Source organism: Somniosus microcephalus, chromosome 5 (genome assembly GCF_052327205.1).
Source record: "Somniosus microcephalus isolate GS21.2 chromosome 5, FLI_Smic_1.0, whole genome shotgun sequence".
Taxonomy (NCBI): Eukaryota; Metazoa; Chordata; class Chondrichthyes; order Squaliformes; family Somniosidae; genus Somniosus; species Somniosus microcephalus.
In genome coordinates this window covers 236454771-236526859 of record NC_140991.1, presented here as the reverse complement: position 1 = coordinate 236526859, position 72089 = coordinate 236454771, and positions in this window count along the sequence as shown.

Here is a 72089-nt window from a genome sequence, read left to right as displayed (position 1 = left end):
CAGCAGGATGTGGATCCAAGTCCAGACGCTCTGGTTTTAGGAGTCGATCCATCCTAGTATTCTTTAGTGATTAAAATTGATGGGCCTTCAATAACCACAAAACTAGAAGTTATAGACTTAAACAAGTTGGCTTTTAATCACTAAGATCAGAGCTAACATCTCAACACGCCGACTGGTTCACAGGAATGAGTCATACAGATCCTGGGATCTTTATGTAAGAGAAGTCAGGGGCGGAGCCAGCAGCCAAGACCTGGAACCTCCCAGGTTAGTCGGGAAATTGGAAGTGAAACTATACACAGTTGGGGAGGATAATATACATGAGTGCAAAACGAATACAGGATCAAGACAAACAGATTTCATTACACACTACAACAGTAAAAATACACAATCTCGTAAATGTTACTCCCACAAAGCTTAGCCAAATTCAAGAGGAGACTGGTAAAGAAGAGGAGTTGCTACTACTCATGCAACAGGTAATACAGGGGTGGCCGGAGAAGATCCAGCAGGTCCAAAACCAAATCCGACAGTACTGGACAATCAGAGACGACATCTCGGTGGAGGACGGTGTTCGCCTTGCTGGCTCAAGAATCATAATACCAAAAACGATGCAAACGGAACTTCTCCGCTTAATACGCCAAGGCCATATGGGGATGGAGAAATGTAAACTAAGAGCCAGATCAGCTGTGTACTGGATAGGCATGTACAAAAGCATTGAACAAATGGTCTCCACATGCTGCATATGCCAGAAATACCGAAACACACGGCAGAAGGAGGAGATTATTCAAATGGAAGTACCCCCGAGACCATGGCACACGGTCGGAACAGAACTGTTCCTGTGCAACCAGGAGTGGTACATCATAGTAGCAGACTACTACTCAAAATTTCCTTTTGTCAGAAGGATAAACGACATGAGAGCCACAACAATCACAAAAATTTCGAAAAACTTATTCGCAGAACAGGGCATGCCAGAGAAGGTCATCTGCGACAATGGGACACAATTCACCTCCAGCGAATTCAGAGCACTGGCTGGAAAATACGGATTTAAAATAATTACCTCATCCCCACATTACCCAAGGGGACACGGATTTATTGAAAGACAGATCCAAACAGTCAAAAGAGCTCTCATTAAAAGCAAGGAGATGGGAGAAGACCAAGACCTCGCCCTTTTGGCAATCAGATCGACACCTTTGAGAGCAGACTCGAAATCACCAGCAGAACTACTAAACGGTAGAAAATACAAAACTCTACCAGCAAAGATATATCCTCCCCAGGACCAAGAGGACGTTCGGCAGAAGCTGATGGAAACACAAGCTACGGGGAGCACACACTATAACAAGCATGCAAAACCACTACCGGAGCTGCTAAATGGGCAATCAGTGCATATACAAGATCCGTTGTTGAGAACATGGAGTCCAGCCAAGGCTATTGGAAAAGCTGATACTCCAAGATCTTACTTGGTAGAGACAGAACCTGGAAACCAATACAGGCGAAATAGGATCCATATCAGACCCTCACCTGAAGCTGTCAAACAGCGGACAACATTAACAGCAGTTACGGTACCAGACACGGAAAACAATATAACGCCAGAAACAAACACCTCAAATACAACAACTGCAAACATGCACTCTCCAGAGCCAAACATGACAGCACTGGCAACAAGAAATGAACACACCAAAACACTGCAGAAAGGAATAGTTACAGCCAAGTCCACAAGATGAAGGAGTAACATACAACCACCTGAGCGGTATCGCGGATAATTATAAAGACAATTATAATTCGCACAGAACAGTAAAACAACATGGACAAATCTTATATATATAAATCGGTCCTTCTGTCTGTCCTTCTGTCTGTCGTTCTGTCTGTCCTTCTGTCTGTCTGCACGTGTGCGTCTGGGCGGCTATGCGCTCGAAAGTTACAGGGCATACCTACGCGTGCGTTACGTCGAAAGAAAGCTTACCTTTCCAAAACGGCTTTAAGCGGACTTACGTTTCGGCCGGGCTAAAATCGCACCCGCGGTATCCGAAAAACCTTAACATTCCGCCCATTAGCATCTCATTATCCGCTCATTAGCGACAGAGTGACCTCGAGCTCGACCAATCGTACGCCGGGTTGCTGGCGTGTGCCGCTGGGCCAATCGGTGCGTGTGTGGGTGGGCCTTATCGTTCTGAACCGAGGTGAGTCGCCGCCATCTTGATTCCAAACTTTTCCTTTCTTTTTCCCGCTTTTTCTGCGTCTTTAAAAAAAACGTTTCTTTTAAAACACATATTGTTTTTTAAAAAAATGATTTAGAAAGTCATTAACTTATCTAATCTCATTAATTTTCCTACCTTTCCCTGTTTTTCCAGGTAGGCCTCGAAGCCTCGGCCTCTCCTCTGCACCCACGCCCGAGCTAGGCACCTCCCGGCCTCACTCGAAGGCTGGAGGGGCGGGCCTCAGCCCAGCACCGCTACCTTACTAAAGGGTGCGCGCGCGCGCAGCAGGAGCAGCTGAGACGCGGCGTCTCTCTCTCTCTGGCTCGGCCGGGGGGCGGGGCTTGGTGAGCATCAAGGGTTACCCGGGCAACCGGGCCCGCCGGTCGTCTCGCACAGCCGCAATCTTGAAGCCAGCTCGGGAGGCCGGTGCTCGGAAGATCGCGCCTCCGGAGTTCGGTGCTTGGTTGGTGGGGGGGGGCGAGCCTTGGGGGTGGGGGGCGAGTCTCGGGGGGGCCAACCAGGGGGCTCGGGAGTTTGGGGGGACGGGGATCAGGGGGATCAGGGGGCTCGGGGACTCTCCCCCTTCCCCTCACCTCCGCCCCTCCCTCCTCTCTCCCCCCTCTCTCCTCCTCCCTCCTCCCCGCCTCCTCCCCTCCCTCCCCCCGGCCATCCCTCCCCCCCTGCTCTCTCCTCCTCCCTCCTCCCCCCTCCTCCCCTCCCTCCCCCCGCCCCTCCCACCCCTCCCCCCGCCCTGCCCACCCCCCGCCCTCCCTTCCCCCCCGCCCTCCCTTCGCCCCGCCCTCCCTTCCCCCCCCGCCCTCCCTTCCCCCCCCGCCCTCCATTCCCCCCCACCCTCTCTTCCCCCCCGCCCTCTCTTCCCCCCATGCCCTCTCTTCCCCCCCGCCCTCTCTTCCCCCCAGTCTCTCTCTCTCTTCCCCCAGTCGCTCTCTCTCTACCCCCCAGTCGCTCTCTCTCTACCCCCCAGTCGCTCTCTCTCTTCCCCCCCAGTCGCGCTCTCTCTCTCTCTCCACCCCGCCCCCCCCAGTCGCTCTCTCTCTCTCTCTTCCAACAACAACATGCCCTCGAAAAAGCCTCGGTACCGCCGGGCACTTCAGCTAGTCAATACATATAAATCGGTCGATCTGTCTGTCCTTCCTTCTGTCTGTCTGTCCTTCTGTCTGTCTGTCCTTCTGTCTGTCTGCACGTGTGCGTCTGGGCGGCTATGCGCTCGAAAGTTACAGGGCGTACCTACGCGTGCGTTACGTCGAAAGAAAGCTTACCTTTCCAAAATGGTTTTAAGCGGATTTATGTTTCGGCCGGGCTAAAATCGCGCCTACGGTATCTGAAAAACCTTAACATTCCGCTCATTAGCATCTCATTATCCGCTCATTAGCGACAGAGTGACCTCGAGCTCGACCAATCATACGCCGGGTTGCTGGCGTGTGCCGCCGGGCCAATCGATGCGTGTGTGGGCGGGCCTTATCGTTCTGAACCGAGGTGAGTCGCCGCCATCTTGATTCCAAACTTTTCCTTTCTTTTTCCCGCTTTCTGCGTCTTTAAAAAAAACATTGCTTTTAAACACATATTGTTTTTTAAAAAAATGATTTAGAAAGTCATTAACTTATCTAATCTCATTAATTTTCCTACCTTTCCCCGTTTTTCCAGGTAGGCCTCGAAGCCTCGGCCTCTCCTCCGCACCCACGCCTGAGCTAGGCACCTCCCGGCCCCACTCGAAGGCTGGAGGGGCAGGCCTCAGCCCAGCGCCGCTACCTTACTAAAGGGTGCATGCACAGCAGGAGCAGCTGAGACGCGGCGTCTCTCTCTCTGGCTCGGCCGGGGGGCGGGGCTTGGTGAGCATCAAGGGTTACCCTGGCAACTGGGCCCGCCGGCCGTCTCGCACAGCCGCAATCTTGAAGCCAGCTCGGGAGGCCGGTGCTCGGAAGATCGCGCCTCCGGAGTTCGGTGCTTGGTTGGTGGGGGGGGGGCGAGCCTCGGGGGTGGGGGGCGAGTCTCGGGGGGGGCCAACCAGGGGGCTCGAGAGTTTGGGGGGACGGGGATCCGGGGGCTCGGGGACTCTCCCCCTTCCCCTCCCCTCCCCCCTCCCTCCTCTCTCCCCCCCCTCCTCTCTCCTCCTCCCTCCTCCCCCCTCCTCCCCTCCCTCCCCTCGCCCATCCCTCCCCCCCTGCTCTCTCCTCCTCCCTCCTCCCCCCCTCCTCCCTCCCTCCCCCTGCCCCTCCCTCCCCTCCCCCCTCCCCTCCCCCGCCCTCCCCTCTCCCCCGCCCTCCCTTCCCCCCGTGCTCCCTTCCCCCCCGCCCTCCCTTCACCCCCTGCCCTCCCTTCAACCCCCCCGCCCTCCCTTCCCCCCCGCCTCCCTTCCCCCTCCGCCCTCTCTTCCCCCCCGCCCTCTCTTCCCCCCGCCCTCTCTTCCCCCCCACCACCCTCTCTTCCCCCCCGCCCTCTCTTCCCCCCAGTCGCTCTCTCTCTACCCCCAAGTCGCTCTCTCTCTTCCCCCCCAGTCGCGCTCTCTCTCTCTCTCCCCCCGCCCCCCAGTCGCTCTCTCTCTCTCTCTTCCAACAACAACAAGCCCTCGAAAAAGCCTCGGCACCGCCGGGCACTTCAGCTAGTCTATCTATATATATAAATCGGTCGTTCTGTCTGTCCTTCTGTCTGTCCTTCTGTCCTTCTGTCTGTCTGTCTGCAGGTGTGCGTCTGGGCAGCTATGCGCTCGAAAGTTACAGGGCGTACCTACGCGTGCGTTACGTCGAAAGAAAGCTTACCTTTCCAAAATGGTTTTAAGCGTATTTACGTTTCGGCCGGGCTAAAATCACGCCCGCGGTATCCGAAAAACCTTAACATTCCGCTCATTAGCATCTCATTATCCGCTCATTAGCGACAGAGTGACCTCGAGGTCGACCAATCGTACGCCGGCTTGCCGCCGCGTGCGGCCGGGCCCTCCTACGGTCGAGTGACAGGACGATTGACCAATCCTACGCTTTGGTCACCTGTCGGTCGACCAATCGGTGCGTGTGTGGGCGGGCCTTATCGTTCTGAACCGAGGTGAGTAGCCGCCATCTTGCTTCCATTCTTTTTCCTGCTTTCTGCGTCTTTCTTTTCAAATATACATTTCCACCAAAATAAAATTGAATTAATTAAATTGTTTTAAAATGAATCACTCATTTGTAAATATTTTATCTAACCTGAAGATTCTTTTTCCTACCTTTCCCCGTTTTTTTCTTAGGCCTGAAAGCCTGGGCCTTTCTTGCCCAGCCAGGCCCGAGCTAGGTAATTGGACTGCTGCTAAGCTCCTCACCCCCACCACCCCCCCCCGGTGTCACGTTACCCGGGGCAATGGCGTCAGCCACGAGGGTACGAGGGGCAGGGTGCGCGCGCAGCAGGAGCAGGTGAGACTCTGTTCCGCACTCGGCTCAGGCGGGGCTCTCGAGAGTGCAGATCTCGGCCTTGGTGAGCGGGAAGGGTTACCCCGGCAACGGGAGTGCGGGGCGGCTGGGGCTTGGTGAGCGGGGCGGGCTCGGAGAGCGGGGCTCTCGGGAGTGCGGGGCGAGGCGGCGCGGCAGGGTTACCTCGGCAACCGGGCGTGGCCATGGCCGTCTCTCAGCCTCAAGCCCTCCCTTCCTCCCTCCTCCCCCTTCCCCTCCCCCTCCCCCTCCTTCCCCTCTCCCCTCCCCCTTCCCCCCCGCCCCCTTCCCCCCTGCCCTCCCTCCCCCACCCCGCCCTCCTTCCCCCCCCCTCCCCCCCTCCCCCTCCCACCCCCTCCCCCCCGCCCGCCCCCACCCGCCCTCTCTTCCCCCCAGTCGCTCTCTCTCTACCCCCCAGTCGCACTCTATCTACCCCCTAGTCGCTCTCTCTCTTCCGCCCCAGTCGCGCTCTCTCTCTCTCTCTCTTCCCCCCCAGTCGCTCTCTCTCTCTCTCTCCCCCCCTGCAGTAGCTCTCTCTCTCTCTCCCCCCCCAGTCCCTCTCTCTCTCTCTTCCCCCCCCCCCGCCCTCCCCAGTCGCTCTCTCTCGCTCTCTCTTCCAACAACAACATGCCCTCGAAAAAGCCTCGGCACCGCCGGGCACTTCAGCTAGTCTATATATATATAATAAAGGAATTGATCTGTCTGTCTGTCTATCTGTCTGTCCTTCTGTCTGTCTGTCCTCATGTGTGCGTCTGTCCGGCTATGCGCTCGAAAGTTATAGAGCCTACCTACGCACGCATTACCTCCAAAGAAAGCTTACGGTTCCGGGACGGTCGTAAGCATATCTACTTTTCGGTCGGACGAAAATTGTTCGCGCCTTATGCAAAAAACCTTCAAAATTAAACTAATTATCTGCTACTTAGCATTGATTGACTGACGTCAAGTTTTGACCAATCCTGTGCCGTCACGATTGACCAATCCTACAGTACGGTCCCCTGATGGTTGGCCAATCGGTGTGTGTGTGTGGGCGGGACTAATCTTTTTCATCTCAGGGATGTGGCAGCCATTGTTTCACTGCTTCCAGCTCAAACTACTTTGATCATCCAGCTTTGAAAAAGTTAGTATTGTTGAGATACCACGGCAAACGTGGGAGTCGAGACCAGAGCTAGTAAAACACAACTGCTTTTATTCTACCTCATGACAAAGAGGGACTGGAGAAGCCCGCGCATCCCTTAAATACTTCCCAAACAGGAAGTGCTCCCGGCAGCCTGTCCCTGCGGAAAACAAGTTGCTGGAGGAAAGGGCCCCCGGCTGGGGGCGTTTGCTTAAACTCTCCGTGCTGCCGTGAGCGGATTATGTCCAGTGGTGGCGTGTCGCCACAGAGCTCCCCCCAGAATCCGCTTAGGAGGAGTGGACGAGTCGTGACGGTGGTCTGATGGTTCTGCCGCAGCGGCTCTGAGTGGTCACCGGTCTAGTTGGTGGGGCCGGGCGGTTCGCCGCCGGCTGTGCTGGCTTGCTGGCGGGACGGCCTCTAGTTGGAGGCCGTGCCACGGGGACCTGTTCCCCTGGTTCTGTGTGTGCTGGTTTGAGCCGGTCGATGGAGACTGTGTCGACCCTGTCGCCGAGTCGCAGCTTGAAGACCTTGTCCCCAGTTTGTAGTACCTCGTACGGTCCATCGTACGGGGGTCGCAGGGGCCCGCGGTGCGCGTCGTGTCGCACGAAGACGAAGCGCGCCTGCTGTAAATTTGGCGGGACGTGAGGTGCGAGTTCACCGTGTCGGTTGACCGGAAGTGGGGTGAACTGCTGAGCGGAAGAGAAAGAGTTGAGCCACTGCTGTTCGGCCGACCAAGGCGTGGTAGCCTCCGGAAGGAATTCGCCTGGGACGCGCAGCGGTTGTCCATAGACTAACTCCGCTGCCGAGGACTGGAGGTCTTCCTTGACCGCGGTGTGTAGGCCTAGTAGCACCCACGGTAGGCGATCAGTCCAGGTACTGTCCTGCAGGCCGGCGCGGAGTGAGGCCTTGAGTGACCTGTGGAAGCGTTCACAAAGCCCGTTGGCCTGCGGGTGGTATGCCGTGGTTCAGTGGAGCGTCACCCCGAGGTTGGTGCTGTGGCCGTCCAGAGTTCGGAGGTGAACTGGGCGCCTCTGTCGGAGGTTATGTCGGCCGGTACGCCGAACCTCGCAACCCAGGTGTTAACGAATGCCCTGGCGATGTCGGCTGTGGTGGTGGAGGTCAGCGGCACTGCCTCAGGCCAGCGTGTGTAGCGGTCGACCATCGTGAGGAGATAAGTTTGGCCTTGCGATGGCGGCAGGGGGCCAACGATGTCGACGTGTACGTGGTCGAAGCGGCGGCTGGGTACCTTGAAGTCTCCCAGGGGTGCTTTTGTGTGCAGCTGTACCTTAGCCCGTTGGCAGGCGAGGCAGCAGGTGGCCCAAGTCCGAACATCTCTGCTGAGGCCGCGCCAGACGAAACGCTGGGAGAGGAGTTTGACGGATGTGCGGGAACCCGGGTGGGAGAGCCCGTGGAGTGCGTTGAAGATGCGGCGGCGCCAGGTTGCAGGAACGACCGGCCTGGGTTGGCCGAGTGAGACGTCGCAAGTGACTGCCGTGGCTTCGGGCCCGTGCGCGACCTTGACTAGGCGTAGCCCTGGCAGGCTGATAGCCGCCGAGAGGAGGTCTGGGTCCGTGAGCTGGGCCGCTGCTAGTTGCGCGTAGTCGACCGCGAGGTGATTCGCGCAGATGGCGGGATGGGAAAGGCAGTCGGCGACAACGTTGTCTCTACCGGAGACATGCTGGATGTCCGTAGTAAACTCGGACACGGCCGCGAGCTGGCGTTGCTGCCTAGCGGACCAGGGTTCGGTGTGCTTGGCCATCGCGTATGTGAGCGGCTTGTGGTCCACGTACGCGGTGAAGGGGCGGCCTTCCAGGAGGAACCTGAAATGGCGGACCGACAGGTGGAGCGCGAGAAGCTCGCGGTCGAAAGTGGAGTATTTGACCTCCGGGGGGCACAGTTGGCGGCTGTAGAAGGCAGTGGCTGCCACGCGCCATTGACCCACTGCTCGAACACGGCGCCGACCACGTGGTCGGAGGCGTCGGTGGTGAGCGCGACCTGGGCATCGGCCCTCGGGTGCGCGAGCAGGGTGGCGTTGGCGAGCGCATTTTTGGTGGCGTCGAAGGCGGCTGACGCGTCAGTGGTCCAGGCTACGTCCATCTTGCCGGATTTACCTCGGAGGGAGTCGTATAGGGGCTTCATGAGGGCTGCCGCTCTGGGGATGAACCTGTTGTAGAAGTTCACCATCCCGAGGAACTCCTGGAGGCCCTTGATGGTTGTGGGGCGGGGGAATTGCTGGACGGCCTGCACCTTGTTGGGCAGGGGGACGGCCCCAGCAGGGGTAATGTGGTGACCGAGAAAATCGATCTCGGTTAGGCCGAATTGGCACTTCGCCGGGCTGAGGATGAGCCCGTGTTGGGCTTGGCGCCCGAACAAGATGCGAAGGTGTTCGAGGTGTTCCTGTTTGGAGGAGCTGGCCACGAGAATGTCGTCTCGATAGAAGAATAGGAAGTTTAGGTCCCGGAGGACTGAGTCCATCAGGCGCTGGAAAGCCTGGGCTGCATTCTTGAGGCCGAAGGGCATCCTCAGGAACTCGAACAGGCCGAATGGGGTGATGACGGCCGTTTTGGGGATGTCCGCGGGGTGTACGGGGACTTGGTGGTAACCGCGCATCAGGTCGACTTTGGAAAAGACGGTTCGTCCGGCCAGTCGGGCCGAGAAGTCCTGGATGTGTGGCACCGGGTATCGGTCGGGGGTGGTGGCATCGTTAAGGCAGCGGTAGTCCCCGCAAGGGCGCCAGCCTCCGCCGGGCTTGGGGGCGATGTGGAGGGGCGAGGCCCAAGGGCTGCTGGAGCGGCGGATGATGCCGAGTTGTTCCATGGTGGTGAACTCGGCCCGCGCGATTTCCAGCTTGGCCGGGTTGAGTCTGCAGGCGTGGGCAGAAACTGGGGCGCCGGTGGTGGGAATTTAGTGCTCCACACTGTGTTTGGCGGCTTTTGCCGAAAAGGTCGGGTTAGTGAGGGCGGGAAACTCGGCTAGGAGTGCCGAGTAGTCGTCTGTGGCTCTGGCGAGGCAGTAGGTCGTCAGGCCGGCCGAACGGGCCGGGGTAAATGCGCCGGGGATGGGGGCCATAGTGTTGATGTTGACGAGGCGGTGCCTCGGAATGTCGACAAGGAGGCCATGGGCGCGTAGGAAGTCTACGCCGAGGAGTGGGCAGAGGACCTTGGCTGTGAGGAACTCCCAGCGATAGCGGCGGCCCGCGAGGTCGAGCGTGACCATGCGGGTGCCATATGTGCGGATGTCAGAGCCATTGGCTGCGGCCAGCGTGATACCCCGTGTGCCGCGTTGGATTTCGAGGGCGGAGGCAGGGGTGATGCTGTGCTGGGCCCCTGTGTCGCACAGAAATCGGCGGTTGGTTCTGTCGTCGGTGACGTACAGTAGAGGCCCCTTTTGCCCCGCGGCCATCGCGGGGGCCAGTGCGGGGGGGGGGTTTGAAGGTACACGGTGGCGTGCAGCGTTGGGCCCTAGCGCCAAAACGGGTATGGTAGTAGCAGTGACCCGGAGTGGTAGGGCGGTCGGGCCTAGTGGGCCGGGAAGACTGCGTGGTCGTTGCCGTGAGGTCGGGCGCGACGTTGCGAGCGGACTGTGCAGAGAGCAGCCGGTCGGCCTTTTCGGCTATGTCATTCAGGTCCATGGAGCCAGACTCCACAATGAGCGGGCGGATGCTGGCGGGGAGCTGCCGAATGAAAAGCGTGCGAAAGAGGGCGCCGGGGTTTTTGTCGCCCGAGAGGGACAGCATGTGGGAAAGCAGGTCTGATGGTGAAGCGTCACCAAGGTCAGGGAGGTCAAGGAGTTGGCAGTGGCGCTGGTAAGAGGACGTTTGAAATTTTTTAAGGAGCGCAGCCTTCAGATGTTCGTACTTGCCGTCCAGTGGTGGATTCTGCAGCACTGCCCAAACCTTGGGGACTGTGGCGTAGGTGAGAGCGGAGACGAGGTAGTCGTACTTTGTGGCGTCGACTGTAATGTGTTTCAGCCAGAATCTGGACTCAGCTTGAACAAACCAGGCTTCGGCGAGGTTCTCCCAAAAGTCCGGTAATTTAACCGTGACTGCATTTGTATCCGCCATGCTAGCTTAGGATTCGTCCTGAGCGTCGGGGTCACCAGTGTTGAGATACCGCGGCAAACGTGGGAGTCGAGACCAGAGCTAGTAAAACACAACTGCTTTTATTCTACCTCATGACAAAGAGGAACTGGAAAAGCCCGCGCATCCCTTAAATACTTCCCAGACAGGAAGTGCTCCCGGCAGCCTGTCCCTGCGGAAAACAAGTTGCTGGAGGAAAGGGCCCCCGGCTGGGGGCGTCTGCTTAAACTGTCCGTGCCGCCGTGAGCGGATTATGTCCAGTGGTGGCGTGTCGCCACAGTATCTCTTTTAAAAATAACATAAGATTTACCAAAAACGTTTTATAAGTACTTTCACTTTCATCTTTCAAGGTATTAAAAGGTAGAAATGTTGCCCGGCAGCAGATTGAGAGAGGGACACAGACAGGGCCCAAAAGCCTGGGACTCGATTTAAAATGTTGCCCGGCACCAGATTCACAGAGGGACACAGAGAGGCCCCAAAGCCTGGCACTCGATTTAAACCGCCCGGCCCAAAACAGCCCTGGCAAAGCCGGGCTCCCCCAGCTAGTCTGTATATAAATTGAGCAAAGAAAGCTCACGTTCTGTATTTTGTTGACGTTATTCAACTGGAAACATTGTAAAATAGAAAAATTGATGTAATTAGTTTTGTTGGGAAAGAGGGATGTTACATAGTTATGTTGAAGACCAGGACCTCAAACCCGGCACTAAGCTTGTTACATAGTTGGGACTACATTGTACAAGTGTACTAACACTCAAATCAAGTGTAGCAGCACTACGTTGCTGGGAAAGTAGTGCGCAGGTGTCGCACAGGGCACTTGGAAATATCACCCCGCACCATGCGGCAGGCAGCCATTACAACTCAAATAAAACAGTAGTTTATAATTACAAACTACCGAGTCCAAAGGCGTCTTTACAAGGCACTACGAGTGCTAGAAGACATAACAAAGCTTATGGTCTACAGTGCAATAGTGATACCCGCCCTGCTGTATGCCTCAGTGACATGGACCATGTACAGCAGGCACCTCAAAGCACTGGAGAGGTACCAGCAATGCTGCCTCCGCAAGATCCTGCAAATCCATTGGCAGGATAGGCGCACCAACGTCAGTGTTCTTGCTCAGGCCAACATCCCCAGCATCGAAGCTTTGACTACGCTCGATCAGCTCCGATGGACGGGTCACATCGTCCACATGCCCGATACGAGACTCTCAAAACAAGCGCTCTACTCGGAGCTCCGACACGGCACCCTCAAAGCCTCCTTGAAAAAGTGCAACATCCCCACTGACACCTGGGAATCCCTGGCCCGAGACTGCAAAAAGTAGAGGAGAAGCATCCGAGGAAGGCGCCGAACACCTCAAGTCTCTTCGCCGGGAGCAAGCGGAAGCCAAGCGCAAGGAACGCACGTCAATCCAAGCACCCCACCCACCCGTCCCGCATTGGACTCATCAGTCACCTGAGAATTCATTTTTAATGTGGAAGGAAGTCATTCTCGGTTCCGAGGGGCTGCCTAAGAAGAGAAGACACCGTACTCCAAATGTGGTCTAACCAGGGCTTTGTATAGCTGTTACATAACTTCTACCCTTTATATTCTAGCCCTCTAGTTATAAAGGCTAACATTACATTAGCCTTTTTAATTTTTTTTGTACCTGGCCACTACTTTTTAGTGATCTGTTTACATGGACCCCTAAAGCTGTTTGGGCCTCCACTGTTCCTAGCTTTTCACTTATCTTTTTTTGGTCCAAAATGGATGACCTCATACTTGCCTGCATTGAAATCCATCTGCCACAGTTTTGTCCACTCATTTAATCTATCAATGTCTCTTTGTGATTTTATGTTCCTGTCTACACTACTTACTATGCCACCAATCTTTGTGTCACCGGAAAACTTGGATATATGGCTTTCTATTGTGTTATCTGAGTCATTAATAAATAGAGTGAATAGTTGAGGCCCCAGCTCAGATATTTGTGGGACACCATTAGTCACTCCCTTGCAATTCGAGTACATACCCATTATCCCTATTCTCTGTCTAACCAATTTCCTGACCGGGTCAATAATTTGCCCTTTGTCTTTCTAGGTGTTAGAGGTTGTGGGGCTGACAGGTTTAGGTTTTTACATTTTTTGCGTGGCAAGTTGCTGAAAGTCTGAGCTGATAACATCCCAGAGAGGGAAACAGGGCATCTGGAACCTGAATGAACAGGGCAAGCATAGGTGTATCCCCTTAACCAGTCAGATTGAAGGATTGTGAAATTAACAGCACATGGACTGAGAAAGAAGTGCAAATTAGAGTGGGTGAATTCAAGGTCAAATCAAGTACAGAAAGGACAATGAAGAGGGAAAGGAAGATTGGGTTTAGAGAGAGAGAGAAAAGAGACAGAAAGGGTAGTCAAAGGAATGGTGGGGCTGATTAGGCACCAAAAAGGAAATCTTCTTGTGGAGGCAGAGGGCATGGCTGAGGCACTAAATGAGTGCTTTGCATCTGTCTTCACTGGAGAAGAGGATGCTGCCAATATTGCAGTAAAGGAGGAGGTGTTAGAAATATTGGATGGGATAAAAATAGATAAAGAGGAGGTACTTAAAAGATTGGCAGTCTCAAAGTAGATAAGTCAATCGGTCCGCACTAGGTTACTGAGGAAAGTAAGGGTGGAAATTGCAGATGTTCTGGCCACAATCTTCCAATCCTCCTTAGATATGGGGGAGGTACCAGAGGACTGGAGAATTGCAAACTTTTTATACCCCTGTTCAAAAAAAGGGAGAGGGATAAGCTCAGCAATTAAAGGTCAGTCAGCCTAACATCGGTGGTGGGGGGAAATTTTAGGGACAGTAATCCAGGACAAATGATTTGCCACTTGGAAAAGTATGGGTTAATAAATTAAAGGCAGCACGAATTTGTTAAAGGTAAATCAGGTTTGACTAACTTGATTGAATTCTTTGATGAAGTAACGGAGCGGGTTGATCAAGGTAGTGCGATTGTGTATATGAACTTTCAAAAGGGGTTTGATAAAGTACCACATAATAGACTTGTTACCAAAATTAAAGCCCTTGGGATTAAAGGGACAGTGGCAGCATGGATACAAAATTGGTTAAGGTGAAGGGATAATTACAAGTCCTAGCCCTTTTCGGGCTACCCCAGATCAGGCGTATTCCCCAGACGTTCACCTTCAACTAAAGTTAGAGATAGCCGAATTCTATAAGACGCTTAAATGGGTCTAAAGGTTCAGGCTATCTCTCCCTAAACGAAAGGAACGACTGAAGATGTTACCATCCTCCGGATAGCACTTTTAATAAGTTTAACTAGACTGTAACCTTCCGGATATTATGAGGGCCCAGAATACCCCCCAGAATTCTGCAACTCCTTACAAAAGAGTGTACAGAAATTGAGTTCGGGAGATGGATACAGAAATACTCTGTAAGACAATTCTAAAAATATATAGTTTTATTTAAGAGCCGACATTCATTTAGCAGCTGTTGAGTCAGTCACAACATTAACAATTCAAAATACAAATAGCTTACATTTCTTATCAGAGATCCTTTTTCTCAAACCTTAACTTCATTACATTTCCACACTTCTACTTATTCTTAACCCAGAATATCCACCAAAATCAAATACCTTGATTACCCGAGACTCAAAGTTGTAGGCTTACAGAGTGGTTCTGAAGCCAAGAATCACTTGCCCGTCTCCAGTGACTTCTGTTTTCCCATTTGAAAATCCTATCTTTTATACTCTTTTTTAGGGGTTTATTCTTTGAAATTTTCTGCTGATGTAAGCTAATTATCTTATTCATTCTCTCTGTTGAGTTCTTTCTATTCTTACTGTCAATTTAGCTGCTGCATGCATAATTATGTCTCTACCTTTAGGTGTTCCAAAAACCATCATAAAATGGCTACAACTGATCTATCTCTTTGATGTCGTTCTTATCGAAGGCCTTTCATTCAATTCTTAATATTGGCTTAACTGGCTATAACCACAGACGTTGTGACTCTGTGGTGTTCCAAGTTCAATACAAGTACTAAGGGCTGGATTTTCATTGAGGAGGTGGGTAGGAGGTGGGACTACAACTTTCAGGGTTGTAGTCCCGCCTCCATTGAGTTCTAGCCAACCCACGCGATTTTGACTTGAGTGACCTTGTTGAGCCCGCCCAGTGGGCTCAGCAGGCCAATTAAGGGCCACCTGGCAACAGGTGATGTCACAGATTGATATTTCATCTGTCAAGGCCTTTTGACAGATGAAATATCAGCGTTTCACAGCTGTTTGAAGCTGTCAAACACTGACAATCTGTACTCTAAGTTAATTCCTTCCGCTCAGGATGATTTAGAGATCTCCCCGGAACAGAAAGCTGAATGCTGCAGATTTTGACACATCGTGGCCATTCTGCTTTCTGTGCCGGTGAGATGAGGGACTCCCGAGACCTGAAGGAAGGAAGGCTGTAAAGGTAAATACATGTAAGTAAAACTTCTTTAAACACTTTACACACACCAAACACACTTACTTTTGTACTCATGCACCCATCACTCACCTGAACACCGGACATCTCGACCCCTCCAAGCCCTACATCCCAACGGCCCGCCTCGCTAACTTGCCGTGGTTTGGAGCCGTCGGAAATCCCACATTTCACCAATGAAAATAGGGATTAGGCTAAAAACTGCCTGTTAACAGGCAGTTAATTGGCACTAATTGCCTTCCCGCCTTGGGGAGGCGGGTCCCAGCGTGGGTCGGGTACCTGCCTCCTTTGAAACAGGCATGGAGGCGGGTTGGAGGCAGGATGGGTTTGTGCCCCCCGATTTCAAGATTTTAACCCCCCACACGCCTCCAATCCCGCCTCCACGGCTCAATGAAAGTCCTGCCCATTTATTGGCCCAGAAATTCGGGTCTCCACGGGTGAGTACGCACGGGGTACTCACCCATAGGCCCGATGGAAGTGCCGGTTTCCTGCATGCACTGCGCATGCGCGGGAAACCGGCACTTCCATTCCTCTGAAAGCAGGGGTTCAGAGGTCGAACGCGTGCGCAGGGGAGGCTGCGCGTGCGCATCAAACTTAGGTTTTTTTTACAGGTTTTTCCGTGAGGGTAAGTCAGCAGAATTTAGAAATGCAAAAAGCAGGCGTAAGGCCTGCTTTTCACAAGGTAAGTGGTGAATTAATTAAAATTAAAACATTTTTTGCACAGGTTTATTATTATTAAATACTTTAAAGCAAGGTAAGTTTATTTTTAGCCCCGTTAGAATATAAAATTATTTTTTTCAAAAATTTAAATCATTGTTTAAAATAGTTATTTCATGTAATTTATAGTTTACTAGCTGGAGTGCCCGGTGGTGCCGAGGGTTTTTTGAGGGCATGTTGTTGCTGGAAGAGAGAGAGAAAGAGACTGGGGGGAGTAGAGAGAGATGGGGGGGAGAGAGAGAGAGAGAGAGAGACTGGGGGGGAAGAGAGAGAGAGAGACTGGGGGGGGGAGAGAGAGACTGGGGGGAGAAGAGAGAGACGGGGGGGGAAGAGAGAGAGAGAGACTGCTGGATTTAGTTCGGGATTAACCTGGATAGAGAGGGGGGGAAGGAGCGCCTCAGGCCTGGCCTGATGGACCCCTGCGAAGGAAAGAAGGAAGGAAGAAGGCGAGCTCTCCCTCCCTCTCCCACCCCCTCACTCTTTCCCTCCCTCACCCTCTCTCTATCTCCCTCCCACTGTCTCTCCCTGCTTTAATCTCTCTCCCTCCCTCCCCTCTCCTCTCCTTCCCTCCCCCTCTCCTCTCCCTCCCTCCCCCTCTCCTCTCCCTCCCTCCGTCCTCTCCCTCCCCCTCTCCTCTCCCTCCCTCCCCCTCTCCTCACCCTCCCCCTCTCCTCACCCTCCCTCCCCCTCTCCTCTCCCTCCCTCCCCTCTGCTCTCCCTCCCTCCCTCCCCTCTGCTCTCCCTCCCCCCTTCTCCTCTCCCTCCCCCTCTCTCTCCCTCCCCCTGTCCCTGCTTTATTCTCTCTCCCTCACTCCCCTTCTCCTCACCCTCCCTCCCCCTCTCCTCTCCCTCCCTCCCCCTCTCCTCTCCCTCCCTCCGTCCTCTCCCTCCCTCCCTCCCTCTCTCCTCTCCCTCCCTCCCCCTCTCCTCACCCTCCCTCCCCCTCTCCTCACCCCTCTGCTCTCCCTCCCTCCCTCTCCTATCCCTCCCCCTCTCTCTCCCTCCCCCTGTCCCTGTTTTACTCTCGCTCCCTCCCTCCCCTCTCTCCCTCCCCCTCTCCTCGCCCTCCCCCCTCCTCTCCCTCCCCCCTCCCTCCCCCCTCTCCTCTCCCCCCTCTCCTCTCCCCCCCTCTCCTCTCCCTCCCCCCTCTCCTCTCCCTCCCCCTCCCTCTCCCTCCCTCTCCCTCTCCCCTCTCCCTCCCCCCTGTCCTCTCCCTCCCCCCCCTCTCCTCTCCCTCCCCTCTCCCCTCTCCCTCCCCCCGTCTCTCTTCTCCCTCCCCCTGTCTCTCCCTGATTTCCTCTCTCTCTCTCCCTCCCTCCCCCTCTCTCTCTCCCTCCCTCCCCCTCTCTCTCTCCCTTTCCTCAGAGCCCAGACGCGGTGACCTGAAGCCCCTGTGTGCGGATCAGCGCCTCAGGGCCGGCCCGTGCGCGGCCTAGCGCGTGAGGCCCGGCCCGACTCACCTTAGCTCAGGTCCCGCTCCGGGCCGCCGCCGACGTTCACAGCGCTCGCTGTCTCCCGCCCCGCCAGCCTTTACCAAGATGGCGGCGATGACTATGCTTGGCTCCGTCCCGCCCCACCAGCCTTTACCAAGATGGTGGCGATCGCGGTCCGCTGGTTTGGAATCGGGCCCAGCGGGACGGGCGGTGCCTAGCTTGGGCGTGGCTGGCGAGGAGAGGCCGAGGCTTCGAGGCCTGAGGCCTGCAGGCAGCTCATCCACTGCCGAGGGGGGGAAAGCCCGAGTCCCCTTTGCAAATGGATTTTTTTTTCTTTTAAAACCAACTTTTTTTTTGCTGGAAATCTATATTTCATATCATTTAATCCCCATTACCATATTTTTAGCTTGAGGCCCGGCAAGTGTTTAATGGCCGCCGCTGAGCTCCCGCTCCCGCACTAACGGCAGTTTAAATGATTAGGCCCCGCCCACCCCGTAGGATTGGTCAACCATCACGTCACTCAACGCTAATGAGCGGTAGGATTGGTCAACGTTCACGTCACTCAACGCTAATGAGCGGTAGGATTGGTCAACCACTAATGAGCGGATTTTGTCCTTTTTTTGAACGTTGCTTGTATAGTGTCCGAACAATTTTTGTCTGACCAAAAAGTAAATATGCCTATTAGACTCCCCTAATGATAAGCTATCTTTTGATATAACATGTGTGTAGGTACGCTCTATAACTTTTGAGTGTATAGCAGACAGACAGACAGACAGACAAACAGACAAACAGACAAACCAACTCTTTTATATATATAGATTTAAAAAATGTGATTTAAAAAAAAAATTATTTGAAGGTTTAGTGCTATTTTGGGGCCATAGTATTTATAAGTCTTGACAGCACTTCCTGTCAAGACTTATGAATGGAGCATTCCCTGCTCCGATTGGCTCCCCATGGCCCACGTGATCCCAGGGGATGCATCGAACTAACTGTGCCCCTGGGATACGCAAGCACTGCGCGCCAGCAGCTGGACCAGACCCCGGATTGGAATTCCACGGGGCCCTACAGCTCAACGGCCAGCGCGCAAGGTAAGTGCAGGTCGGGGGCTTGCACCCGCGGGAAGCCCCCGACCCGAATTTCTGGGCCAATGTAATTGCTTGGTGCATCTATTAAAGTCATATCTTCAAAGTGTTCTGCAGGTATCATATTTAATACATGTAAATTAAAACCACTTTAACCAGGGTGTTTACTTGTTTCCTAGCTATCTTAGTTGGTTATATTACCAAACTTCGAGATTCCATATTTCAAGCTTAACATAAAAACTATTTGACCAACAGGTGTTTCTTTTACTTGATGTCATCTTTTTAAAAGCACATGCCTCTTTTAATATTCTGTTTCTGTTCAATGTGTTAGTTTATAACACCTTACTTGAGTCATTCCATTGTGTTTCTCCCAAACTCCAGATCTTTTGGAAGCAGCAAACTGCTATTTCAATAGGGCCATTGCATTAGCATTTACAATCAATTCCCATTTCAAAGCTTGTTGTATTTACAACTTATGTTGTCAAACCATCCTATCTCAGAAGCCTGTTTTCTGTTTGCAGACTGTGTCTCCGAGGCTTTAGATTTTTAAACCCAATATATCATGTATTAATAAATTTCAGAATTCTGTTCATATTATGGTGTATCTCCTGAAATATTGCTTATTCCGTCACAAAGGGACAGAATGATTGTTTTCCAGACTGGAGGGAAGTATACAGTGGTGTTCCCCAGGGATAGTTATTAGGACCACTGCTCTTTTTGATATATATTATTGATCTGGACTTGGGTATACAGCACATAATTTCAAAGTTTGCAGATGACATGAAACTCGGAAATGTCGTAAACAATGAGGAGGATAGTAACAGACTTCAGGAGGGCATAGACAGACTAGTGAAATGGGAAGACACATGGCAGATGGCATTTAACACAGAGAAGTGTGAAATTATACATTTTGGCAGGAAGAATGAGCAGAGGCAATATAAACTAAATGGTACAATTTTAAAGTGGGTGCAGGAACAGAGAGAGATGCGGATGTATGTACACAAGTCTTTGAAGGTGCAGGACAAGTTGAGAAGACTGTTAAAAAAACATATGGGATCCTGGGCTTTATAAATAGAGGCATAAAGTACAAAAGCCAGAAAGAAATGCTAAACCCTTATGAAACACTGGTTAGGCATCAGCTGGAGTATTGTGTTCAATCCTGGGCACCACACTTTAAGAAGGATGTCAAGGCCTTAAAGAGGGTATAGAAGAGATTTACTAGAATGGTACCAGGAATGAGGGATTTCAGTTATGTGGAGAGACTGGAGAAGCTGAGGTTGACCTACATTGGCTCCTGGTTAAGCAACGCCTCAATTAAAAAAATTCTCATCCATGTTTTCAAATCCCACTATGGTCTTTCAAATCCATCCCGATCTATGTAACCTCTGCCAGCTCTAAAACCCTCCAAGACCTCTGCGCTCCTCCAATTCTGGCCTCTTGCGCATGCCCGATTTTAATCGCTTCACCCTTGGCGGCCGTGTCATCTGCTGCCGAGGCCCTAAGCTCTGGAATTCCTTCCCTAAACCTCTCCGCCTCTCTACCTCTCTTTCCTCCTTTAAGATGCTCCTTGAAAACTATTTCTTTGACCAAGCTGTCCCAATATTTCCTTCTGTGGTGCGTTGTCAAATTTTGTTTAATAACTCTTCTGTGAAGTGCCTTGGGACATTTTACTACATTAAAGGCGCCATATAAATGTAAGTTGTTGTGGCTGTTGATCTCCTTACAGCAGAGAAGATCAAGAGGAGATTTGATATAGGCATTCAAAATCATGAAAGGTTTTGACAGAATAAATACAGAGAAACTGTTTTCAGTGGCAGAAGAGTCAATAATCAAGGCAGCATTTGACCGAGTCTGGCATCAAGGAGCCCTACTAAAACTGAAGTCAATGGGAATCAGGGGGAAAACGCTCCACTGGCTGGAGTCATACCGAGCACAAAGGAAGATAGTTGTGGTGGTTGAAGGTCAATCATCACAGCCCCAGGACATTGCTGCAGCAGTTCCTCAGAGCAGTGTCCTAGGCCCAACCATCTTCAGCTGCTTCATCAATGACCTTCCATCCACCATAAGGTCAGAAATGGGGATGTTCGCTGATGACTGCACAGTGTTCAGCGCCATTCACAACTCCTCAGATAATGAAGCAGCCCATGTCGCATGCAACAAGACCTGGACGACGTTCAGGCTTGGGATGGTAAGTGGCAGGTAACATTTGCGCCAAAGAAATACCAGGCAATGACTATCTCCAACAAACGAGAGTCGAACCACCTACCCTTGACATTAAATGGCATTACCATCGCCGAATCCCCCACTATCAACATTCTGGGGGTCATCATTAACCAGAAACATAACTGGACCAGCCACATAAATACTGTGGCAACAAGAGCAGGCCAGAGGCTAGGTATTCTGTGGCGAGTGTCTCACCTCCTGACTCCCCAGAGCCTTTCTACCATCTACAAGGCACAAGTAAGGAGTGTGATGGAGTACTCTCCACTTGCCTGGATGAGTGCAACTCCAACAACACTCAAGAAGCTCGACACCATCCAGGGCAAAGCAGTCCACTTGATTGACACACCATCCACCACCTTAAACATTCACTCCCTCCACCACCGGCGTACCGTGGCTGCAGTGTGTACCATCGACAAGATGCACTGCAGCAACTCACCAAGGCTTCTTTGGCAGCACCTCCCAAACCGGCAACCTCTTCCACCTAGAAGGACAAGGGCAGCAGGCGCATGGGAACACCATCACCTCCAAGTCACTCACCATCCTGACTTAGAAGTATATTGCCAATCCTTCATCGTCGCTGGGTCAAAATCCTGGAACTCCCTACCTAACAGCACTGTGGGAGTACCATCACCACACGGACTGCAGCGGTTCAAGAAGAAGGCTCACCACCACCTTCTCAAGGGCAACTAGGGATGGGCAATAAATGCTGGCCTTGCCAGCAACACCCAGATCCCATAAAACGATTTTTTTTTTTTAATTTAAAAATCAGAGGACACAGTTTTAAGGTGATTGGCAAAAGAACCAGAGGTAACATGAGGAATTATTTTGATGCAGCAAATGGTTTTGGTCTGGAATGCACTGCTTGAAAGGGTGGTGGAGGCAGATTCAATAGTAACATTCAAAAGAGAATTGGATAAAAACAGAAAAAAATGACAGTGCTATGGGGAAAGAGCAGCTGAGTGGGACTAATTTGATAGATCTACCAAAGACATGATAGGGTGAACGGCCTCCTTCTGTGCGAATGGCCTCCTTCTGTGCTGTATCATTCTATGATTCTATGAAAGGAAAATTAAAAGCTAAAGGAATGAGACTCCATGTTTGTAATAGTTAATTTTCAGTGCTAGAGAAGTTGACTGGCAGTAATTAACACTTAACACGTCGTTAAAAGGGTACTTAGACTGAAATAGACAAGATGTAACTCTCTGACAAGTTTAGTCTGTACCTACCTCGCAATTTAAAAAAAATTAATTCCTGGAATGTGGGCATTGCAGGCAAGGCCAGCATTTATTGCCCATCCTTTAAAAAAGTGGAGCTGAGCCACCTCCTTCAACTGCTGCAGTCCGTGTGGTGAAGGTACTCCCACAGTGCTGTTAGGGAGGGAATTCCAGGATTTTAACCCAGCGACGATGAAGGAACGGCAATCTATTTCCAGTGTGCGACTTGGAGGGGAACTTGGAGGTGTTCCCATGCGCCTGTTGCCCATGTCCTTCTAGATGGTAGAGGTCGTGGGTTTGGGAGGTCCTGTCGAAGAAGCCTTGGCGAGTTGCTGTAGTGCATCTTGTAGATGGTACATACTGCAGCCACGGTACGTCGATGGTGGAGGGAGTGAATGCTTAAGGTGGTGGACGGGGTGCCAATCAAGCGGGCTGCTTTGTCCTGGATGGTGTCGAGCTTCTTGAGAGTTGTTGGAGCTGCATTCATCCAGGCAAGTGGAGAGTATTCTGTCACACTCCTGACCTGTGCCTTTGGATGGTGGAAAGGCTTTGGGGAGTCAGGAGGTGAGACACTTGCCACAGAATACCTAGCCTCTGACCTGCTCTTGTAGCCACAGTATTTATGTGGCTGGTCCAGTTAAGTTTCTGGTCAATGGTGACCCCCCAGGATGCTGATGTTGGGGGATTTGGCGATGGTAATGCCGTTGAATATCAAGGGACAGTGGTTAGACTCTCGCTTGTTGGAGATAGTCATTGCCTGGCACTTGTGTGTCGCCAATGTTACCTGCCACTTATCAGCCCAAGCCTGAATGTCATTCAGGTCTTGCTGCACGTGGGCACGGACTGCTTCATTATCTGAGGAGTTGCTAATGAACTGAAGACTGTGCAATCATCAGCGAACATCCCCACTTCTGACCTTATGATGAAGGGAAGGTCATTGATGAAGCAGCTGGAGATGGTTGGGCCTAGGACACTGCCCTGAGGAACCTCTGCGGCAATGTCCTGGGGCTGAGATGATTGGTCTCCAACAACCACAACCATCTTCCTTTGCGCTAGGTATGACTCCAGCCAGTGGAGAGTTTGCACCCTGATTCCCATTGACTTCAATTTTACTAGGGCTCCTTGATACTACACTCGGTCAAATGCTGCCTTGATGTCAAGGCCAGTCACTCTTGTCCCACCTCTGGAATTCAGCTCTTTTGGCCATGTTTGGACCAAGGCTGGAATGAGGTCTGGAGCTGAGTGGTCCTGGCGAAACCCAAACTGAGCATCAGTGAGCAGGTTATTGGTGAGTAAGTGCCGCTTGATAGCTCTATCGACGACACATTCCATCACTTTGCTAATGATTGAGAGTAGACTGATGGGGCGGTAATTGTCTGGATTGGGTTTGTTCTGCTTTTTGTGGACAGGACATACCTGGGCAGTTTTCCACATTGTCGGATAGGTGCCAGTGTTTTAGCTGTACTGGAACAGCTTGGCTAGAGACAAAGCTAGTTCTGGAGCACAAGTCTTCAGCACGATAGCCAGGATGTTGTCAGGGCCCATAGTCTTTGCTGTATCCAGTGCACTCAGCCATTTCTTGATATCACATGGAGTGAATCAAATTGGCTGAAGACTGGCTTCTGTGATGGTGGGGACCTCAGGAGGAGGCCGAGATGGATCATCCACTTGGCACTTCTGGTTAAAGATGATTGCAAACGCTTCAGCTTTGTCTTTTGCACTCGTGTGCTAAGCTCTGCCATCATTGAGGATGGGGGTGTTCATGGAGCCTCTTCCTCCCATTAGTTGTCCACTACCATTCATTACTGGATGTGGCAAGACTGCAGAGCTTTGATCTGATCCATTTGTTCTGGGATCGCTTAGCCCTGTCTGTGGCATGCTGCTTCTGCTGTTCAGCATGCATGTAGTCCTGTGTTGCAGCTTCCCCAGGTTGGCACCTCATTTTTAGGTACGCCTGATGCTGCTCCTGGCATGCTCTTCTACGCTCCTCATTGAACCAGGGTTGGTCCCCTGGCTTGATGGTAATGGTAAAGTGAGGGATATGCTGGGCCATGAGGTTACAGACTGTGGTGGAATACAATTCTGCTGCTGCTGATGGCCCACAGCGCCTCATGGATGCCCAGTTTTGAGCAGCTGATCTGTTCTCAATCTATCCCATTTAGCATGGTGATAGTGCCACACAACACGATGCAGAGTGTCCTCAGTGTGAAGACGGGACTTGGTCTCCACAAGGACTGTGCTGTGGTCACTGCTACCAATACAGTCCTGGACAGATTCATCTGTGACAGGTAGATTGGTGAGGACGAGGTCAAGTAACTTTTTTCCTCATGTTGGTTCTCTCACCACCTGTCGCAGGCCCAGACTGGCAGCTATGTCCTTCAGGACTCGGCCAGCTCGGTCAATAGTGGTGCTACCGAGCCACTCTTGGTGATGGACATTGAAGTCCCCTACCCAGAGTACATGTTGTGCCCTTGCTACTCTCAGTGCTTCTTCCAAGTGGTGTTCAACATGGAGGAGTACTGATTCATCAGCTGAGGGAGGGCGGTAGGTGGTAATCAGCAGGAGGTTTCCTTGCCCATGTTTGACCTGATGCCATGAGACTTCATGGGGTCCGGAGTCAATGTTGAGGACTCCCAGGGCCACTCCCTCCCGATGGTATATCACTGTGCTGCCACCCCTGGTGGGTCTGTCCTGCCGTTGAGCCTGGGACATTGGCTGAAAGTTATGATTCTGTAAGTATGAATATGTCGGGCTGTTGCTTGGGACAGCTCTCCCAATTTTGACATAATTCCCCAAATGTTAGTGAGGAGGACTTTGCAGGGTCAACTGTTCTGGGTGTGCCTTTGTTGTGTCCGTAGCCGGTGCCGAGGTCGATGCCGGGTGGTCCAACCGGTTTTATTATTATTGTTTTTTGTTGCAGTTTGTTACAATTGAGTGGCTTGCTGGGCCATTTCGAGGGCAGTTAAGAGTCAACCACATTGCTGTGGGTCTGGAGTCACATATAGGCCAGACCAGGTAAGGACTGCAGATTTCCTTCCCTAAACGACATTAGTGAACCAGATGGGTTTTTACGACAATCCAGCAGTTTCATGGTCACCATTACTGATACTAGCTTTTTATTCCAGATTTAATTAATTAACTGAGTTTAAATTCCACAGCTGCCGTGGTGTGATTTGAATTCATCTCTGGATCATTAGTCCAGGCCTCTGGCTTACTAGTCCAGTAACATAACCATTACTCTACCGTACCCCAAATACAGCAACTTTACGCCACTAAATCCATTTCAATGGTGAGCCAGACAGCGAGATGCTATTTTCGTGAAGCTAATGGCAGAGCAGTGCAACTCGGACAGCAACTTTTGGATATTCAAGTTTAACTGCTCATCTTGCCTGAAGTTGCTGTACCATTTGTATATAAATAACGGCAAGCGCCATTAGCCTCACTGTTATTTTGACAGAAAATGATGGCCAGCAATACTTGGTCATATCATTGCTGAATGGTATAGTCCCAGCAAGTTATTCTGACAAATATATTCTATATCTCTTGAGCTGATTGAATATGCTGGGGCTGAAATTTGTCTACGCCAATATTGCAAAACAGGCTCGTAGCGAATCGGCAGCCCGCTTTACAACGCGCCCGATATTCTTTCCCAAGGGAAATGGAGCTGCCAATTCGCTATGAACTCTTTTCGTGCTGCTGGTGTAGAACAATTTAATCCCTGTTATGTTCTGCTTACTATTTGTGGTGCTTTACCAGTCAAAGCATTGCTCACATCAGGCTCTATTCAAAAATTGAGCAGAAAATATGCATTTCATTATTTCCTTTTCCCTCCATTTTACCTTTGGTAATCATGATGCGTCCCAAAACCCACTAGGTGGCGCTCTATACTGCAAGAAGTCTCCAGTTCCCACAGGTAGTCCACAGATCTTTCATGATCTACACAGTTAATAGAATGCAGCATTATTTGACATAACATTTGTCATATTACATCTTGAACTTGCATCAGAATTACTTTTTTGAAATATGAATTGTGGAGGAAGGAAAGAAATGCTAAATGACCCAAAGTAGACAAAGCTTTGATAAACCCGGTCACATTTCTGCCATTTAAAAATGTTTTTTCATTGTATGAGATCAGAGGATTAATTACTTCTACTGTAGTGTGTGACCTTTCATTCTAGTAGTACCATCAGAAACACTTGCCAAAAGTATGGTTGAAATGACAACTTCCAGATTCCTCCACCAGTCCATAATCCCACAGAATCTGCCTTGTGTCACTCACTTAATAAACATAATAACTAATTTTTAGTTTTAGAATGGGCCTTTTTTGACAAATGTCACTCCTCAAAAATAAATAGCTTCATATGTTTAAATGCATTAATGATCAGTGTTATGCTTGCTGATCATAAAGGTGTCAGCCTCGCCTCTGAGTCAGAAGGTTGTGGGCTCTGGAGACTGAAGTAAATAATATAGGCTGACACTCCAGTGCAGTACTGAGGGGGGTGCTGTCTTTTGGATGAGACATTAAACTGAGGCCCCATTCGTCCTCTGGGGTGTACATAAAGGATCCCAAGGCACTATTCAAAGAAGAACAGGGTAGTTCTCCTGGTGTCCTGACCATTATTTATCCCTCAACCAACATCACTAAAAAAAACAGATTATCTTGTCGTTTATCTCATTTGTGGGACCTTGCTGTGCACAAAATGTCTGCTGCATTTCCTACATTACAAAACTAGTTTATTGGCTGTAAAACACTTTGGGGCCATGCAAGGTGCTATATAAATGCAAGTTATTTATTTTCTTTATAAATGATACTGCGAACATTTTTCCAACGTTGTGTCGCCTGTTGGAATTCTACTAGCATTGGGTTAGTGCTGGCGAATGTAGCAAAAAAAATACTCCAACACATTGAGGATCTTTCAAGTGCATTCTGCAACATGTTTAAGTCAAGTGTCGAGACACAGTTTTGCAGTTTCCTATACGTTCAGTTTGTGGTTTCATTCTTGCAGAATGGAGCAATGGTTATCTTCTTTCTCACAGAGGGCAAGTAAAAATTAGGGATTGTGTCAACCTGGACAGCTCCTACATTCTTCTTAGTGGCTAACATCAGGATGTTCCAAATGCTTTACAGCTAAAGAAGTACTTTTGAAGTATAGTCACTGTTGTAATGTAGGGAAACACTGCAGCCATTTGCGCACAGCAGTAAAGATTGTATTGACAGAAGACTGTGTGAGTTATGGCTCTACTCCTTCCCAGGTGCTGGCGTGACTAAAAATCTAATTTTATAGGATGCAATGAATGAATTGACCTATTGGGCCGTATTTTCTGCACGCAGGGACCCTCCAATCTGGAAAAATCTATGCACTTACCTGAGGACTCCCGAGGTGCATATAGTTCCAATGCTGGGCCTCTCCAACTCCAAGTGTGCAGGGCCCACGTATCCCAGGGGCGCATGCAGTTCGTAAGCGTCCCTGGGATCACGTGGGCAATGGGGAGCCAATCAAAGAAGGGATTCTCCCTTCATACAATTGACAGATAGACCTGTCAAATATATGAATGGATATCACCCCAAAAACACTTGAAAACATTAAATACTTTTTTAAAACACATTTTTAAACTTAGTTGAAATTACAATAAATTAAATATTTTAAACAAAAATTTAATTTTTTGAAAAAAATAATTAAAGTTTTTTACAGGGCTAAAAATAAACGTACCTTTTTAAAAGTGTTTTTAAATGATAAATTAGAGAAGAAAATTTTTTTTTTAATTTTTTTCAAATCTTATGCTGGTAAAAGTAGGCTTTACACCTTACGGGATGGTTGGGATTACGAAGACATGGATCTAGGGTGACAAAGGCTGGGAATTCAACATCCAGGGGTATTCAATATTCAGGAACGACAGGCAAAAAGGAAAAGGAGGTGGGGTAGCATTGTTAGTTAAAGAGGAGATTAACACAATAGTAAGGAAGGATATTAGCTCTGATGATGTGGAATCTGTATGGGTAGAGTTGAGAAATACCATGGGGCAGAAAACATTAGTGGGAGTTGTATACAGACCCCCAAACAGTAATTGGGGAACGTTACTTAAAGGGTTGATGATGGATAGGCAATGGCAATGGCAAACATTTAAAGATCGCATGGATGAACTACAGAATTTGTTCATCCCTGTTTGGCATAAAAATAAAACAAAGAAGGTGAATCAACCATGGCTAACAAGGGAAATTAGGGATAGCATAAGATCCAAGGAGAGGACATATAAATTGGCCAGAAAAAGCAGCAAAGTCAGAATCAGGGGAATTTATAATGGGGAACAAAGAAATGGCTGACCAATTAAACACATACTTTGGTTCTGTCTTCACAAAGGAGGACATAAATAATCTCCCAGAGATGTCGAGGAATATAGGGTCTAATGAGAGGGAGGAACTGAATGAAATCAGTATTTGTAGGGAAATGGTGTTAGGGAAATTGTCAGGATTGAAGGCTGATAAATCCCCAGGGCCTGAAAATCTACATCCTAGGGTACTTAAGGAAGTGGCCCTAGAAATAGTAGATGTATTGCTGGTCATCTTCCAAAATTCTATCGACTCTGGAACAGTACCCATGGATTGGAGGGTAGCTAATGTAACCCCACTATTCAAAAAAAGTGGTAGAGAGAAAATGGGGAATTATAGACTGGTAAACCTGACATCGGTAGTGGGGAAAATGCTGGAGTCCATTATAAAAGATGTAATAGCAGAGCACTTGGAAAACAGTGACAGGATCGGAGAAAGTCAACATGGATTTACAAAAGGTAAATCGTGCTTGACTACTATTCTGGAATTTTTTGAGGATGTAACTGGTAGAATAGATAAGGGAGAACCAGTGGATGTGGTGTATTTGGACTTTCAGAAGGCTTTCGATAAGGTCCCGCATAAGAGATTACCGTGTGAAGTTAAAGCACATGGGATTGGGGGTAAGGTACTGAATTGGATAGAGAACTGGTTGGCAGACAGGAAGCAAAGGGTTGGAATAAACGGGTCTTTTTCCAAGTGGCAGGCGGTGACTAGTGGGGTACCGCAGAGATCGGTGCTAGGACCCCAGCTATTCACAATATATATTAATGATCTAGACGAGGGAACTAGATGTAATATCTCCAAGTTTGCAGATGACACAAAGCTGGGTGGGCGTGTGTGCTGTGAAGAGGATGCCGAGAAACTCCAGTATGATTTGGACAGGTTGGGTGATTGGGCAGATGCATGGCAGATGCAGTATAATGTGGATAAATGTGAGGTTATCCACTTTGGTGGCAAAAACAGGAAGGCAGATTATTATCTGAACGGCAATAGATTGTGAAAAGGGGAAGTGCAACGAGACCTGGGTGTCCTTGTGCACCAGTCGCTGAAGGTAAGCATGCAGGTGGAGTAGGTGGTTAAGAAGGCAAATGGTATGTTGGCCTTCATAGCGAGAGGATTCAAGTACAGGAGCAAGGATGTCTTGCTGCAGTTGTACAAGGCCTTGATGAGACCACACCTTGAGTATTGTAGCAAAATACTGCGGATGCTGGAAATCCGAAATAACAACAGAAAACGCTGGAAAAACTCAGCAGGCCAGGCAGCATCCATGGAGAGAGAAACAGAGTTAACGTTTCAGGTCGAAGATCTTTCGTCAGAACTGGAAAAAAGCAGGAAATGGAATAGATTTTAAAGCAAGTTTAGGGGCTGGGAAAAGGGGGCGGGGATGAAAGAACAAAAGGGAAGGTCAGTGCTAGGATAGAAAGCAGGAGAGATTAAGAGACATTGAGAGACATTAAGAGATATTCAAGGCAAGAGGAGGTGGTAATGGGACAAGTTAAGGAACAAAGGATGGCTCTAGATGAAGTGTGAATTGCGCTGGCAGAATGAAGGACAGCTGCCATGTGGGAGGGAAGAAAAAAAGGCCAAACAAAAAGTGTGGATAAAAAAAAATATATATATATATGTGATAGGGGCCGAGGTTATGATCTGAAATTGTTGAACTCTATGTTGAGTCCAGAGGGCTGTAGAGTGCCTAATCAAAAGATGAGGTGCTGTTCCTCGAGCTTACGCTGAGTTTCTGTGGAACAATGCAAGAGGCCGAGGACGGTGAGGTCTGAGTGGGAATGGAGCGGTGAATTAAAGTGACAGGCGACTGGGAGCTCGGGGTCCCCCTTACAGACTGAACAGAGGTGTTCCGCAAAGCAGTCACCCAATCTGCATTTAGCCTCCCCAATGTAGAGGAGACCGCATCGTGAGCAGCGAATACAGTATACTAAATTGCTACAGACACTGTTGGCATATACAGAGCACTCAGCACAGAGCTTTGAAAATGAGCCCAGATTCTCTGATTGGGCCTCTGATTGAGCTGAGCCTTATTAGCAGCTACTCAAAATTGAGTGTGCTGATTCCATATGATATTTTTACAAGGCCAGGTTCATTAATATAGTGTGGAAAAACTCCCGATCCAAATTGGACCAGGCATTGGTAGCTTGTTAGGCAGGGAAGGGAAGAAAGGGAAGAAATTCATCAACAAGCAGAAAAAATTTCACAACACATTTTCGTGGCTTTACTTCAGTTTTTCTCCATAATCAGTGACCCACTAATGAAATCTCATTCTCAGAAGTCACACATTTCAAAGCAAGGCATTCCACATTTTTATTAGTGGGGCATTAATTACCAAGCAAAGCAACTGCTCTTCCATTTTACTTTAAAGCAATTACTTTTAGGTGTCAGCTGTGGCTCAGTTGGCAGCATTCTCACCTCTGCATCAGAAGGTTGTGGGTTCTAAGTCCCACTTCAGAGACTTGATAAGGGCGGTGGAAGCAGATTCAATAGTAACTTTTAAAGGGGAATTGGATCGCTACTTAAAAAGGAAAAAAATACAGGGCAAGGGGAAAAAGCAGAGGAGTGGGACCAATTGGATTGCTTTTTCAAAAAGCCGGTACGATGGGCCGAATGGCCACCTCCTGTGCTGTAAGATTCTATGATTCCATGTTATATCCAGGCAATTTTATATAAGTACATACTTAAAGCTAAATTCTATTTGAGTGATGATGTACAATGTCAGCAATCTTCCTGCAGCCTGCAAGAGCTCGGTTCCGCTTTATAAAATAAGGAAACTTGAAAAAGGAAATGACCATTAAAAATAAACATCCTGCTTCCTGCCAGAATAGTGCAGTGTGCGTTTTATGCTGAATGATATTGTAGTAAATGTCGTTGCGGTCAAGCCTGAAGTTAGCCAAGATGCACTCATGGTTTGCTCTCAATTTCTTTCTGTACAGGTTATAGTGAAATAAACCTTACTGTACTGTACAATACTTCTACCATTAAACAAACTGCAGTTCAGCAGTACTGAAAATAAAACACACGTTGAAGTACTCAACAGTACTTTATTGGCTATGAAGTGCTTTGGGACATCCTGAGGTCGTGAACGTTCTGTCGAAGGGTCACGGACCTGAAACGTTAACTCTGTTTCTCTCTCCACAGATGCTGCCTGACCTGCTGAGTGTTTCCAGCATTTTCTGTTGTTACTTCAGATTTCCAGCATCCACAGTATTTTGCTATTGTATGGGGGTAATTTTAACTTTGGCCAATAGTGTAAAATAGCCAATATCAAATCAGCTGCCCGTTATACACCTTTCCCCATTTTAATTTCCATTGACTCCACGGCAGGGAGGAGGCAAACAATTCAGAAAGGTGGAAGCAACGATAAAACTTCTGTATTAAAGGTCTCAGTGTGGCGGTCCTACGGGTTGTCCTTTACATTGACTTACATAATTCTCTTTAACTAACTTATTTGTGTAACTTACCAGTTGGGGCTGTTGCCCCTTTAACTTACCTGTTGGGCCGTTGCCCCTTTAAGAGGCGACCTAACGCGCTGACGTCACGCATCACGTGACGCATGCGCGCCGGCCGCCGGCCCGATTCGGGTTTCTAAGACGGCCGCCGGCATAGTCCGGCCTACCGCGATTTCGGCCGCATCGGCCAGCAGGCGGGAGTGAAGCGATCCTCCACTCCCGCGGCAAGTACCAGCATAGTTCAGCCTTACAACCCTGGCCTCAAAGCCAGCCTTCGTACTGGGGAGATGTACGATGCAACGGCGCAGGTCACGTGACCGCCTAAGCGCACGTGAACGTGCTGACGTTATGACGCGGTCACGTGACGCCTAAAGCGCGAATAAAGAGCCGAGTGTGAGGAGGTCATGAGGCGCCTCACACGCTCCCCACGGGACTGGGAATTCAGTCCTTGTGGAGTCCCCGCTGGGACAAGACCTACAACATGGTGCTCCTGCAGTCAGCCATCTTACCTGCTGTAATTATCCTGTGACCTACAATATGGTGCTTCTGCAGTCAGCCATCTTACCTGCTACTTTACCTGCTGTAATTATCCTGTTCTGGTAAATAAACAACTTATTTATAGTTCGTCGAAGTTAAACTCTTTCATTTAGTGGCGATTTACTCAAACCGCTACAATTGGTGACCCTACGACGTGAGTACGGGAGCTCATTAATTCCAACACTATATTGGTGACCTCACGACGTGAGTACGGGAGCTCATCAATTCCAACGCTACAATGGGTGAACCCGTATCCGTGAACGATTTTCACGGTAGCAACGCACGCCTGAACCTCGTCTTCACTCAAGACGACCAACGCACAACCGACGAACAACATGGAACAGCAACCGCTTAATACAGATTCCACCAAAAGGGACCCCGTTTTTGCAAATGTCTTCGCAACGGAAGCGCAGCTTGGAGGTGAGCCCGTTTGTTATGAATAATTTTATAGAAGTAGAGCACGACCAACGGCAACAGTCGTCCACCAGCGCTACAATTGGTGGGTTTGTGAATGTTTTTCACAAACGAAGCATGCTATGGAAGCATCAGCTGTTCTGCTGTTGCTACCACAATTCAGGGAGCCATGGACTCCCTCGTGCTTTTTGAAGGAAGAAGCCCTGTTCGCTGAGAACAGCGATGCGGTACAGACCACGGTCTCCGTATTCGATTCTTCTACTGCCACACGGTTCGTCTGCCTCTACATCCAAAGTAACAGCAAGTATACATCTCTCCAAGCGCGGGGTACAGCATGTTCGGGCCCACAAGATCGGAGCGCACCCCGCGGGGATACCACGAGGACTCATCCCCGCAACATACGAGGACGCATTCCTCACCTATGAGAACCCCTCCCTCGTGAACACCGATGACTCTTTCCCCGCTGACGACGCACCAGCTTTTCAGCTTGCTGGTTGTGTTACTTAGTACATGATTCGGCGAGAAGAAAAGTGTGCCGCCCTTCTGGCTGTTTTCAGCTTGCTGGTTGTGTTATTTACTACATGATTCGGTGTGAACAAAAGTGTGCCGCCCTTCCTGCTGTTTTTTCTTAAATTTACAACTGTTACATGTGTTGCTGCCCTCCAGGCAGAGTTAATCTCTCTTGAAAGCAACAACAACCTGGACCGTTGCCGCCCTTTCTCCAGTTTTCCCTGTATTTAACGCAAAGGTCTATTGAAGCTGTATACATCGAGGGCGGGTCTAACGGGCATTCCACGGCTGCGATCAGCCACGTGAAAGTTGCTAGCCTCACCGATCACAGATCAACGTAGCAACTCTTCACCCTCCGTTCTGTTCATGTCGTAGCATTATGGCACGCACTGTTCCGTGCGTTCCAGCCTCCTGAAGGTTTCGCTCATCAGTCAACGGAGACATCGCCCGCGTCCGCCCAATCAGCCTGTCACTCTGACAAGGCCTGCTGTTTCGCACGTTTCTATGGTCCTTCGCCTGACGGATACGTTTTATTCGCCATGACGCGCGTAGGGATCCGCTTACGAGTAGTATCTTTATACCTCGTCTACTAAGTCGAGGCAGCATGATCGCTGTGACTACCAGCTCGTCAGACTATCTCATCCTTGGACTTTCGTTAAAGCGAATTCTGGGGGGGCTTGTGTGGCGGTCCTACGGGTTGTCCTTTACATTGAGTTACATAATTCTCTTTAACTTACTTATGTATGTATAACTTACCTAACTGTATGTAGTTAACTAACTTATTTGTGTAACTTACCAGTTGGGGCTGTTGCCCCTTTAACTTACCTGTTGGGCCGTTGCCCCTTTAAGAGGCGACCTAACGCGCTGACGTCACGCATCACGTGACGCATGTGTGCCGGCCGCCGGCCCGATTCGGGTTTCTAAGACGGCCGCCGGCATAGTCCGGCCTACCGCGATTTCGGCCGCATCGGCCAGCAGGCGGGAGTGAAGCGATCCTCCACTCCCGCGGCAAGTACCGGCATAGTTCAGCCTTACAACCCTGGCCTCAAAGCCAGCCTTCGTACTGGGGAGATGTACGATGCAACGGCGCAGGTCACGTGACCGCCTAAGCGCACGTGAACGTGCTGCCGTTATGACGCGGTCACGTGACGCCTAAAGCGGGAATAAAGAGCCGAGTGTGAGGAGGTCACGAGGCGCCCCACACGCTCCCCACGGGACTGGGAATTCAGTCCTTGTGGAGTCCCCGCTGGGACAAGACCTACAACATGGTGCTCCTGCAGTCAGCCATCTTACCTGCTACCTTACCTGCTGTAATTATCCTGTGACCTACAATATGGTACTTCTGCAGTCAGCCATCTTACCTGCTACCTTACCTGCTGTAATTATCCTGTTCTGGTAAATAAACAACTTATTTATAGTTCGTCGAAGTTAAACTCTTTCATTTAGTGGCGATTTACTCAAACCGCTACATCAGTGCATTTAAAGGGCAGAGCAGGCTTTTGGAAGAGATGCAACAGAAATGTAAATGTACATATCTCACTTCTCTGGGGTTGATGACCTCACTAGGTCAGTAAACCTAAGTGTGTTTCCAGATGAATAACAGGACAGATAACTGAATCATAGAGAAGCAAATGGATATTCCTTAACACAATAGGCAAAGAATGCCCTTTGGGGTATCATATGGCACCATCGCCGGAAATTTCCTCAGGGGTTCTCCTGATTGGCTGCTGTAACTTCAGCATAAATTCTGGCCTGAAAGTTGGGGATGGAGATGTGGAAGTCCCCTTATCTTCAATGGGTTTGTAGGAACATATACTTTTTTTAAATTTAATACTTTTATGTATTCTTCAATCTCTTCACCAGCTACTACATTCTTCATAAGCGATCCACAAAGTAGTTGATTAGGATAGAATGCTGCTCAAGCAGACCAAAAGTAATCATACTATTTTTTCTCAAGAGGCTGTAAGCCAGGAGACAGCTGAGAAGATTGCTGAAGAACAAAACATTGCAGTCCATTCTACCTCCGGCAACCACTTATCCACCCTATCATTCACCCTTACTGCGGATGCTGAAAACCTGAAATATAAACAGAAAATGCTGGAAAGGTCATCAACCTGAAACGTTGGGCTGGATTTCGTCATTGGGGGCGGGTCAGGTGGTCGGTGGGTCCCGCCCCCGCCTCCGATGTGAAGCGGGACAATTGCGCGATTTTGCCCTAATTGGGCACTTGATTTCCAGCGTGTGGGAACCCCTGGCCCAATGAGTCTTTTTGTCCTGAAACTCGCCTCTGATGATGTCATCTATGCAGCTGCATTTAAGGCCTGCAAGCAGCCTTGGTTCATTTTCTGCCTTACAACTTTGTCACTGAGACTTCTGAGGGATTAGTGGTCCAACCATGTCAAGCTCCAGACCCAAGTGCGCACCCCGCTTTGATGAGGACTCCCTCTGAGCTCTGGTGGAGGGAGCAAGAGCTCATAAGGATGTGCTGTTTCCTTCTTTTTGGAGGAAAAAACCTCCCCAACAGACCAAAGCTGCAAGTGGCACAGGACGTGAGTGCTATCTCAATGTGCAGCAGAACCTGGCTGCAATGCAGAAAGAGGTTTCATGACCTTCTCCGCACAGGAAAAGTGAGTATTACATCACCATGACCCTCAATCTGCTCCCCATCGCCTCTCATCACCAGCACTCTTCATTCTCAACCTCCCCCTCCACATCCCACTTGACCCTTAAATCCCTGCACCCTTAACCATTCCCTCTCTCTGTATGTTCACATTCACGTAACTATTCGACTATGCAGCCCTCACACTCCCTATCACTGTTATGCTATGACAACAACTTACAATACACAGGGAGGGCCTTTGGTCTTGGGACCTCACTCCATCTTTGTGTCCTTCTAAGCATCTAAGCTATGGATTCTCTACACTCACTCCTTCATTCTCACTCAAACTCCACTTGTGTCCTTCATTGCAGGAAAAGAGAGCTCACAATAAGAGGGAAAGGGCAAAGGCAGGAGGAGAGCCACCCTCAAAAGCCCAGCTCACCAGTGCAGAGGAGGCGGCCCTGGAGATCGTGGGAGTCGAGGATGATGCGCAAGTGGGGGGCAGACAGACGGGTGCATCACAGCAAGCTGGTGACAGAGTAGTTTTTCATCTCTCGCATTGACATTGGATGAGTGACTGATCTTGATGCTAATGCTCTAACAGATTGACTTATGATCATCTGCACAATTCATTGTGCGTGCAACGTTTATCTCGCATGTCTGACTCTTTCCTTTACTCCCCCACAGGACCATCGACAGCCCACCTCCCCACTGTCCAGGAGGAACAGCCTGAGCCACAAGACTCCTCAGAGGAATCTGCAACCTCTGAGGGCGCAGCATCAGCAGAATTCAGTGCACCCAGCACCAGCGCAGACACTCACACCTCGGTGGGACCTTTGGGACATAGAGTAGTGTTGTCGACTGGTGTATCACAGCTCACAAGTGAGCATCAGCAGATGCTGGAGACAGGAATAGCAGTGGAGAGTCCTCGTCGGAGCGCGTAGGATTCTCCCAGCTTGGCTCAGCTGCATGTCGACCCTGTGCCTCCGAGTCCATCCAGAAGGAGAGCGGTGCTGGAACTCCAAGAACAGGTGCAGGAGTCTCTGGCAGGTTTTGTCTTCAGGGTCATTGCGAGTGTGGAGCAGATGGAGGAGTCCATTGCTAACATGAGCAGAGCCTTTGTGGAGGCATTGGTGCATGAACGCACCACCACAGAAAGGATGGCAACCTCTGTGGAAAGGTTGGCTACATCCGTGGTAAGGATGGCTACCGTAGAGGAGAGGATGACTACGGTAGAGGAGAGGATGGCTACGGCCATGGAGGAGCTAAGTCGCCAGGGTCTTGAAAACATGGTAATTGTTCAGAATAGACTGACATCTCTGGAGTAGCGATGGTGAGCTATTGAGCAAAGAAACCAGACTTTCATGGAAGTCCTCTGGAGTAGGACTTCCAGTGCAGAAACGGGTCCTCATGGCCCCCCTGAATTGCAGCAAGGTGCTGTCAAGCCACTTGCTAGCTCTGAAGTGGGGCTGATCCACGAGAGGGATGTTGGTGGCAGAGAACAAGGAAGTGGGGGCTCTTCTCCAAGCGCTCACACGACCATGCCACTGCAGAGCCCTCGGTCAGAGCCCCACCAGAGTCCTCACCCAACTGAGATCGGCGTCTCAGCTCCTGCACAGCCGCAGGAGCAGCAGACTGTTGGCGAGCCTTCACAGGCTCGCAACCCCAGTGGACGCCCGCCAAAGGTGTCGAGGCAGGAGCAGCATGAAAGTGAGCAAGGGGCCCCCACATCTGCTGAAGCCACAGGGGAAGCACCACGTAGGAGCATGCATAAGAGGAAAATAAAGCACAAGTAGTCACAAGGGTAGTCACTTGGGTGTTCTATTGTGTTTAATTGCGAAATGCCATCCGTGAAGTAATGTTACAAACTGTTGAAGTTGTGGGCTGTGTCACTTCGCAAATGGGACTTCCACATTGAGTACTCAGGGCGACTTGGAATTGTCAGTATGGTGGTCAGAGTGATAGGAAGCCATACGTTCTTGTCCATTGTCGATGGTGTGGTAAGAAGGTGCGAGCCAAATGTGTTTGATTGGGCAGCCAAAGCAAATCTGGTCAAGATCAGTGCATCCCTTGTATCCCGGGCAGCAATGTGCTCGCATGCTGCTGCCGCTGGTTGATGCGCCTCCGCAAGCTCTTCGTTCTCGCTCTCCTCCTCCTCCTCTTCCTCCTCCTCTTCCTCCTCATCCTCATCTGAGGAGGCTATGCGATAAGCCACTTGTACCTCAGGCAGCTGCAAGCCACGATGCTGTGCCATGTTGTGAAGTGCACGGCAGACCACGATGATTCTGGAGACTGTGCCTGCTGAGTACTGCAGGGCTCCACCTGATCTATCAAGGCATCTGAATCGCATCTTCAGCAAGCCGATGGTTTGCTCAATTATGGATCTGGTGGAAATGTGGCTGGAGTTGTAGTGCTCCTCAGTGTTGTGTATGTACCTTTAAGGGAATAACTGGTTTAGACTGCAGTACCGGCAGTGACCACCCCTGTATAAAAGGCCCTAGCAGGCTTCTGTAGTTTCAGTTTCCAGCTGCCTCTTGTTCAGTAAAGTACCTGTTAAACTGTTCTCCCGAAGTCCGTGTATCATTGAGGCGCGGACTTTACAGTGGCGACGAGTAAGTTCAAACTAACCTGCAGTGTGGCATCATCTCACGGGGATCTCGCCTGAAAGGAAGGTCCTGGAAGGTCGTAGTCTGAGCAACGGGCGTCGACCGAGGGCAACCGCCCAAAGAATCCATCGGTATTTGGAGAATTGCGGGAGAGACTGTGGTTCCAGCGAATCGTGCTGGTAGCAGGTAGCGCGCTGACCTTTCCAGACTGTGGCGGGCTCAAGCTCGATCGAGCGGCTCTACAAATCGGGCCGCACAGCATCGCCAGGAAAAGAAAACAAGAGAGAGAGGGTGGAGCGCACAGGGTGCGGTCGGTGCTCGAGAACAGGACAGCGGAGAGTAACCAAACGGGGGGGGAAGGAAAGCGAGACGCGCCCAAGCTGCGGGTCGCCGCCATTACCCCGTAGAACGCTAGGAGCAGCGTGGCCGTAAGGGGAAGAAGCAAAAGCGCGGGAGGCGCCATTTTATCCCGTTGGGGAAGAAGCAAAAGCGCGGGAGGCGCCATTTTATTCCATTGGGGAAGAAGCAAAAGCGCGGGAGGCGCCATTTTAAATCGCCCAAGATGCCGAAAAGTGGCAGTATCACTGCTTTCGACAACGAGGTAGAAGACTGGACCACGTATGTAGAAAGAATCAAAGTGTACTGCAAGGCAAATGAGGTGGCCGATGGAAAGAGGGCGTCGGTATTATTAAATCTGATGGGTGCGAATACGTACGGCCTATTGCGGAATTTAATTACCCTAGCTAAACCAATGGAGAAAACTTTTGAGGAGATTGTTCATATCTTACAGGAACACCTAAGCCCTACACCACTGCTGATAGCAGAAAGATTCAAGTTCCATAAAAGAAACCAGCACAAAGATGAGAGCAATGCTGACTATCTTACGGAACTACGCAAGTTATCGAAGCACTGCCAGTTCGGAGCAGGACTGGCAGACACCTTACGGGATAAGTTTGTCTGCGGGCTCCAGAGTGAAGGAACCCAGAAATGACTACTTTCAAAAAAGGACCTGATGCTAGAACAGGCTTTCAGCGTGGCAGTATCCTATGAAGCAGCAGCACGGGGAGCTGCGGAAATACAACAGAAACCACAAGAATACAGCACTAACGAAATGGCGTATGGAGCCGAAAAGTGCTATCGCTGCGGCAGAACAACCCATGAGCAGAAGGACTGCTGGTTTAAAGATAAAATATGCAGGCAATGCGGGAAAATGGGACATATAGCAAGAGTCTGCAGGTTGGGAAAGAAGACCAACACGACAAGAACTATTAAGGAACAGTACAGGAAAGTAAAGAAACTGACAGATAATAGTTCCGAAGATCAGGAAAGTGATAAGGACTCCAGGAGCAGGCGACTAAGTTGTTTAAAATTACACAACGTGATCGCAAAAGAAGATCACCGAACCATTTGGGTCACCCTCATGATAGCAGGGTCCCCAGTGAAGATGGAATTGGACACAGGATCAGCCCTAACTGTCATGAATCGACGAGACTATGAGCGGCTATTCTCACACATACCCTTAAAGGACACATCCATTGTATTGAAGACATACACGGGGCAATAGGTCTACCCCAGAGGAAAAATAAGGGTGCCAGTCAATATAACGGAAAGGAAACACAGAAACTATACATGTATCAGGGCCTATAAAAACAGGCTTTGAAGTGCGATTTTGCACTGAGTGCGATTTTCAACAGAGTGCTGAGAGTTGGGTGAGTCAGGGAGTCTTAACTGGTTGCTGAGAGTTGGGTGAGTCGGGGAGTTAGGTGAGGCAAGGCCTCAGAGCTTCGGCGGGTGCTTCAGCGGCAGAGCGGGCCTACAAAGGGCTCCAGAGACCAGGTAAGGCTTACTTTACTGGTGGTATTGAACTAAGTTAATTTAAATTGATTAAAGGGGTAGGTCATGCCAGGAGAGCCCAGCCCCGTGATGTGCTCCTCTTGCACTATGTGGGAATTCAGGGACGCTGCCAGTGTCCCTGGCCAACACGTGTGCCAGAAATGCATCCAGCTGCAGCTACTAACGGGCCATCTTGCGGCACTGGAGCTGCGGGTGGATGGGTTGTGGAGCATTCACGATGCTGAGAGGGTCGCGAATTACTCGTACAGTGAGTTGGTCACACCGCAGGGTAGGGCTGCACAGGCAGAAGGGAAATGGGTGACCACCAGGCGGAACAATAGAAGCAGGCAGGTAGTGCAGGAGACCACTGTGGCCATCCCCCTTTCAACCAGGTATAACACTTTGGATACTGTTGAGGGGGATGACTTACCAGAGGAAGGCAGCAGCAGCCAACTTCCTGGCACTGGGGGTGCTCCTGCTGCCCAGGAAGGGAGGAAAAAGAGTGGGAGAGCAATAGTGGTAGGGGATTCTATAGTAAGGGGAACAGATAGGCGTTTCTGTGGCCGTAGACGTGAATCCAGGATGGTTTGTTGCCTCCCTGGTGCCAGGGTCAAGGATGTCACTGAGCGGCTGCAGAGCATTCTGGAGGGGGAGGGTGAACAGCCAGAGGTCGTGGTCCACATTGGTACCAACGACATAAGTAAAAAGAGGGATGAGGTCCTGCAGCAAGAATTTAGGGAGCTAGGTAGAAGATTAAAGAGCAGGACCTCAAAGGTTGTAATCTCTGGATTACTCCCGGTGCCACGTGCCAGTTAGTATAGGAATAGGAAGATAGAACAGATGAATGCGTGGCTAAAGAGTTGGTGCAGGAGGGAGGGCTTTAGTTTCCTGGATCACTGGGTCTGCTTCTGGGAAAGGTGGGACTTGTACAAGTCGGACGGTTTACACCTGAACCAGAGGGGGACCAATATCCTTGCGGGGAGGTTTGCTAGCACTGTTGGGGGGGGTTTAAACTAACTTGGCAGGGGGATGGGATACAGAGTGGAGCTATAGTAGGGGGTGAATTACAGCCAAATACGGAGGAAAAAACAAGTCAGCTGGGAAGGCAGAGCAAATATGTGAAGGCAAAAGGGAATATGGCAAGGCTGGAAGGCATTTATTTTAATGCAAGGAGTCTTGCAAATAAGGTGGATGAACTGAAGTTGTTGTTGAACACATGGGAGTACGATATTGTTGCTATCACGGAGACATTGTTGAGGGAGGGTCAGGACTGGCAGCTCAATATTCCGGGGTATAGAATCTTCAGGCGAGACAGAGGGGGGTGTAAAAGGGGAGGGGGTGTTGCAATATTAATTAAGGAGTCAATTACTGCTGTAAGGAGGGCTGATATATTAGCGGGTTCCTCTAATGAGGCCATATGGGTAGAACTTAAAAACAAAAAGGGGGCAAGCACTTTGCTGGGAGTGTACTATAGGCCCCCAAACAGTCAGGGGGAGATAGAGGAACAGATATGTAGGCAAATCTCAGAGAAGTGCACGGTGGCATAGTGGTTAGCACTGTTGCCTCACAGCGCCAGGGACCCGAGTTCGAATCCGGCCTCGGGTGACTGTCTGTGTGGAGTTTGCACATTCTCCCCGTGTTTGCGTGGGTTTTCTCCGGGTGCTCCGGTTTCCTCCCACAGTCCAAAGATGTGCAGGTTAGGTTGATTGGCTATGATAAATTGACCCTTAGTGTTAGGGGGATTAAATACGGGGGGTTACAGGGATCGGGTGAGATATGTGTCGGTGCAGGCTCGATGGGCCGAAATGGCCTCTATCTGCACTGTGGGCTTTCTGTGATTCTGTGAAGTGCGAAAATAATAGGGTAATAATAGTGGGGGATTTCACTTCCCCAATATTAATTGGGATAGTCAGAGTGTGAAAGGCTTAGAGGGTGCAGAATTCTTAAAGTGCATCCAGGAGAGCTTTTTGAGCCAGCGTGTAGAAAGTCCTACAAGAGAGGGGGCGGTACTGGACCTAATTCTAGGGAATGTAGCCGGGCAAGTGGTGGAAGTGTCAGTAGGAGAGCATTTTGGCGACAGTGACCATAATTCGGTGAGATTTAAGGTGGTCATGGAAAAAGACAAAGACGGCCCGGAAATAAGGGTTCTAAATTGGGGGAAGGCCGATTTTAATATGATAAGGCAGGATCTGGCCAAAGTGGACTGGGAGCAGCTACTTATAGGAAAATCCACATCAAAGCAGTGGGAGACTTTCAGAAGGGAAATAGAGAGAGTACAACGCCAACATGTTCCCGTAAAGGTCAAGGGTGGTACCAACAAGAAAATGGAACCTTGGATGACAAGGGATATACAAAAATGCATTAGGAAAAAAAGGGGGGCTTTTGGCAGTTACAAAAGACTAAAGACGGAGGAAGCCCTAGAGGAGTATAAAAAGTGCAGGGGCATACTTAAAAAAGAAATTAGGAGAGCGAGGAGGGGCCATGAAATAACACTGGCGAGCAAAATAAAGGAAAATCCTAAGATGTTTTATAAGTATATTAAGGGCAAGAGGATAACCAGGGAAAGGGTAGGGCCCATTAGGGACCAAAGTGGCAATCTGTGTGTAGAGCCAGATGATGTAGATGGGGTTTTAAATGAATTTTTTGCATTTGTGTTCACTATGGAGGAAGACGATATAGACATAGAAATCGGGCAAGGGGACTGTGATATACTTGAACATATTAGCATCGAGAGGGAGGAGGTACTAGCGGTTTTAGCAGGCCAAAAAGTGGATAAATCCCCAGGCCCGGACAAGATGTATCCCAGGCTGCTGTGTGAGGCAAAGGAGGAGATTGCAGGGGCTCTGACACAAATTTTCAGAACCTCTTTGGCCACAGGGGATGTACCAGAGGACTGGAGAACAGCTAACGTAGTACCATTATTCAAGAAGAGTAGCAGGGATAAACCAGGGAATTACAGGCCAGTGAGCCTAACATCTGTGGTAGGGAAATTATTGGAAAAAATTCTGAGGGACAAAATTAGTCTCCACTTGGAGAGGCAAGGATTAATCGGGGATAGTCAGCATGGCTTTGTCAAGGGTAAATCATGTCTGACCAATCTGATTGAATTTTTCGAGGGGTTGACAAGGTGTGTGGATGAGGGAAATGCTGTGGATGTGGTATACATGGACTTCAGTAAGGCTTTTGACAAAGTCCCGCATAGGAGACTGGTCAAGAAGGTAAGAGCCCATGGGATCCAGGGTGCCTTGGCACGTTGGATCCTAAACTGGCTGAGTGGCAGGAGGCAGAGGGTGATGGTCGAAGGTTGCTTTTGTGACTGGAAGCCTGTGTCCAGTGGGGTACCTCAGGGATCGGTGCTGGGTCCCTTGCTGTTTGTGATCTACATAAATGATTTGGATGAGAATGTAAAAGGTATGAGCAGTAAGTTCGCAGATGACACGAAAATTAGTGGGGTGGTAAATTGCGAGGAGGAAAGCCTCAGGCTACAGGACGATATAAACGGGTTGGTCAGATGGGCGGAAAAGTGGCAAATGGAATTTAACCCTGAAAAGTGCGAGGTGATGCATTTTGGACGGACAAATAAGGCAAGGGAATACACAATGAGTGGTAGGGCCCTAGGAAGCACAGAGGGTCAGAGGGACCTTGGTGTACATGTACATAGATCCCTGAAGGCAGCGGATCAGGTAGATAAGGTGGTTAAAAAGGCATATGGGATACTTGCCTTCATTAGCCGAGGCATAGAATATAAGAGCAGGGAGGTTATGATGGAGCTGTACAAAACGCTGGTGAGGCCACAGCTGGAGTACTGTGCGCAGTTCTGGTCGCCTCACTATAGGAAGGATGTGATTGCTTTGGAGAGGGTGCAGAGAAGATTCACCAGGATGTTACCTGGGATGGAGCGCCTCAGCTATGAAGAAAGACTAAACAGGCTGGGGTTGTTTTCCTTGGAGCAAAGAAGGCTGAGGGGGGACCTGATTGAGGTGTACAAAATGATGAGGGGCATAGATAGGGTAGATAAAGAGGAACTATTGCCCTTAGTAGGGGGGTCAATAACAAGGGGGCATAGATTCAAGGCAAGGGGCAGGAGGTTTGGAGGGGATTTGAGGAGGAACTTTTTCACCCAGAGGGTGGTTGGAGTCTGGAACTCACTGCTTGAAAGGGTGGTAGAGGCAGGAACCCTCACAACATTCAAGAAGCATTTGGATGAGCACTTGAAATGCCATTGCATACAAGGCTGTGTTCCAAATGCTGGAAAATGGGATTAGATTGGACAGGGCTTGATGGACGGCGCAGACACGATGGGCCGAAGGGCCTCTTTCTGTGCTGTATAACTCTATGACTCTATGGCCTAGAAATTCAGTTGGCTTTGCGCCCAGTTTTCGCCCAAAGAGGGCTTTTGCACCACTTGCTAAACTTCCCCCGATATTCAGCGGTGCGGTAATGGCGGCGTTAGCCAGTAGCGCTGCGCCGCCACCGATGACGTCATCGGTGTGCGCCGCTACCGCCCCGCTACCGGCCCGACCGCCATATTGAGTTGCGGCCGCCTCTTCCGCGGCGGCCGCAAACAGCAACCAGAAAACGGGGCCTACCTGATGCGGTAGTGGGGCGAGTTAAGGCGGATGTGCGGCCGGCCGCTTTTTCAGCGGCCGCCAGCCCGCACCTCCTTCCCCGGCCTCCTCCACCCCCCCGCCGCGGCATTACCGGCTGTTTTCCGGGAGCCCGGCACTTCTCCGTGGTGCCGGGCTCATTTGCCGGCACTAGCGAGCGGCGATTGCGCTGTTGCAGGCACCTCCCCCTTAAGAGAGGGAGGAAGGCCTGCAGTACCGCAGCCTGCCGCTCCGCAGCGGGTGGCGCTGCGGCACGTAGCACGCCGATATTCAGTTTCAGCGCCCCAAGCGGGGGCGCCGAAACCCTTGACTCTATGGGCTAGAAATTGACTTTGGGGCGGCCAGCTCGCTTGCGCCCAGAAATTACCGCTGCGCGCGGAGCCACTTGCGCCAGCCGGATATTCAGTTTTAGCGCCCCAAGTCGAAGCCGGCCGCAAATCAAGGGTTTCGGCGCCCCCGCTTGGGGCGCTGAAACTGAATATCGGCGCGCTAAGTGCCGCACCGTCACCCGCTGCGGAGCGGCAGGCTGCGGTACTGCAGGCCTTCCTCCCTCTCTTAAGGGGGAGGTGCCTGCAACAGCGTGATCGCCGCTCGCTAGTGCCGGCAAATGAACCCGGCACCACGGAGAAGTGCCGGGCTCCCAGAAAACAGCCGGCAATGCCGCGGGGGGGGTGGCGTGGAGGAGGCCGGGGAAGGAGGTGCGGGCAGGCGGCCGCCGAAAAAGCGGCCGGCCGCACATCCGCCTTAACTAGCCCCACTACCGCATCAGGTAGGCCCCGTTTTCTGGTCGCTGTTTGCGGCCGCCGCAGAAGAGGCGGCCGCAACTCAATATGGCGGTCGGGCCGGTAGTGGGGCGGTAGTGGGGCACTGCGCACACCGATGACGTCATCGGTGGCGGCGCAGCGCTACTGGCTAATGCCGCCATTACCGCACCGCTGAATATCGGGGGAAGTTTAGCAAGTGGCGCAAAAGCCCTCTTTGGGCGAAAACTGGGCGCAAAGCCAACCGAATTTCTAGGCCTATGACTCTATATACTACGAGATGGAGGACCACCATTATTGGGACGTGAATGGGTCCGAAGACTACAATTAGATTGGCATTCCATTCTGGCACTATCTGTGACTGACAAAAAAGATGATGACGTCGCACCTGGACGTCTGTCACAAATTCTATCTGACGCGGAAGAGGTGTTCCAACAAGGACTTGGGACTCTAAAAGGAGTAAAGGCAACCATAAAGATTGAGGATAATGCAACCCCAAAATTTTTCAAGGCCAGACCGGTGCCATACGCGATACGCCCAGCTGTGGAAGCTGAACTGGAGAGTCTGGAGCGTTCGGGGGTGCTGTCTAAGGTGGACTGGAGCGAGTGGGCCACACCCATCATTCCTGTAATGAAGAAAGCATTCAGCAGCACGCCTGGGGAGCCAAGGACGGTTCGCATCTGTGGGAACTTCAAGGTGACTGTGAACCCAGTCCTGCACACAGTACAGTATCCGCTTCCGCGGATAGAAGATATTTTCGCCTCACTATCTGGAGGGAAACGTTTTACAAAGATTGACTTGGCTCAAGCGTATCTACAAATGGAGGTGGGAGAAGCATCTAGGAAATACCTCACGATAAACACTCACAAAGGCCTTTACCAGTACAATCGACTGGTATTTGGGGTAGCATCGGCCCCGGCTATGTGGCAGAGGGCAATGGAACAAGTCCTGCAAGGGATCCCGGGGACCCAGTGTTATTTGGACGACATCCTGGTTATGGGCGAAAATGACAATGAACACCTTGCCAACCTGGAACAGGTGCTCACGAGATTGCAGGAATATGGGCTACGAGACAACAGTCCCAAATGCAAGTTCTTCAGGAGACAAATCTCGTATTGTGGCCACATGATTGATGAGGAAGGGTTGCATAAGTCGCCGGACAAGATTGAGGCTGTAGTCAAGGCTCCAGCACCAGAAAATGTGTCGCAACTGAGGTCGTTCCTCGGGTTGGTGAACTACTACCATAAGTCCTTGCCGAATTTATCTACAATTCTGCACCCACTGAACGCCCTCCTTCAAACTGGTGTAACATGGAAATGGAGTGATGAGTGTAAGCGTGCCTTTCAGGAATGTAAATGCCAAATCACTTCAAAAGAAGTATTGGCCCACTACAACCCAACACTACCGATTCGGTTGGCATGTGATGCGTCACCTTACGGCATTGGAGCGGTGCTGTCACACAAATTTCATGACGGTTCAGAGAGGCCAATAGCCTCTGCATCGCGCTCGCTAACCTCAGCCGAGCGTAACTACGCCCAGATTGACAGGGAGGCCCTCAGCCTGGTGTGGGGGGTGAAGAAGTTCAATCACTATCTGCACAGGCAGAAATTCACCCTACTGACTGATCATCAACCCCTGGTCTCAATTTTTAACCCAAAGAAGGGTGTTCCGGTGATGACGGCGCAACGGCTGCAAAAATGGTCACTTTTTCTAGGGGCACATCAGTATGACATAGAGTACAAAGGTACGAAACAACATGGAAACGCTGATGGGCTGTCGCGCCTACCATTGCCTACGGCGGAAGAAGCACCTGCAGTGGACCCTGTGGAGATATTCCATGCGACGATAGTCGAATGTTTGCCTGTTACAAACGCAAGTATTGAGAAGGAAACCCGAAATGACCCGACACTCTCTCGGGTCTATGATTTGACGGTGAAGGGATGGCCAACATATGGTGACTCACTGTTGCCAGCATTCTCGCCAAGGAGGGAACAGCTGTCAGTGTGCCGGGGAACCTTGATGTGTGGATCCCGAGTGGTAATTCCACCCAAGTTGAGAGATAGAGTACTCAATGAGCTTCACGAGGGTCATCTGGGAGGGGTAAAAATGAAGAGCCTAGCCAGGGCGTTTGTGTGGTGGCCAGGAATCGATAAAGAAATCGAGGATATGACCAAGAGATGCACAGGATGCCAGAAGGTCCAAAACGCTCCACCACAGGCCCCGCTACATCCATGGGAGTGGCCCTCATCTCCATGGCAACGGGTACACATTGATTTCGCTGGTCCATTTATGGACTCAATGTTTCTAATCGCTGTGGACGCCCATTCGAAATGGCCAGAGGTCATTAAAATGTCCTCCACCACCACGGAGAAAACTATTGCAGTCCTAAGGACCATCTTCGCCAGGAATGGGTTACCAGAACAGATCTGTTCCGACAATGGCCCACAGTTTGTGTCTGAGGATTTCCAGAGGTTCCTGAAGAATAATGGGGTGAAACATTACACATCTGCCCCATATCATCCAGCCACAAATGGATTGGCTGAGAGGTTTGTTCAGACCTTTAAAAAGGCCATAAAGGCAATGTATAATGATGACATACCACTGCAACACAAGGTGGATAACTTCCTGTTTGCTTACCGGAATGCGACACATGCAGTAACCAACAAACTCCAGCCGTACTGTTTTTCAACCGGAGACTAAGATGTCGCTTGGATTTGCTCAAACCAAACATAAGACGAGATGTTGAGTGTTGAGTCTGTGGTTTCAATTGCAGTTATACTGAATAACAGGACACAGACTACAGAAGTAAGTAAACAGGTCTTTAGTGATTGAGGGTCAGGGCTGAACTGGGATACACTTTGCTCCACAGGGTTTATATACCGGTGTGGTCACCACCGGTACTACAATGTACAGGAGCCATCAAAAAGTAGTCCATCACCTTAAGGTATCCTCTTAAGGTGGTACAGGTTACATACACTACAATTCCTCCCCTTTTAGCTTAACAGTGTACACCCCAAATTAAACATTACATGGATAACATATATACAATTTACACACAACTGTTCAAAGATTCAGTCTCTGAGGAGGCTTCCTGATCCGGGCCGGATAACGCCTTTCAGGGGTCTCTGGTTCTCGTTGCTGGGGTGACTCATCCACTTGATCTCCTATGGATTGAACATCATCAGGTACATTCGAGTCTGAGGTAGATGCTACAGGCTCAATAAGTTCTTCAACTGGTGTCTCTGCCATAGACATGGGGTCGACCCTTGTTCTCGATTCCACAAGTTGGTCAGCATGACGTCGTATTACGTTCTCTCCAACGTCTACCGTGTACATCAAGGGTCCTTGTCGTGCACGAATTGTTCCAGGTTGCCATTTATCATCCCTATAATCCCTGGCCAACACTGGTTGTCCTATTTCGAAACTACGAGTGGCCTTGTTATTTACATGCTGAAATTGTTTGTTTTCGACTTCCCTTCGCACATTGGGTTTTAACAAATCCAACCGGGACCGCAACCTTCTGTTATAGAACATTATGGCAGGGCTTTGATTTGTCACTGCATGCGTGGCGTTTCGATACGCCATCAGGAAATTGTCCACCTTGTGTTGTAGTGGAATATGGTCTTCACTCATGGCCTTTATCGCCTTTTTGAACGTTTGTACAAATCTCTCGGCCAACCCATTTGTAGCCGGATGATATGGGGCAGATGTATAGTGTTTCACCCCATTCTTTTTCATGAATTTCTGGAATTCTTCTGACACGAACTGTGGTCCGATGTCTGAACATATTTGCTCCGGCAACCCATTCCTTGCAAATATGGTTCTTAGAACTGCGATCGTCTTCCCAGAGGTAGTGGTCGACATCTTAATCACTTCTGGCCATTTAGAATGTGCGTCTACTGCTATCAAAAACATGGAATCCATGAATGGACCTGCAAAGTCGATATGCACACGTTGCCATGGGGCTGAAGGCCATTCCCACGGATGCAGCGGTGCAATTGGAGGTGTGTTTTGAACTTTTTGTCACCCTGAGCAGCTTTTAGTCAGATCCTCTATTTGTTTGTCGATACCTGGCCACCGCACATAAGCCCTATCAAGGCTCTTCATCTTGACTCCCCCCAGATGACCTTCGTGCAATTCTTTCAGAACTCTCTCTCTTAATTTCGGAGGAATAATCACCCTTGTTCCATACATCAATGTTCCTTGACATACGGACAGCTGTTCTCGTCTGGCTGAGAATGCTGGTAACAGTGGTTCGCCATGTGCTGGCCATCCCTTCACTGTCAAGTCGTAGACCTGAGACAGTGTCGGGTCATTTCGGGTCTCTCTCTCAATACCCGCATTGGTGACTGGTAAGCATTCGATGATGGTCGAGTGAAATATCTCGACAGGGTCAACTGCCGGTGCCTCTTCCGCTGTAGGTAGTGGCAGGCGCAACAGCCCATCAGCATTACCATGTTGCTTTGTACCTTTGAATTCAATATCATATTGATGTGCCCCTAGGAAAAGGGACCATCTCTGAAGCCTCTGCGCCGTCATTACCGGAGCACCCTTCTTAGGGTTGAAAATGGAAACCAACGGCTGGTGATCTGTCAGCAGCGTAAACCTTTGGCCTTGTAGGTAATGGTTAAATTTCTTAACTCCCCACACGAGGCTGAGAGCCTCCCTATCTATCTGAGCATAGTTGCGCTCAGCGGAGGTCAATGATCTGGATGCGAAAGCGACTGGCCTTTCCGAGCCATCTGGAAACTTATGTGAGAGCACTGCCCCGATACCATATGAAGAAGCATCACAAGCTAAGCGAATAGGCAGCGTTGGGTTAAAGTGAGCCAACACTTCCTTAGAGGTAATCAGTGCCTTGCTCTTTTGAAAAGCCCACTTACAATCATCGCTCCACTTCCATGGTATTCCCATTTGCAAAAGAGTGTTTAGTGGGTGTAACACCATGGATAAATTTGGAAGAAACTTGTGGTAATAATTAACCAACCCGAGGAACAACCTCAACTGGGATACATTTTCCGGTGCAGGAGCTTTTACAACAGCTTCGATCTTGTCAGGTGACTTATGGAGCCCCGCCCGGTCAATGACGTGGCCACAGTACGAGATTCGCTTTTGAAAGAACTCGCATTTCTGGCGATTAACTCTGAGCCCATATTCTTTCAATCTGATGAGCACCTGCTCCAAATTCGCGAGGTGATCCTTATCGTTATCCTGTAATCAGGATGTCATCCAGGTAGCATTGTGTGCCTGGAATTCCCTGCAATACCTGCTCCATGGCCCTTTGCCAAATCGCTGGAGCCGATGCCACTCCAAAAACCAGTCTATTATACCGATATAAGCCCTTATGCGTGTTGATCGTGAGATACTGACGTGATGCTTCCTCAACTTCCATCTGTAGGTACGCCTGCGCCAGGTCTATGTTAGTGAAGTGTTTCCCGCCAGACAGTGAAGCGAAGATATCTTCAATCTGCGGAAGCGGATATTGCACCGCGTGAAGAACCGGATTAACAGTGATCTTGAAATCGCCACAGATGCGAACCTTCCCAGGTTCCCCCGGCTTGTTGCTCAATGAACGCTTCATGACAGGAACAATGGGTGTAGCCCATTCGCTCCAGTCCACTTTTGACAGCACCCCTGAACGTTCTAGCCCTTCCAGCTCTGCTTCCACAGCAGGTCGTATCGCATAAGGCTTTGAAAAATTTTGGGTTTGCATGTTCTTCAACCTTGATGGTTGCCGTAATTCCTTTCAGTGTTCCAAGTCCTTGTTGGAACACCTCCTTAGCATCGTCTAAGATTTTCGACAGTCGTTTAGGTTTGACGTCATCCTCCTTACAGGCATCTACAGTCAGTGCGTGTATGGAATGCCAGTCCACATTTATTCTCCGGATCCATTCCCGTCCCAGTAGTGGCGGACCTCCATCAGTTAACACATACAAGTCCATTTTCTGACTTTCTTTACCATTGTAGACCACGTTTACTTTTATCTTTCCTTTGGGGTATACTATTTGCCCCGTGTATGTTTTCAATACAATCTCTGTATCCCTCAGGGGAATGTGCGAGAATAACCTTCTGTAATCATGCTTATTCATGACCATTAATGCCGACCCAGTGTCCAATTCCATCTTCACTTGGACCCCTGCAATCCGAAGCATGACCCAGATAGTTTGGTGGTCTGCTGTGTTACCCACATTATGTATTTTCAGACAACCCAGTTGCTTACTGCTGGAGTCTGAATCCGTCTTCTGTTCATCCGAACTGTTCTCTGTCACCTTGTGTACTTTTTTGTACTTCTCCTGCGGTGACTTTTTGCTGCTGGTCTTCTTTCCGGACCGGCATACTCTCGCTATGTGACCAAGTTTGCCACATTGCCTGCATTCTTTATCTTTGAACCAGCACTGGTTCTGGTCATGCGTTGTCCTTCCACAACGATAGCACTTTACTGTGCCCAATGCCATTTCATTGGTGCTGAATTCCAATGGCCTTTGCTGTATCTCTGCAGCACCCCATGCTGCTGCCTCGTGGGATGCTGCAATGCTGAAAGCTTTGCCCAGCGTAAGGTCCTTTTCCTCTAGCAATCGCTTCTGGGTTCCTTCCCTTAGGAGCCCACACACAAACTTATCTCTCAGTGCGTCTGCTAGTCCTGTTCCGAACTGGCAGTACTTTGATAACTTGCGCAGTTCTGTTAGGAATTCAGCGTTGCTTTCTTCTTTAAGTTGAATTCTTTTGTAGAATTTAAATCGTTCCGCTATCAGCAGCGGCGTGGGGTTTAAATGCTCCTGCAGGAGAGTAACAATATCCGCGAAACTCTTCCCTACCGGTTTGTCTGGTGTTACAAGGTTCCTTAATAACCCGTACGTCTTCGCACCCATTGAGTTTAATAGGGTTAGTGCTTTCTTATCCTCTGGTACCTCATTCGTTGTACAGTAAACTTCGATGTGTTCCACATAAGTGGCCCAATCTTCCACATCGTTATCAAAAGCAGTGATGTTACCCGTTTTTGGCATCCTTGCTGAGTTTCTCCTTCCCCTTTGGATATTATTATTATTTTTTATTTTTTTTTAAAAAAATTTCCAAGATGGCGGCTTTTCCGCGCTTGGCGGCTTTTCCCGCGCTTGTCTTCTTCCCCCGCCGACTCAAAATGGCGATTCCCGCACTGTTGCCATTCACGCCTCCCAGCGGTCCTTTATTTTCCCCTGCGTTGCTGCTCTTGTTCCCCCGCCGCTCCCGCGGTCCTTGTGGCCATAAACGCTTTTCTGGCTGTTGCGCGTCTCTGCCCGATTGCAGTCCAGCCCCTGACACCGGCTGCAGTCATGTTCTCCGCCCTTTTCGTCGTTTTCCCTCCCCTTCTCCCACTGACAACTCTGCCGACGTCCCCCCCCCCCCCGTGCCGCTCAATCGGGCTTACCCGCCGCTGTCGTAGAAGGGATGCTCACTGATGCTTGACTTCGTGGTCAGCAAACCAACCCGGGTTTCCGATGGCCTCCCGTGCGATGCAGGATGTTGAGGGCGGATGCCCTTTTTCGATGCCCGTTCCTGAGGACGAAGCTTCCTTTGATGCCAAACTGCCGCAAGGTAAGATCAGACTTGTCGCCACTGTTGAGTCTGTGGTTTCAATTGCAGTTATACTGAATAACAGGACACAGACTACAGAAGTAAGTAAACAGGTCTTTAGTGATTGAGGGTCAGGGCTGAACTGGGATACACTTTGCTCCACAGGGTTTATATACCGGTGTGGTCACCACCGGTACTACAATGTACAGGAGCCATCAAAAAGTAGTCCATCACCTTAAGGTATCCTCTTAAGGTGGTACAGGTTACATACACTACATTGAGGATAAGCAGTTCCAGCACATAAATGAGAAGCCAACCAGGAGCTTCAAGATAGGGCAACCAGTCTTGGCCCGCGACTACCGAACAGAAAAATGGCAGCCAGGCATGATATGCACACAGCAGGGACCACTAATGTACACAGTGGACGTTGGAGAGAGCATCGTGAGACGCCATGCTGACCAGATTCTAGAGTCACAGGAACAAGCCAAACCTGTACCACAAGAATGTGCACCTGGTAATGAGCCTGAAGTACAGATTGCGTCTACCTCAGAAGCAGGGGTATTGAAAGCTGACGAACCAACCAATGACAATGAGCCAGAATTGACTTCACCGCCAGAACAGGATACTCGAGAAAGGCGCTTTCCAGTCCGGATCAGGAAGCCTCCTCAAAGACTGAACTTATAAATGATTATTTCAGTTGATGTATATATTACTGAGAAAATTGTAATTGTAATTAGTTATTATTTAGTTGTTAAATGAATGTTATGTACTGTTTATCTAAAAGGGGAGGAATTGTTGTGTATGTACCTTTAAGGGAATAACTGGTTTAGACTGCAGTACCGGCAGTGACCACCCCTGTATAAAAGGCCCTAGCAGGCTTCTGCAGTTTCAGGTTCCAGCTGCCTCTTGTTCAGTAATGTACCTGTTAAACTGTTCTCCCGAAGTCCGTGTATCATTGAGGCGCGGACTTTACACTCAGCTTCGTTGGATGGCCTCCTCAACAGCATCATTAGCCACGCCTTCAGGGGATAGCCCTTGTCTCCAAGTAGCCATCCGCAAAGTTGGTCTGGCGGACTGAAGAGCGGAGGCACACTAGACTGGTGCAGGGTGAAGGAGTCATGGCAACTACCAGGGTACTTGGCACAAACATGCAAAATGTCCTTATTGTGGTTACACACCAGCTGCACGTTGAGGGAGTGGAAGCCCTTGCGGTTGACAAAAATACCTGGATTGTGATGGGGTGCCTTAAGGGCCACATGTGTTCAGTCTACGACGCCCTGCACCCTTGGAAAGCCTGCCAGATTAGCAAATCCAACCGCACGCGTGGTTATACTTGGCGAAGTTGATGTAATTGTGCGCATTGGGAAAGAGGGCATTGGTTACCTGCATGATGCAAGTGTGTGAGGCCACCTGGGAGATGCCGCTGATTTCTACTGTTGATCTCTGGAATGAGCCTGAAGCAAAAATGTTGAGTGCGGTGGTGACTTTGACGACCACTGGTATGGGGTGTCCACCCGCTCCTCTGGGCTCCAGGTCTTGCTGCAGCTTTGCACAGATGTCACCCACTACCTCTCGTGAAAGTCTGAGCCTCCTTTGGCACTGCTGCTCAGTCATGTTGAGGTAGCTCATCCTCTGTCTGTAAACCCTGTTTTGGGGGTATCTCCTGCGGCGACGTCCTTCCTTGCGCTGGTGCATTCTGGCCTGTGCAGCTTCAGGTAGGTGAGCAGCAGGTTGGCGCTCCTGTTGTTGCTCCTGCTGTTGGTGCTGCTGTTGTCCCGGGTTCTGCTGCTGCCGCAGCTGGTCTTCGTCCGAATCTGAGGTCCAAGAGGAAAGGAAATAAATGGTTCCCATGCTGCAGGTATATACCTCAGTTGAGGAAGTGCTCAGTGAAGGTGGGGAGAGGGGTTTCCCAGGAGGTCACAGTGGAGATGGATCTCAGCTTCAAAACTTCCAAAATCAGTAGGCCTGCTAAAAGTTCTCCTAGACCTGAGAAAAGAAAGTTCTTGCACCTGCAAATGATCATTGTTGAAAACTCCTTTTTTCTGGTGGAGCTGCAGCTGTTGGTAAGCCATCCACTTGTGAGCCCACCAGGATTAACTGGCGTGTTCCAAGGAGACGTGCAGCACGTGGGAAATGTGTTAAACTCAGAAAGGCCTCTCAAAGTGGCATTATAGAGGCACTTAAGTGGTTGTTAAGTGCCTTAAGGGCCTATCCGGCCTCTTGGAGGCGGAACCGAAATGGGGTCTGAAAGCCCGCATTCGGGAAAGTTGCTCAGAGGCGGGTTAGAGGCGGGATCGGAGCCCGACGCCATTTTTGACAACTTTCCCACCGCACCTGCCTTCAAACCCGCCTCCTCAGGCCTGTCAAAATCGAGCCCGCTTACTCTGTTTCTCTCTCCACAGATGCTGCCTGACCTGCTGAGTGTTTCCAGCATTTTCTGTTTTGATTTCTGTCATTCACCCTGTCAGACACCCACTCAAATAGGAACAGATGATTCTTCATGGTGAGACACAAACCACAAGGAAGTCAAAGGATGCAGATGTGAAAGTGGAGCCTGATGTAACTGACAAATGTGAGGCAAGTCACCTCCCAGCTGCAGAGAAAACAATGATGCTCACAGGGGTCTGCCATTAAGAAAAGGAGGTTACAGATCATCAGACACATATAGAGATTCTGCCTGGCCTCACGCAAGATGTGTATCAGAAGGCTGGGAGAGGGTTTTACCTCATTGTAGGGCAGCTTGGAGAATGTGACAGCTGCAGAAATATCGGCAATCCTTCCTTCGCTTCAAGAGAAGTCCAGGCAACTCCATGTAGAGGCACCAAATGAAGGACGGCTAGTCTTTGTGGACCATCTGGGGAGGTCAATTTCAACCGGATTGCAAAAGGTATAAAGGGCAGCATCTTTGACGGACTATAGGACAGTTGGCTCTCACAGGGATTTAAAAAAGAAAAGAAAGACTATCATTTATATAGCGCCTTTCACAACCTCAGGACATCCGAAAGCATTTTACAGCCAATGAAGTACTTTTTGAAGTGTAGTTACTGTTGTAATGTAGGAAACGCGATCGATAATTTGCGTACAGCAAGCTCCCACAAACAGCAACGTGATAATGACCAGATAATCTGTTTTAGTGATGTCGATTGAGGGATAAATATTGGCCAAGACACCAGGGAGAACTCCCCTGTTCTTCTTCACAAAAGGGTCTTTTACGTCCACCTGAGAGAGCAGACAGGGCCTCAGTTTAATATCTCATCTGAAAGACCGCACCTCCGACAGTGCAGCACTCCCTCAGTACTATACTGGAGTGTCAGCCTAGATTTTTTTTTTGTCTCTGGATTTGGATTAGGAACCCACAACCTTCTGACTTAGAGGTGAGAGTGCTCCCCATTGTGCCATGGCTGATATTTAAGGTTCTTTCTGATTTTTTGAGGTCTGTTCTCTCACTGATCGTTGGTAACCAGAATCCTGTTCTTGTATCAGTGGAATAGTTGGTGTACGTCCACAGAGGCTGCTTTCCCTCACAGCAGTAATACAGTGGAGTGCTCCATCAGCTCCCCAAGAAAGTCTCCATCTTTGCAGTACCAGACTGCCAAGGAGCCCATGACAAAGAGCCAGCCTGGGCCATGCCCCTCCTTGGACTTTGAAACCCTGAGCAAAGGGCCACCTTCATTACCAAGAGGCTCATAATATTTTGTAGCTGCCATCTATATCTCAGGCCCCAGGCCCTCAGATGGCACATAAAAGAAGTATTACAATAGGCCAGAGAAAAACTTGTGTGGTCACGAGGGGTGTGTACGTGGACAAAAGTGCTTTTGAAAATAGTTGCAATAAAGCACTGGAATATTCGATATAAGGGCTGCTTGGTGTTTAATTCTCTTGTAGGACAATGGGGAACAGGTGATATGCTGATATTGAGGCTCAGGAATAGGATGTGATGACTAGCTGTGAGAAACAAGGATTTTATTTCGACAATAGAGAGGTTTGTGGGAGGAGGCAGATACAAATGCTGCTTTATTCATCTGTGAAAATGTGCTGAATAAGACCAATTCTCAGCTGTCTAGCAGCAAAAGCCAATGCACATGTTTCCTGTTCTTCATGGGTCTGGTCCTCATCAGCAGCAGTGTCACCATCAGGCTCTCTGGCATCCTCTGGGATATCTATTATCAATACTTTACTGATTGCCAAGTTGTGAAGCACACAACATGCTGCCACAATTCACAAGATGATATTGGGCACGGACCTAGCGAAGCACCACAACCTTCCTTCAAGCATCATAATGGTTTGCTCAATTCTTATCCCTGCCTTCATCTGTGCTTCATCATAGCTCTTCTCTGCAGCACTGGTGGTCCTATAAGAGATGTCATGAGCTATGGGAGTAGCAGATATCCAGCAACCATTCTGTCCCTTAGCTCTGCTGTTGAGATGGTGCTCAGACACTAGACTGATTAAATACAAAAGCATCATGATAGCACTAAGCATGTTGTGAATTTGCATCCAAGAAGCTGTGCCTACCATTGCAAATGAGCTGCACATTTAGGGAATGGCAGCCTTTCTGGTTCATATAACTAAGGAGGTTTACATTTGGAGCACCCAATGCCACATGGCTGCAATCAATAGCCCTCACAACCGAAGGGAATCTGGCAATTCTGAAAAATTGGATGGCCATCTCAGTCATCTGTCTGGGAGCACTGTTGAATTGTCAAATATGTGACAAAATATGCTTTTTGTAATTTATTTTGCTTTTTTGTTATGTTACAAGCCATGGCCTTGAAAATATGCAGCCATTCCAGTGGACTCCCGCCATATATCTGACAGTAATCCACGGAGTCCTAGCTTTAAATCTCAGATTCCAAGATGGCCATGTAGGGTAGAGGGCCCGGAGCCATGCCCCAGACCTCAGTCTAAATCTGGCATAGCTTCTGATCAGGCATACCTCCCGAACCCCTTTGGAAGTTGGGGCCAACTTGAGGGTCCAGGCCTGGCCTCTCAAAGAGGAGGATCACATTAATTTTAATATTTAAAAGAGGTCCTGTTACACAGGAGGCCACAGGAAGGATTCTATATTTGTTTCCAGGGGTGCTGGCCACTCATGTTATTGTATCTGACATCTTCTGCTGGGGTCACAAGCTGGCACATCCTGCCAATTACACCAGGAAACAGCCTGCTGCAGATCTTTGGGGTTCTGATGTGCTCAGCTTAGTGGAGAAAGTAGCAGAATGATTTTCAAAAAGATATTTGGAGCGATTTACTCAGCTCACTTTCTGCTAATGTCAATTTTTCATCAGAATTGTTTTAAAATTATGATTCGAGTCTTCAATCCTGCTTGTTACATTTTGATTGCTACATTACATACCTGTTCAGCTCTGATTTATTGCTGCTTTATTAGTGTAAGTAAGACGCTGAAAATTTCTGAAAGTTGCATAATGTAATGCTGAAGTATAACACAGGAAACCTGACTGATACAAAACTTGCACTAAATGCACTATTGTTATATACTGTATGCACTAGCAGATTTCCCATGGCAATGTTCATGGCGAGTCAGAAGTTCATAATGTTGCAAAGGGTTGTTGGGCTGTGGATGTACGGGAAGGTCAGGGGTGCAAGAGATCTCCAGAGGCAATAGAGCAGATGTTTTTTTGATCGGTGTCTGGAAAACAAATAGATGCTGTAGTTAGATAAATAAACCTGATTGAACAATAATTTTCAGCTTTTCAGTATATACAAATAAAAGCAAGACACCATAAGAAAAATCATAAGTTTCTATGATTCTTTCTATGATTCTACCTTCTGTAACCATTACAAAAATATATGGATTCTATTTGAAATTTAGCATTCTTTAAAGATTGATTTGTCACACATGTAACATTCTGTAAATAACCCCTTGAATATAGTGACCTAAATAGTTATTTTTTCACAAAAACTATCTCAGGAAGAAGTTGAAGAGTTCATGCTCTACTTTGAGGAGATTGACTAAGGGAATGGGGGAGCATGGGGCAAAATTTCTATATTTATTCTGATGCCTTCACATTGTATGCGAGCTGGAAAACAGCTCAGGACCCGGAGGCGTCAGGTCTCAGCAGGCCTTGCCAGTATCTGTGGAGCTTTGTAAGGGACAGGACCTCTGTGTCCTTTTTATAAGTTCACCTGTGTCAGAGGGGACATGGCTGGAAGTAGGGTTCAAGTAGCTGGTACACCTAATGAGGAGTACCACTGCCTCAGTGGTATTGGGCCCACTTGGATCTCCAAGGACTGCTAGGTCCATTTTTTATTGATATTATCAGCCCCCTCATGGGACACTTAGGGCTCGATTTTCCCAGCCCCGAGGAAGCGGGTTTGGAGGCGTGCGAGTTGTTAAAATCGCCAAAACTGGCGGGCGGGCCTGTTCCTGCCTCCAAGCATTTTCCCAAGTGCGTGTTTTCTGACCCGCTTTCCATTAAGGCCCTTAACAACCACTTAATTGCCTCTATAATCCCATTTTGAGAGGCCATTCCAATTTTAACACATTTCCCCCATCCTACACGCCACCTCTGTAATCCTGGCGGCCTCACTAGTGGATTGCTTACGAACAGCTGCAGCGCCACCATTACAAAGGAGTTTTCACCGATGATCATTTGCAGGTGGCAGAACTTTGTTGTTTCAGATCTGGTGGAACTTTTAGCAGGCATACTCAATGTTGTGGAAGTTTGGAGCCTGGCACCAATCTCCAGTGTGACCTCCTGGGAAATCCCTCTCCCCACCTTGACTAAGCGCTTCTTCAACTGAGGCATATTCCAGAAGCATGGCTAACATTTAATTCCTTTCCTCCTGGACATCAGATTCGGATGCAGACCAGCCGCAGCAGCAGCAGAACCATGAGCAACAGCAGCACCAACAGCAGGAGCATCAACAGGAGTGCCAAGCTGCTAGTCACCCACCTGAAGATGCACAGGCCAGAAGGTGCCAGCGCGTGACAACATTGCTGCCCGGGATGCAAGGGACGCACTCATCCTGGCCAGATTTGCTTAGCCTGCACAATCAAACACTTCAGTCTCGCTCCTTCTTACCAGACCATCGACAATGGAGAAGAACCTACGGAATCCTATCACTCTGACCACCATTCTGATCATCGCAAGGCGCCCTAAGCCCTCAATGTGAAAGTCCCATTTGCAAAATGACACAGGCCACAAGTTCAACAGTTTGCCATCAAAACACTTTATAATACAATCACAATGATGGCTGGTCCAAAAACAAAACAACACAGCACCCAAGTGACTACCCTTGTGACTACTTGTGCTTTATCTTCCTCTTACACGTGCTCCTATGTGGTGCTTCCCTGTGGCTTCAGCAGATGTGGAGGCCCCTTGCTCGTTCTCTTGCTGCTCCTGTCTCGATGCCTTTGGTGGGCATCCTCTGGGGTGGTGAACCTGTGCGGGCTCACCAACGGTCTGCTGCTCCTACGGCTGTGAAGGAGCTGAGATGCCCATCTCATTTGGGTGAGGACTCTGGTGGGGCTCTGACCAAGGGCTTTGCTGTGGCATGGCCATGTGAGCGCTTGGAGAGGAGCCCCCACTTTCTTGTTGTCTGCCACCAAAATCCCTCTCATGGGTCAGCCCCACTTCAGAGGTAGCAAGTGGCTTGACAGCACCTTGCTGCACTGCAGGAGAGCCATGAGGACCCATTTCTGCACTGGAAGTCCTACTCCAGAGGACTTGCATGAAGGTCTGCTTTGTTTGCTCAATAGCTGACCATCGCTCCTCAAGAGATGTCATTCTATTCTGAACAATGACCATGTTTTCAATACCCTTGCGACTAAGCTCCTCCATGGACCATGGAAGGAGTGAGTGTAGTGAATGCATAGCATAGATGCTTAGAAGGATACAAAGGACCCTCCCTGTGTGTTGTATGTAGTTGTTGTCATGGCATCACAGTGATAGGAAGTGTGAGGGCTACATGGTCGAATCGTTAAGTGAATGTGACCATAGAGAGAGAGGGATTGGGTAAGGGTGCAGGGATGTAAGTGTCAAATGGGATGTGGAGGAAGAGGTTGGCAAAGCAGAGTGCTGGTGAGGAGAGGTGATGGGGATCAGGTTGAGGGTGATGGGAAAGTCATACTCACTTTTCCGGTGCGGAGAAGTTCATGAAACCTCTTCCTGCATTGCAGCCAGGTTCTGCAGCTCATTGAAATGGAGTTGACAACCTGGGCCACTTGCAGCCACACAGCTTTTGTCTGCTGGGGTGGCTTTTTTCTCCCTGAGGAGGGGAACAGCACCTCCTTATTACTGCTGGCTCCGTACACCAGAGCTTGGAGGGAAAGCTCATCAAACCGAGGAGCACACTTTTGCTTGATCGTTGACAGTTTCCACAATTCAACTCCTTCATATAAATTGCAGAGCCTTTGCAGTCTCCAGAAGAATCAAGGCTGCTTGCAGGCCTTAAATCCAATTGATGATGTCATTGGAGGCGACTTTCTGTATGAAAAGACTAATTGAGCCAGTGGTTCCCACATGCAGGAAATCAATTGCCCAATTAGGGGAAAATCGCACTTTTTCTACACTTCACTTAGGAGTCGGGGTCCTGACACGATTTCCACCTGACACGCCCCAGCCCGCCCACATTGACAAAATCCAGCCCTTAAAATCTTCTTACCGGAGGTGAAGGTGGGGGGAGGGGTGGGGGGCGTGGGGAGACCCAGCAGCTCCCTGGATGGCAGCAGACATCTGACATTTTGGCCTGTGTGGATTGTCAAGTGCTCAAAATGCTCCCTAGTGGCACAGGTGCCCACCATGGGTATTTAATAGATGGGACTTCCTACTGACCCCGCATACTCTGGCAGGCACAATCCTAGCGTAATTGCTGGTGTCACTGGCCAAGGATTTTCAGGGTCATAGTTTCTTTAAGAAACAAAAGCTGTACAGAAACACAAATAAACCTTGTATATAGTTATTTACATTATTTAACTTAGAAAAAGTCCAAAAGTTAATGGCTTTTGTTTTGAAATTTTAATGCAAAAAATTTCAAAACAACCACTGCCTTCTTAAGGCAACTAGGGATGGGCAATAAATGCAGCCTTTCCAGCATCGCCCACATCCCGAAAACAAATTTAAAAAATTGGTACTTCATAAAAATATTCAAATTATAAGCACCTGCATGTTTCAGATGGAAGCTTCCTATAGTCAATAAAATGTATATGATGGACAGGAATTGAGCATGATAGATTTTTGTCCCATTTTCCAATAGGTAATGTTTACTTTCCACAAAGAAAACATGTTTACCAGTTGGAAAATCAAGGTTAGCATCTGCATTTTTCCTTTTAGTGATTACAGATGAAACGTCCCATGACCTCACTCCCAACAGTAGGGCCTTGCATTTAGTGGGCAGTTTATCAGAAAATTACAAATGTATTGCCCACAATTTGTCATCCATTTATGTCAATGGATGGAAAGTCACAGACAACATACTTGCGCTTTACTGATAAACCAATCATAGTATTCAAGGGCCCACCAGTAACACTAACACTAAAATTCAGCCTGCAACTTGATGGCAATATGGGTCTTTAGGATCACTATATTAAAACTGAATGAATAATTTACAATATAGCCTAATGCATCACTCCCTATATTTATGTTTCCACCTCTTATAATCATTTTATTTAGTCGTCTTCTTCTTAGGCAGTCCCTCGGAACCGAGGATGACTTGCTTCCCCATTAAAAATGAGTTCTCAGGTGATTGATGAGTCCAATGCGGGACCTACAGTCTCTGTCACAGGTGGGGCAGACGGTGGGTGGGGTGCTTGGGTTGATGTGCACTCCTTGCGCTGCTTGCGCTTGGCTTCCACTTGCTCCCGGTGAAGAGGCTCGAGGTGTTCGGCACCTTTTCGGATGCTTCTTCTCCACTTTGTGTAGTCTTGGGCCAGGGATTCCCAGGTGTCAGTGGGGATGTTGCACTTTTTCAAGGAGGCTTTGAGGGTGTCCTTGAAGCGTTTCCTCTGCCCACCTGGGGCTCTCTTGCCATGCCAGAGCTCCGAGTAGAGCGCTTGTTTTGGGAGTCTCGTATCGGGCATGCGGACTATAGTAATCTGGGATGTAATGTTTAAGTTATCCACCAGATGGAGCCAAAGATTAAGGTATCACATTCACCAGTGTTTAAGGTAATGGGTCATGTAGTCAATGTCCTGGTACACCAGTTATTAAGGTAATGTGGCATTGCATTATGGGTATGACTCAGGGGTGAATCCTCCATCTTGGTGCTCGTGCAGTTAGAAATACTGTGTTTTGCTTGCAGCCTGTAAGATATGTTTCTCTGCTACACCGTATAATTAAACAGTTGGGTTTTCTTCCTAATAACTCGCTTCTCTCAGTTTCTGACCTTACCACTCGGATATCACATATTGGCGACGAGGATCAACAGATCACATCTTGAAGAAGAGAAATAAAAGAGCGCTGAATAACTGATCATGGCTGCTATGGTAGGAAAGATCTCTGCTTTTGATGTTCAGACTCAGACCTGGGATGAGTACTGCGAGGTGCTGATGCATTTCTTTGAAGCAAATGATATAGATGATGTCAGGAAAAAGGAGAGCTATTTTGCTCACTTCTGTGGGAAGTCAGACGTATAGTTTAATGAGAAACTTATGCAGTCCTGAAAAGCCTGGAGACAGAACATTTGCTGACTTAGTGGCCTTGCTGAAGGACCATTTTAATCCCAGACCAAGTGAGATTGTACAGCGTTTCAAATTTAATTCACGGAACAGAAAACCGGGAGAGATTGTATTGGATTATGTAGCGGTGTTGCGAAAATTGACACACGATTGCAATTACGGGAACAAACTGAAAGACATGCTGAGAGATAGGCTAGTTTGCAGGATAATGGATGATCAAATGCAGAGGAGATTATTGTCCGAGACTGGGCTTACGTATGAAAAAGCGTTGGAGCTTGCTCAAGCCATAGAGACAGCAAAACGAGATGTAAAACAAATACAAGGTTCTGGCTGGGCTACTACAAAGCAAGTTGCAAGTCAGGTTGTTGTGCACAAGTTCTGACATGCATCAGAAACCACGACGTGAACATGTAAAAGCATGTTATAGATGCAATGGCGATCACCTGGTGAGGGAATGCAGGTTCCTGCAGGAAAAGTGCCACAAGTGTGGGAAAAAAGGACATATAAAACGTGCATGTCGGGCAAAAGCAACCGTGGAGGAATACAATCCAAAAGGGGGAGGAAAGCAAAACCTAGGAAGAGAAGTGAAAAAACAGGGAGCACATCACATCAGCGGAGAAGCTGAGAAAGAAGACGACATGTTCATAATGCATAGTATGCCAGAGAACATTCCAAAAGTGAATCCTATCACTTTGCAACTGACAGTAAATGACACTAAGGTCAACTTTGAGGTGGATACAGGATGCGGCGTAACCATAATGAACAGGGAGGAGTACTCAAAATTGTGGAACCGTGCAAAAGTTCCAGAGTTAAAGTCTTGCTCTATGCAGCTTAAAACATATACCGGTGAACGAGTGGTGACATTGGGTACAGCTACTGTAACTGTGCAACACAGGGACACCGTGGAACAGCTACCTGTAGTTGTAGTATCGGGTTCTGGACCAAACTTGTTAGGTTGGGGCTGGATACAGGAACTTTAAATTAGATTGGGGAGCAATAAATCAAATAGAGGGAGGCAAACAATTGTCTTTGCAAGAAGTGTTGATTGAGCATGAGAACGTGTTCAAGGAAGAACTTGGCACATTTAATGGCCCCCCAGCTAAGATTTATGTAGACAAGGAGGCACTGCCAAGGTTTTTTAAACAACGACCTGTGCCGTATGCCATGAAGCCGAAGATAGAGGCTGAGCTTGACCGTCTTTTGAGAGAGAACATTCTGGAACCCGTGAAATGTTCAGAATGGGCAGCTCCCATTGTACCTTTTTTAAAACCGGACAATTCGGTAAGACTCTGTGGAGGTTATAATTTGACAGTAAATAGGGTGTCTGAACTAGAACAGTATCCTATTCCCAAAACAGAGGATCTCTTTGCAAACCTGGCTGGAGGGAAGAAATTCACAAAGCTGGATATGAGTCATGCATACTTGCAGATTACACTAGATGAGGAATCCAAGAAGTATGTAACCATAAATACACACAAGGGTTTGTTTACCTATAACTGCTTACCATTCGGTGTCTCATCTAGTCCAGCTATTTTCCAGAGGACTATTGAGGGTGTACTGCAAGGGATCCCACATGTTTCAATCTATCTGGATGACATTCTGGTGATGGGAAGAACTGACCAGGAGCATCTGAGCACTCTGAGAGAGGTACTACAAAGATTGGATAAGGCTGGGTTACGGCTCAAGAGGAGTAAGTGCACTTTCCTGGGGAATGAGGCCATGTTCCTGGGACACAGAGTGGATGCCACCGGGCTCCATCCAATCAAGGAGAAGGTACAAGCACTGCAGGAGGCCCCAGCTCCTACCAATGTGACGGAGTTAAAAGCTTACCTGGGACTGCTAAACTATTATAACAGATTTTTACCAAACCTGGCAACAGTGTTAGCACCTCTTCACAAACTTCTATGCAAGGAGACACAGTGGCAGTGGGAAGAGGAACAGAGGGTTTCATTTGAACAGTCCAAGAAACTGATGCTGTCCTCGGATGTGCTGGTTCACTACAATGCAGAGAAAGACATCATTCTCTCTTGTGATGCTTCACCTTACGGGGTGGGGGCGGTTCTTTCACACAGCTTGGAAGATGGAACAGAAAGACCAATAGGGTTTATGTCTCGAACTCTGACACCAGCGGAAAAAAACTATTCCCAGTTAGATAAAGAGGGGTTAGCAGTAATGTTTGGGTTACAGAGGTTTCACAAGTACATATACGGCAGGAAATTCACCATATGCACCGATCATAAACCTCTTCTATCTCTTTTTAATGAAATGAAAGCAGTACCACAGATGGTGTCACCCCGGATCCAGAGGTGGGCAGTGACGTTGAGGGCATATGAGTATGTCATCGTTTACAAGGCGGGCAAGTACCATGGGAACGCAGATGCCTTGAGCCATCTTCCACTGCCAGGTACACCTATCCATGCAGCTCCAGAGGACCGAGTTTTGATGTTGGAGGACACGGACACGGCAATTGTGACCGCAGAACAAGTAAGGACATGGACTGGTAAAGATCCAGTACTGTCTAGAGTCCGAGAATATGTGATGAGGCGTTGGCCACAGCATTCGGAAGGGACTGATTTCACACCTTACAGTGTCAGGAAGACAGAGCTGAGTGTGCAGGATGGTTGCGTGTTGTGGGGAGCATGAGTGATTATTCCACAGCCAGTATGACAGTCTATCCTAGGGCAACTACATCAGTGTCATCCTGGAGTTTCGCGTATGAAAGCCTTGGCAAGGAGTTACTTGTGGTGGCCAAAGCTAGATGAGGAGATAGAAAATCTAGTCAAGACATGCAGCACTTGTCAAGTACACAGGAAGGCACCAGCAGCGGCTCCACTCCACCCCTGGGAGAGGCCGGATAAACCATGGAGAAGATTACATGTAGATTATGCAGGTCCATTTATGGGAAAGATGTTCCTCATAATCATTGATGCACATTCCAAATGGATGACTGTGTATCCTGTAAATTCTGCTTCATCTACTGTTACTATAGACTGCCTGCGTAGGAGTTTTAGTAATCAAGGGCTACCGGAGATCGTAGTAAGTGACAATGCCACGTGTTTTGTGAGTACAGAAACAAAAGAGTTCATGAGAAACAATGGCATAGTGCATGGGACCTCAGCTCCATATCATCCGTCTTCAAATGGACTTGCAGAGAGAGCCGTACAAACATTTAAGGAGATGATGAAAAAAAGTGCGGAAGGGAGTTTGGCAACCAAGGTGTCACGAGTTCTGTTCAGCTACAGAATAACACCTCAATCTACCACAGGACTCTCTCCTGCTGAGCTGTTGTTAGGACGTCGACTACGCTCCACTCTTGACCTGGTTCACCCAGATCTAAAAAGGAAGGTGGAAAACCGACAAATCAAACAAAAGGAGAACCATGACAGAAGGACAAAGAGTCGCAGTTTTGGAGAAGGAGATGTGGTCCTTACCAGGAATTTCAGTTATGGTCCAAAATGGATTCCTGGCATCATAGACTCAATGACCGGTCCAGTATCATATACAGTCATGGTGGGAACTGGTCAGGTAGTACGCAGACATGTAGATCAGATACTGACCAGACAAGGGGAAATCGAACTGGAGGTTCCAGAGGAGATGTCGGAGGACAAGTTGGCCCCCAGTTATCCAAATGCGTCGGTGGTACCACCACCACGAACAGAGCCAGTTCCACCTGGACCCCTTCGTCAAGAGGAAACCATCGTAGCAGAGTCAGATACTCTGAGTACTGCTCAGGAGCAGCAGGTGGCTCTACCACAACCAAGCAGGGACTTGACTGTAAGACGTTCACCAAGGCCTCGCAAGCCACCAGAGAGATTGATAACGACCTGCTAGATTCGTACAGTATGGACTATCGTTAAAGGAGTTTCCTTATGGGACTTTTTAAGAATGTTGTTAAGAAATTAATGTAAACTTAAGAGCGGGGGGATATAGTAATCTGGGATGTAATGTTTAAGTTATCCATCAGATGGAGCCAAAGATTAAGGTATCACATTCACCAGTGTGTAAGGTAATGGGTCATGTAGTCAATGTCCTGGTACACCAGTTATTAAGGTAATGTGGCATTGCATTATGGGTATGACTCAGGGGTGAATCCTCCATCTTGGTGCTCATGCAGTTAGAAATACTGTGTTTTGCTTGCAGCCTGTAAGATATGTTTCTCTGCTACACCGTATAATTAAACAGTTGGGTTTTCTTCCTAATAACTCGCTTCTCTCAGTTTCTGACCTTACCACTCGGATATCACATGGACGATGTGATCCGTCCATCGCAGCTGATCGAGCGTGGTCAAAGCTTCGATGCGGGAGATGCTACGAGTGGAGGGTTAACAGAAGGGGGATTTGTGTCGGTGAACAGGTAGTTCCTGATCTGGGCCATGTCATTCCTGGTACCACCCCAGGCAGGAGTTTGGCGCTGTCTATGAAAGTTGAGAGCAAATGGTAGTGAGGTTCACCTCAGGATAGTGTTGGAACCTCCTGGTGGCCAGGTCATAAGCAGCATGAGCTGGCATGGAGGAGCAGGTTACCTGCCTGTCCTGTGTCAGGCATTGGTTCTTGCCATTAGAAATTAACAAAGGAATAGAAACACTGAAATTAGCACACAAAAAATGGGGTGGGGCAGAAAATATTAGCAGTGGTTAATGAGGTGATTACACAATGTTAAACTGGGAGTGCCCGAAAGGGCATTGTAGAGAAAGCTTTACTCTGCATCTAATCCCTACTGTACCTTAGAGTGTCTGCTGTTATCATTGGACACTAAAGATGGGAAAATGTTCCATTCCCCAGTGCTGACATCCCTCAGCTTTATAAGCACCAATTTCATAGGAACAGGAGTAGGCTATTCAGCCACTCGAGTCTGTTTCACCATTCAGGTAGATCATAGAATCATAGAATGAGGAGACCATTTGGCCCGTTGAGCCTGTGCCGGCTCCCTGCAAGAGCACTTCAGCTAGTCCCATTCCCCCGCCCTTTCCCCGTAGCCGTGAAAATTAGTTCCTTCAGGTACTTATCCAATTCCCTTTTGAAAGTCACGATTTAGTTTGCCTCCACCACCCTTTCAGGCAATGCATTCCAGATCATAACCACTCACTGCGTAAAAAAGTTTTTCCTCATGTTGCCTTTGGTTCTTCTGCCAATCACCTTAAAGCTGTGTCCTCTGGTTCTCGACCCTTCTGCCAATGGGGACAGTTTCTCTCTATCTACTCTGTCCAGACCCCTCATGATTTTGAACACCTCTATCAAATCTCCTCTCAACCTTCCCTGCTCTAAGGAGAACAACCCCAGCCTCTCCAGTCTGTCCACGTAACTGAAGTCCCTCATCCCTGGAACCATTCTTATAAATCTTTTCTGCACCCTCTCTAAGGCCTTCACATCCTTCCTAAAGTGCGGTGCCCAGAATTGGACGCAATACTACAGTTAAGGCCGAACCAGTGTTTTATAGGTTCATCATAACTTCCTTGCTTTTGTACTCTATGGCTCTATTTATAAAGCCCAGGATCCCGTATGATTTTTTAACCGCTTTCTTAACTGGCCCTGCCACCTTCAATGATTTGTGTACATATACCCCCAGGTTTCTCTGTTCCTGCATCCCCTTTAGTATTCTACCCTTTAGTTTATATTGCTTCTCCTCGCTCTCTGACCAAAATTTATCAATTTGTACTTTTCTGCGATCATGGCAGATCTGTATCTTAACTCCATTTACCCACCTTGGTTACATATCCCTTAATACACTTGACTAACAAAAATCTATCTTTTAAAGTAATTGGAAGAAGGGTTAGAGGGGAGTTGAGGAGAACGTTTTTCACCCAGAGGGTGGTGGGGGTCTGGAATCCCCTGCTTGAAAGGGTGATTGAGGCAGAAACCCTCATCGCATTTAAAAAGTACAGTAAACTCTCGTTTAAACGGCACCTAATCAACCGGAATTCTTTAATAACCGGCAAAATAGAAAACCGGTAATCTTGCCAAATCTATCCATTTTTCGTTTTTCTGAGTTTCCCGCGGTGGCCGAGATAGCCACTGGTTTTTATTTATTTTGTGTTAAAAATTGCCTGCCTCTCTGTTATCCAGAATTTTTAATCAACCGGCACCATCCCAAATTAAAAAGCAGAACCACAAGGGTATTACCTGAGCCACGAGCGAATTTGGCTAGGACAAATAAAATTAGAGAGTTAAATGCGTGGTTCAAAGACTGGTGTGGGAGAAATGGGTTTTGCTTCCTGGGACACTGGCACCAGTACTGGGGCAGGAGGGAGCTGTTCCGTTGGGACGGGCTTCACTTGGCCAGTGCTGGGACTAGAGTCCTGGCGGATCATATAACTAGGGCTGTAGAGAGGGCTTTAAACTAACTAGTGGGGGGGAGGTTCCTAGAGAGCAAGTAATAAAAATGACAACAGAGAAGGTCATAGACTTAGGTAGCAGTGGGGAAATTAAAAACCAGAGCGTGTCAGGAAGGGGCAGAAGGTATGGAGTAAAAGGTAAAGTAATAAAAAGGGCAAAAGCAGGAACTAAGTGTCACAAAACATATTTGAAAGTTCTCTATCTGAATGCACGTAGCATTCGTAACAAAATAGACGAGTTAATGGCACAAATAGCTACATATGGGTATGATCTTGTGGCCATTACAGAAACATGGCTGCAGGGTGACAATGCCTGGGAATTAAACATACCAGGTTATTTAACGATCAGGAAGGACAGGCAGGAAGGAAGGGGAGGTGGGGTGGCTATGTTAATAAAGGAAGGAATCACTGTAATACAGAGAAATGATATTGGGTCAAAAGATCAGGATAATGAAACAGTTTGGGTGGAGATAAGGAATAATAAGGGGAAAAAAACACGAGTGGGCGTAGTCTATAGGCCTCCGAACAGTTGCAACTCTGTTGGACGGAGTATCAATCAGGAAATAGTTGAGGCTTGTAATAAGGGAACATCTATAATTATGGGGGATTTTAACTATCATATTAATTGGACAAATCAAATTGGGCAGGGCTGCCTTGAGGATGAGTTCATTGAGTGTATTAGGGATGGGTTTCTTGAGCAGTATGTAACTGAACCGACCAGGGGGCAAGCAACCTTAGATCTGGTCCTGTGTAATGAGACAGGATTAATTAAAAATGTCCTAGTAAAGGATCCCCTTGGAATGAGTGACCATAACATGGTTGAATTCCATATTCAATTAGAGGGTGAGAAGGTTGGATCTCAAACAAGCGTGCTAAGCTTGAACAAAGGAGACTATGAAGGTATGAGAGCGGAATTGAGTAGAGTGGATTGGGAAAATAGATTAAAGGGTAAGACGATACATGATCAGTGGTGTACATTTAAGGAGTTATTTTACAACTTCCAAAAAAAATATATTCCACTGAGAAGAAAAGGGTGTAAAAGAAAAGACAGCCATCCGTGGCTAAGTAAAGAAATTAAGGATAGTATTCGACTAAAAACAAGGGCATATAAGGTAGCCAAATCTAGTGGGAGGATAGAGGATTGGGAAAACTTTAAAAGACAGCAAAAAATAACAAAAAGATTGGTTAAGAAAGGGAAGATAGATTATGAAAGTAAATTAGCAAAAAATATAAAAACAGATAGTAAGAGTTTTTATAGTTATATAAAAAGAAAAAGGGTGGCTAAAGTAAATGTTGGTCCCTTAGAGGATGAGACCGGGAATTTAATGGTGGGAAATATGGAGATGGCAAAAACACTGAATGAATATTTTGTATCAGTCTTTACAGTAGAGGACACTAAGAATATCCCAACACTGGACAAACAGGGGGCTATAGGGGGGGAGGAGGTAAACACGATCAAAATCACTAAGGAAGTGGTACTCGGTAAAATAATGGGACTCAAGGCGGATAAATCACCTGGACCTGATGGCTTACATCCTAGGGTCTTGAGGGAAGTGGCGGTAGGGATTGTGGATGCATTGGTAATAATTTTCCAAAACTCCCTGGACTCAGCAAAGGTCCCGGCAGACTGGAAAACTGCTAATGTAACACCCTTATTTAAAAAGGGCAGTAGACAGAAGGCTGGAAACTATAGACCGGTTAGCCTAACATCTGTGGTAGGTAACATTTTGGAGTCCATTATTAAGGAGACAGTAACAGGACATTTGGATAATCATAATTTAATAGGACAAAGTCAGCATGGTTTTATGAAGGGGAAGTCATGTTTGACAAATTTGCTGGAGTTCTTTGAGGAAGTAACATATAGGGTGGATAAAGGGGAACCAGTGGACGTCGTGTATTTAGACTTCCAAAAGGCATTTGACAAGGTGCCACACAAAAGATTATTGCTTAAGATAAAAAATCACGGGATTGGGGGTAATATTCTGGCATGGATAAAGGATTGGCTATCTAA